At 36.5% G+C, this 53,585-nt stretch overlaps 2 protein-coding genes, 1 long non-coding RNA gene and 1 pseudogene across 7 annotated transcripts in view; 3 read left to right on the top strand and 1 right to left on the bottom strand.

Moving 5' to 3' along the window:
- Positions 1 to 3,754: 3,754 nt before the first annotated feature.
- On the bottom strand, positions 3,755 to 12,935 carry LOC113048173 (plakophilin-2-like; annotated as a pseudogene).
- Positions 5,313 to 11,939, top strand: LOC113048174 (uncharacterized). The gene is made up of 4 exons (XR_003276410.1): positions 5,313 to 5,539; positions 10,853 to 11,013; positions 11,114 to 11,406; positions 11,736 to 11,939. It is a non-coding gene; the product is annotated as an uncharacterized LOC113048174 (long non-coding RNA).
- A 5,193-nt stretch (positions 12,936 to 18,128) lies between the features above and the next one.
- Positions 18,129 to 50,168, top strand: LOC113048172 (DENN domain-containing protein 5B-like). Of its 4 annotated transcripts, XM_026209785.1 has the most exons (23): positions 18,129 to 18,480; positions 27,687 to 27,746; positions 30,218 to 30,327; positions 32,400 to 33,120; positions 34,642 to 34,829; positions 36,722 to 37,297; positions 37,392 to 37,623; positions 39,850 to 40,000; positions 40,204 to 40,294; positions 42,113 to 42,232; positions 43,219 to 43,371; positions 43,462 to 43,540; positions 44,232 to 44,313; positions 44,532 to 44,660; positions 44,857 to 44,978; positions 45,358 to 45,503; positions 46,082 to 46,123; positions 46,575 to 46,693; positions 46,773 to 46,960; positions 47,342 to 47,424; positions 47,510 to 47,636; positions 48,059 to 48,233; positions 48,335 to 50,168. In XM_026209785.1, the coding sequence occupies exons 1-23, from the start codon at positions 18,372 to 18,374 to the stop codon at positions 48,516 to 48,518; spliced, it is 3,987 nt and encodes a 1,328-aa protein (XP_026065570.1). In that variant the 5' UTR covers positions 18,129 to 18,371; the 3' UTR covers positions 48,519 to 50,168. The 4 variants fall into 4 exon arrangements, with proteins under 4 accessions (XP_026065570.1, XP_026065572.1, XP_026065571.1 ...); XM_026209787.1 differs by lacking the exon at positions 27,687 to 27,746; XM_026209786.1 differs by lacking the exon at positions 46,082 to 46,123 and having other exon boundaries at positions 18,130 to 18,480.
- Positions 50,169 to 51,609: 1,441 nt separating this feature from the next.
- Positions 51,610 to 53,585, top strand: part of LOC113048171 (SIN3-HDAC complex-associated factor-like) — a 7,672-nt gene continuing 5,696 nt past the window's right edge. The window contains exon 1 of one of the 2 annotated variants that reach the window (XM_026209783.1): positions 51,610 to 51,761. The gene's annotated coding sequence lies outside the window, so the exon portion shown is untranslated. Of the gene's footprint in view, positions 51,762 to 52,239; positions 53,044 to 53,585 lie in introns of those variants that run through there. The other variant, XM_026209784.1, reaches the window with a different exon arrangement.

Raw genomic sequence — 53,585 nt, 5'->3', positions numbered from 1 at the left:
AATATTTCAAATAAAAAAGGAAAAACGAAATGAAGGATAGCCTACATCTGTTATACAGTGTTATTATTGTGACTGCGGTGTTTCACATGACAAATATGACGCGTTGCCATGGAAACATTAAGGGGGAACGTTCTAAAGTAACTGTAAAGTAAATTCTACTCTCGGGAGTCAGTTATATTTTAAACTTAAGTGTGAAAGGGTTAATTATTCATAATAAATGACGCTGGCTTATCTTTTGTCCACTGTGTGATTTCCTGATGTGGGTATTAAGTCACATGGAAAATACAGTTGTTTAAATTTAAAGCAAGGGGCGTGGTTTTATCTAACCCCGCGCCATTCGGTGTCCAGTCGAGCAAATATATGAACGTGTGATATTATCAGCAATTAAAAAAAAAAAAAAAAAGCAATTAAGTTTCAGCTAAAATGTGAATTATCATTAATATTCAAAAATGGACATAAGAAAGTATATGCAGCGTATTTCAGACCAAAAAAAGGACACTGAAAGTGTGATTGAGAGTACAGCCGATGAACATGACAGCCATCAAAGCATTTTGATGGTGTAATAAAGTTAAGCCCCCTTAACAATTTCACATGCCCCCTCAGTCATTTCATCCTGCAGCCGGGCCTGCTCCAGCGTGTCCTAGGTCTTCTCCAGGACTCTGCTTCTGCTTTGAAAATGAATCCAGTGATAGTATGGGTCACTCTGAATACATATGATTTGAAAGAATAAAGCAACCCTAAAAGAATGAGCTAACCTATAAATCAACCCTTTTTATCAATGTTGTAAAAGGGGAAAAAAGGGGAATTTGCTTTTAGTTTTCTCCAAACCTATACAGTAAAATGCCTTGAATATTAATACAGTGATAGTAGGGGTCACTCTGAATACATATGACTTGAAAGAATGAGCCAACCTATAAAGGAACACTTTATATGAATTTTGGAAAATGGGAAAAAGTTTAAGTGCAACAATGGATTTTGATGTTTTGGGTGAATTTGCTTTTAGTTTTCTCCAAAACTATACAGTAAAATCCCTTGATAATTAATACAGTGGTAGTCTGGGTCACTCTGAATACATATACATTAAAAGAATGAGCTAACCTATAAAGGAACACTTTATATGAATTTTTGAAAATGGGAAAAAGTTTAAGTGCAACAATGGAGATTGATGTTTTGCGGGAATTTGCTTTTAGTTTTCTCCAAAACTATACAGTAAAATGCCTTGAATATTAATACAGTGATAGTAGGGGTCACTCTGAATACATATGACTTGAAAGAATGAGCTAACCTATAAAGGAACACCTTTTATGAATTTTTGAATATGGGAAAAATTTAAGTGCAACAATGGATTTTGATGTTTTGGGTGAATTTGCTTTTAGTTTTCTCCAAAACTATACAGTAAAATGCCTTGATAATTAATACAGTGGTATTCTGGGTCACTCTGAATACATATACATTAAAAGAATGAGCTAACCTATAAAGGAACACTTTATATGAATTTTGGAAAATGGGAAAAAGTGTGTGCAACAATGGATTTTGATGTTTTGGGTGAATTTGCTTTTAGGTTTCTCCTAAACTATACAGTAAAATGCCTTGACAATTAATACAGTGGTATTCTGGGTCACTCTGAATACATATGACTTGAAAGAATGAGCTAACCTATATAGGAACACCTTTTATGAATTTTGGAAAATGGGAAAAAGTGTTATGTGCAATGGATTTTAATGTTTTGGGTGAATTTGCTTTTAGTTTTCTCCAAAACTATACAGTAAAATCCCTTGATAATTAATACAGTGGGAGTCTGGGTCACTCTGAAAAAATATACATTAAAAGAATGAGCTAACCTATAAAGGAACACTTTATATGAATTTTTGAAAATGGGAAAAAGTTTAAGTGTAACAATGGATTTTGATGTTTTGGGTGAATTTGCTTTTAGTTTTCTCCAAAACTATACAGTAAAATGCCTTGATAATTAATACAGTGGTAGTCTGGGTCACTCTGAATACATACGACTTGAAATAATGAGCTAACCTATATAGGAACACCTTTTATGAATTTTTGAAAATGGGAAAAAGTGTAAGTGCAACAATGGATTTTGATGTTTTGGGTGAATTTGCTTTTAGTTTTCTCCAAAACTATACAGTAAAATCCCTTGATAATTAATACAGTGGTAGTCTGGGTCACTCTGAATACATATGACTTGAAAGAATGAGCTAACCTATAAAGGAACACCTTTTATGAATTTTGGAAAATGGGAAAATAAGTGCAACAATGGAGTTTGATGTTTTGGGTGAATTTGCTTTTAGTTTTCTCCAAGACTATACAGTAAAATGCCTTGATAATTAATACAGTGGTAGTCTGGGTCACTCTGAATACATATGACTTGAAAGAATGAGCTAACCTATATAGGAACACCTTTTATGAATTTTGGAAAATGGGAAAAAGTGTAAGTGCAACAATGGATTTTGATGTTTTGGGTGAATTTGCTTTTCGTTTTCTCCAAAACTATACAGTAAAATGCCTTGAATATTAATACAGTGGTAGTCAGGATCACTCTGAATACATACGATTTGAAAGAATGAGCTAACCTATAAAGCAACCTTTTTTATGAATGTTGAAAAATGGGACACACTGCAATTTCTCGGATGCATTTTTTATTTGGGGTGATTTTGCTTTTAGCTTTCTCCACAACTATACATTAAAATGCTTTGAAAATGAATACAGTGATAGTCAGGGTCATTCTGAATGCATATGATATGAAAGAATGAGCTAACATATAAAGGAACACTTCTTTGTGTAAGAAACTGGGACAGTGCAATTGGTAGAATGCATTAAATATATATATATATATATATATATAAATATATATATATATATATATATATATATATATATATATATATATATATGCACATATACACACACTGAAACATGAAAAAAACAAAGAATGAAAATCATTAATATTGTAATTTATAATCTCTAATAAACGATTTAAAATGATTTATGTACAACACAAACGTTTATATACAATAATGAGTTAAAATAAGCGAAAGTATAAAGGAAACGTGTGTACGACAGCTTCTTTACATCCATTTTGACTGCTCTCAGCACCCGTACCGTAAGTGCATGATTACACGCGCAAAGGAAAAAAAAGTGCGGCTGGCTTGACCGTGTATTTTCAAAGCGCGGCTGGCTTGACCGCAGTGATCTTTCGCTTAATCCCTCCCACCGAGAATTATGATTATTTGTTCAAAAAGATTTCAAATCACTTCCTGGACCTTTAGCGTTATTCTCAAATTACAGAAACCATCACGATTAAAGTATAATGTCAATTTTCTTTGAGGTTTTTATTAATGCTATATGATTTAAATTCAAACCGTGTTTGTAGAGCGTTGAGCGTAGACTGTACTCAAACAGAACCATGGTAACTAAACAAACAAATAAACATGAAGCGACGGGAAAAAATACTGTAGTGTATTTGAAAAAAAAATCGACAATGTTATGCTACACGATGCTAGGAAGTGACTTTACCCACTGCAAAATAAAAACAAATACACAAAAAGATATATTTTTTGATGAAAATGCTTTAATATTGATATTTAAATAGACACAAGGAAGTAACAATATTAAAAAGTTCAGTAAAAAATAAATACTTTGACAGACATAACTATTAATTAAAACACAAAGAAAAAAAGGAATATATATATATATATATATATATATATATATATATATATATATATATATATATATATATGCACACAAGCACAGACCAAAGCCATGTCATTAGCACCATTTTTTTAATATAGCCTTAAAAAAAACAGGTGAAAAGCCTTGATCATCGTAGTGTATTTCCGGATCCCATTAATCACGAACTGAATTCACAGCCTTTACTGTCCTGTTGTTAATGAAGTCAGTTTTCCTGTAACCGGCCTGCCATAGATTAAAAAAAAAACAATGACAAGAGTTAATATGCATGCATTGAAAGCAAATTCTAAAACATGTGAATTAGTTTTTGAGTACTTTAGATCAGTAGTTCTAAACCCGGAGTCTGCAAACTTCCAAGGAAGCTCATGAGGATTTGAAATGATTTAAAATAAGACAAAACATGCTTTAAAAATAAACAAAAACAATAATAAAAATCAAAATATTTCTAATTGAAACACACTCCCTCAGACCTTTGGAAAATCTGGTTTCCCATTGAAAATTAAGATATATGAGTTAACCTAATAAAAAATAAAAAAAATAGTTATTTCAAGACTTAGGAAAGTTATGCAAATTAATTAAATAATAAAACACCATATTTGTGTTAATTATAGGTATATTTATTACTGATATACATTTTTTTTTATCATGCCTGCATTCACCGCATTACTGCCAAAAATCAACATATATGAACACTAACTACAAAGTTTTGTTCTATTAGTTTCTTCCCACAGTTAACTGCATTAATTCCTTCTTTGTTAACACTCTTAATATCTTGAGTAGCTGCCCTAAACTGACCTGCATCTTTGACTCTTGGTGATAATGTACTGTTTGTTTATTTGTCTGTCCCCCAAAATAGTAAGTAATAATAACACATTTTTATTACTTCATGACTGAAGGATGCAAACATATTGCAAAACATCTCACCTTTTTGAAATTGCTATGCAGCTCTGAATGCCTCCATAGGGTATGGAGTAAAATACAAGCCGCCTGGCCCGCCCGTGTGGGGCCAAACCTAGATTGAAATGAGAATTAAATGTATGAATTAAATAAGCCACATGAATCACTTTTATTGTGAGTTTTATTAGACACGCCATTACTGGAAGTTCCTGAAAATGAAACCATACCCGTTGTCTTTAGTGCTAATGCTGATGATCTTGGGTAACGCTCCTTGGTTTATGATGGCACAGGTGTTGGGTACAGATGCATGGCTCAGATTGACGAGAATGCGACATATTGTCACGGTGACCTCTATTGGCTGCTCTACACTTCGGTCAGAGTTTGGCAGGATGGCAACCAGCTCCTGTAACACCTGTTGAACTGTAGAGATGTAAAACACATTTGTTTACTCCCTTTTTCTGCCTTGACACAACCATGCTGTTATTGTGTATACTGGCAGCTTACTAATATCTTTGTGCAGTTCTCGGTAACGAGAGATGTTTTTTAGCAGTGACACAGATATTCTAATCCCCTCCTTCTCTCCTTCTTGTAGCATCTTCTTCACTTGAGATAGGCCTCCCTCTTTTTGCACAATGAAGTGTGCGATTGCTTGAGACAGCTAATGGAGATAAAAGACATTTATTAATCTAAGCATGAATGTCATTTGAAGCCAATGCTGCTTATATATACATATATAATCTATTTCTAGATTATACCTCTCCAGAGCAAGCTGTGAGGTTCTGCAGTGCTCCAATGGAGGCCTCCTTTGTGTGCTGGTTTGTGCTGACGGCAATGAGAGAGAGATACATGCGGACAGTGATGGCGCTCCAGAGCCACTCCAAACCGTGAGGGCTGCCGTTCTCTTCGAGTAAGGGATAGTCTGCATCTGGTTCCTGAGGTGAGGCACAACATATGAGGTCAATTTGTGTTCCACACCACTACATTTGCATTAGAGATGGCATTTCGGTCAGTCTGAATACTCAACAGGAATCAGCTACAATATTAAATCACCAAATTCATCCACTCTCAAGTCATCCCAGATGTTGATGAGTTTGATTCAACACTGGAACAGATTTGGAGAAATGTAGCATTACATCACTTGCCCACCACTGGATCCTCTACAGTGAATGGGTGCCGTCAGAATGAGAGTCCAAACAGCTGATAAAAACATCACAATAATCCACAACCAATCCAACACAACCCCAATCCATTAATAAAGCGAAAAGTCCTCTGTGTAATATTGCTTTCTCCAGTAAAAAAAGTAATCTTGTATGAAGAAGGAGAGAAATATGCGCAGATCAAGCAGATTTACAAATAACTGCCCAAATAAATTGGTGTATTTGGATGTGAGAGAACAACAAGAGATGGACTCTTTCACTAGAGTAAGTGTTATTATGGACTATGGACTCGAAGCAATGGTTTAAAGTTAAAATGCCACAATGATGGATTTCATTATTAAAAATATGCAGCTTTTCATTTTACAGGACGCTTATTGATGGACTGGAGTCATGTGAATAACTTGTGGATTATTGTAATATCAGCTGTTTGGGTTCTCATTCTGACGGCACCCATTCACTGCAGAGGATCCATTCGTTAGCATCTGATGTAATACTGAATTTCTCCAAATCCATTGTTGATGCAATGCTAAACTTCTCTAAGTCTGTTCTGATGAAGAGACAAACTCATCTACCTCTTGGATGGCCTGAGGGTGCAAACTCTTTGTTTAATTTACGGTGTAACACTAACCTCCTCAGTGATTTTGGGACTATTGAGGATGAAACAGCCAGGGTTGCTAGTTTCTGCATTGTGATTTTGTATGGGCTGTTGTACCACTGGGGAATCCACATGAGGCAACTCACAATCAAACCGATAAGAAAGATTGTGCAGGATGCACACACAGTTTTCTGTGGCCTGGAATATAAGAATTAATAATTCAATTATTATGAATTGTTCACCAGTCGGAATAATCACTCCGGATCATATTAGACAGCTTTCTCTTAACTACCCCAAGGAGGCTGAGCAGCATATTTTCTTATCACCCAATAGGTATCACTGACGTAAATGTAGACGGTCACACCCTTACACATTTCATCTGTGTCACTAAGTTCATAGCATTCAGAATGAGTCATTTTAAGAGCTTAGTTTGAATAAACTTTCTATTTCCTCACTGGGAAGGATGTTCTGTGTCATGAAAGCTATCTAAAAGTTTTCAGTGTACAGGAACATCAAGCCCTTTTATCTTCAAAGATCAAGGAACATTTGATTCCTTGTGATATGACTCCTTTAATTATTAGACTTAAATGAAAGTCTTACTGTTGCTGTTTGATAAAGATGGGGATTTAATGTGAGTAGCTCTTTACCTTATCATCAGGTTTGTAGTCTGCAATGGTACCACGGATATAATAGATGATGCACTCAATGAGACCCTCACAGTCCCGCATGGCTTTACGTCCATCTGGACCAGCTGAACTTAAATTTCTAAAAATAAAAAATAATAATAATTTTATTAAATAACACATTTTATACAATGCAAGATAAATACACACCAATGGTTTTAATAATTAAAATTACAAATAAAATAAACCAGAAAAAAGTAAATATTATTCTAAATTAAAATAACCATGTTTTGTTTTAGTATATTTTAAAATGTAATATATTCCTATGATGACATAGCTGATTTTTCAGCAGCCATTAATCCAATCTTCAGTGTCATATGATCCTTCACAAATCATTCTGATATGCTGATTTGGTAAGCTTTAAAAAATCTTTTGTAATATTATATGTTATGTATATATGTGTTTAAAGCTGCCTTGCTTAATAAAAGTATTCATTATAAAATTAAATAAATAAATAAATAAAACCTACCTGTCCCCAAATGTTTGAACTGTAGTGTTTATGTGACCCTGGACCACAAAACCAGTTTTAAGTCGCCGAGGTATATTTGTAGCAATAGCCAAGAAAACATTGTTTGGGTCAAAATGATAAATTTTTCTCTTATGCCAAAATCATTAGGATATTAATTAAAGATCATGTTCCATTAATATATTTTGTAAATTTTGTAAAAAGGTGATTTTCTTATTATTTTTTTTGCACCCTCAGATTCCAGATTTTCAAATAGTTGTATCTCAGCCAAATATTGTCATAACCTAACAAACCACACATCAATGTAAAGCCTATTTATTCAACTTTCAGATGATGTATTTATCTCAATTTTGGTGGTCCATGGTCACATATTAGAATAATGTATATGTGCTGTATAGCTTCGGCATTTGTAGCTCTAAGAATGGCTTGGATTATCAAAATAAATCTGCATTTATTTTCTTTTTCCGTTTATAATACCTCAAGCAACCAGTAGCATTGTAGAAAATGTCAGGGTCAGCAAGGAGCTCCAACTTAGGGTCTTCCCCTTCCAAAATGCCTGAGCAGGGCACCAGCACACCATCTGTGAGAGGTTTGGCCGCTTCTCTAGCGAGCTGCTCTTTCAGGAGGTCATGAGAAGACAGATTCCACAGCAGCCCTGGAGAGAGAATAACATCTGGAAGGTTAGCGGCAGGCTAGAGATCACACGTTCGAGATCTGGATGTTTTCTTAGCTGGAGACATGGTTTGAGTTTTAGCTGGATCAGCTTAAGTTAAGTCAAGTTTGACTGAGTAGTGAAATATAAATGCAGCAAAGCTTAAACACACTAAAGGGATGCCTTACCAGTGAGCTGCTGTCGGGTCTCGATGTCTCGGTTCTTCTTGAGCAGTGTCAGGATCACTGGAAGCCCCTCACACTCTTTGACTTCCATTTTGTTCTCATTGTTTTCGAAAACAATATTTCGGAGTGCGCTGACAGCCGCCTGTTGGAGCTCCTCGCTCTCATTCTGCATGAGCTTCAGCAATTTTGGGATGCCTTTAAGATAAAGTACCTGAGCAGAAGGAACATGCTAAAATTAGGAACTTCAACATTGAAACGTGTCATATTCTAGAATTTTGTATCTTTTCTTTTTTTTCTCTCCGTGAAGTCCATTTCTGTTAGTGTAGTCGAGGTTCTTATACCAAAATGTAAACATATTTTAAAATGTAATTTATTCCGGTGATACAAAACTGTATTTTCATCATCATGACTCCAGTCTTCAGTGTCACATGATCCTTCAGAAATCATTCTAATATGCTGATTTGGTCAAGAAACATTTCTTATTATTATCAATGTTGAAAACACTTGTGCTGTTTTTTTTGTAGAAACCTAAAACTAACTGACCCAAAACTTCTGAATGGTGGTATATGTAATTGACCTTTTATATTTGGTTAACCTCTGCATACCAGTTCACGCCGTTTTTCAGCAGGACAGGCGCAGGACAGTTGCTGAGCACCGAATCACTGTTGATATGTAAACATGGGCGGCCATGTGTGCATGTGCTAACAGTCATAATGTCACAACCACGAACATTCAGAATAAATTGCAGGTTAGTTTTCAGAAATGATAAGGGTGGATTGGGGCTGTATTTATTCAGACACTGTTTTAATTTCGGCTATTCTTGGGTTCAAAGGGAATGCAGGAAATCCCCTTGGAGCGTCCTGTGTTTAAGTGCCTTTGCTCAAGGATTCAGTGGTGATAGATCATGAATTGTCTAGCTCGTATCTTAAACCACTACATTACACCACTACTTTTTTTATATGAATTGTCCTTTGAATGTTTGTTGCAATGTTTTAAAGTCAAATTTGTGAAGGTCAAGTCCTACGGAAAATGAACAGCAGAAACGTAACTTAAAAAGTACATGAAATGTTGTCATGCTAATAATTTACTGTTCGACTGCAGTGTAAATACACCACTAAATACATTCCTTACTTTCTTCCACACCCGTTTTCCACTTAATTAAAGAGCCAGCTCACCATGTAGTACTATGACTCATTGTTTCATTTTGCCCAAGGTGTTTGTTATCAATGCAACCATAGAGGCTAGACTTTGTGCGAGATATGTCATAATTTTGGGGTGGATCATACTAGCATATCAGCATTTCATTCTAGTCATTTGAGAGTGAAGTATTACTTACCTTTTTTTTGGCATCAGGACTGTTAAAGCACTGGTTCTGTATAAAGTTGGCCGCGGTGATTTGTGTCTCCATATTATCTGGTTCAAGGAGATTTACAGCCTCTTTTAGTGTCATCTCTGGACCTAGTTCAGCTTGTCTGCCCTTCCTTTAACAAACAGACAAACAACAGAAATATAGCAGAGTTCATTCCATCTAAAATAGTTCGGACCAAGTTGTACCCAAATGTTATGTATGCCTTTGTCCAATGTATAAGCTAATGTCTAATGTTTTTCCATATCCATTTTTATTGTGGGTACAATTTTAATGAACAACATTTTTTGCCTGTTATTGCTCCCATTAATTTGTTTCAAATGTTGAACTGGAGTCTGTGGACTAATTATGGTTACCTGATGCTTGTCGTTTTCTATATACACACTGAAAAACAAATCATTTTTAAACTTATGAAGGCAGATAGCCGAAATGCAACTTAAATGTAAAAAAATTTAGAGTGCAGGCCAATCTTTGTAAAGTATAATATACTAATTCAACACTAATTTAATGTAGGTTTAATTTATATTCAGTATTATACAGTTTAAGTCTACTACTACTAATAGTAATTTAACCAAATTCTGAAAAGATTTTTGTAAATTTTAGGGCAATCTATAGCTAATGTCATTGTTGAAAAGTAATTACTAACAAACTGATACTTGTATAAATGCTATAAAATGTATATCATTTCTATTTATAGTATATAATTAATTAAATTAAATTAAATTAAATAATTAAATATATATTAATTATATATTATATATATATATATATATATATATATATATATATAAATATATATAAATATATGCTTGTGTGTGTGTATTAATACTTTATTTTTGACTACTAGGTAAAGTATGACTAAAACAGTCAAAATATATAATTTTAGTATTAATCAAAAATATGCAAATGTATACCTATATATGTATAAAATATGAATATTATGAAGTGCAAATTGCAAACAACAAACTAAATTAATCTCTCTGTGATATTAAAATAACATAATAATGGTTAAATAACCCTGTCAAACCATATAGGTGATTAAGTGTGATTAAGCAGCTAAAATATATAAACTACTGGCATACTTTGCAGATGCTGTCCTTGCATGTTGTGTGACCTCCAGCTTCTCTATCCTCCCTAAACTTCCAGACTGCTCCTGCATGCTGATCAGTGAGCCAGGTTGGGAGGGTCGTCTTCCTGCAACAAACTCCAGGCTTGGCTTCCGTATTCGGCTCTGCCAGGACACGTTCTCTGATTGTTCCTGAAGACCAAAACCCCCCCCTCTCGGGCTGCAGAGGGTCTTCTGAAGGGTGTGCTTCTGTAACTCCATCCTGTTTCTCTCTGCATTTTTTGGGGGGTTGGGTAAAAACACGTCATCTGTATCATCTATGTCATTGTTCTCATACACAGGCTTAATGGGGAGCTGAGTGACAGCCGACGGGCCTGCGAACTTCGGGCTTCGCAAAACCTCGGAGTGGGCATAATGTAAAGTTTGTTTGTTCATATGGAAACGGTTGACTGTAGGGACAGAGGGGAGACTGAGAGAAGTAGCCCCCCAGCATAAAGCCAGCTGTTTAGTGTTGTAACGAAAGCTTCCATAGCCTCTGTGAGATCGAGGTGGCTCGGTACTTGACCACTGAGATCGATCAACCATCCGTGACAACCTTGTGGCTTCATGAATGACGGTGAACGTCCGCTGCAAAGTATGACGTATACCATTAGCTCAAGTGAATCAAGTTAGTAATATTAAAGGATTAGTTCACCCAAAAAAGCATGGATATAAACTAATATAAAGTCCATTTCTGACAGAAACCCATCAAACAGCTTCAGAAAATGCAGAATATATGGCACAAATCATACAAAATACTTTTATATGAATTGTAAGGTGCTTTTGACATTTTTTTTAAACCAGAAATCTCTAGTTACCATTCAGTTCCATTGCATGGCAACAAATGATGACAGAATTTACATTTTTGCATGCACCCTCTTTAAGAACAAATTTATCCAACTGGAAAATTGTTTTTACCTTCAGGTGTAGACTTCCTAAAGATGTACTACTGGAAATATGACAGCTGGATAGACTGTCTGAAAGAGATGACTCTGCAACGCCCAAAACACACACAGTTGGACTGCATACAATACAACACAATGGAAAACATACTCTTCATGATCACTTGCAGATCCTACTAAATAGGTCTGAATGAGTTCTGACAAACTAAGGAAGGATTCACTTTTCTCAACTCACAAAATGTTAGCAAATGTGTTTATTTGTAACATTATTATATTACATAGTTATTATATATAATTTTTATCTAACTATTTTTCTATGTAAATATCTATGTATCTATCTATCTATATTATAGTAGTATATATAGTTGTATTTCGACTTCAAATATTATTCTAAGTTCCTTGAAGTACTATGAAAATATAACGCTACATGAAGATAAATTATGTATAATAATTATTCAGTACCGTGTTATACATCAAAGTCAATTTGATATCACACTGATACTATGGTAGAACCAAAGTATTTTTGTAAAGAATATATATATATATAAAAAAAAGGAATAAATAAATATGTTTTTGTATGTTATTTTACACACAAATAAAATGTAAAATAAAACCAAAAGACAGAGTTAAGAACAAAGGACCAATGAAAGCTGACCATAAACATCCTGTAATTTTTCAAGAAATATAAACATGTTGCCTAATAGCCTTCACCTGTATTTTTTCTATATATATATATATATATATATATATATATATATATATATTATTTCATGCAATTTCATCCCACATACCTGTCGGTTTTGGTTTCTTTCTTTTCCGAGAGAGAGTGAGCTGCACTTGTTGCTGTAGTCGGTTCAGCCGGTGTGCGTCCGCGAGAGCGAGCTTGTCCGCCTGCGGTAGAGCTAAAGATGAATCCACCGAGTGAAAAGCGCCCTGAACGGGCAACACAGAGCGCATAAAGTCTGCCTCCTCCGCCATCGGGACTCGTGCGGCTGAAGCGTCAGGTGCTTGAGTCTCTGTTGGGCGTGTAGGAGTGCTGTTCTTTGTGTTCAGGGTGTTGTTTTAACATGCGTCACGTCACACAGATCGTGTTTCTGTATTCATCAGCTGAACACCTGCGCTCGTGGAGGTGGACGAACACTTTCACTGCGGATGGGACTGACCCAAAGCTGGGGAATGGTTGACTCTTGGTAGAGAAAGTGTTGACTCAGCATTCTTCATTGTAGCGCAAAAAACTAAATTATTCATTGTAGTGCGAGGTCCCACAAAGCCCCTCCCACAACAGCTACGTCATAATTGAAAGTTTGTATAGGTGAAATACTACCATGGTAACAATTTCTGCCAACATTCAGCAGTTATTGTTACCACAGTTTTATTGATACGGTATTTATTATCCACTGTTATAGGTTTAATAACAACCAAAAGTGCTGTTGTCCTGAATATTGTTATGCATGGTTCTAATTAATTATAATTAATTAAATACAATATTTTAATTAATTTCCTCTAAAATGTAAACTGATTAAAATTTATATGATATTTTTTTCTAGTCATGCCAAGCTCTAAAATTGTTATTTGTATTATATATATATATATATATATATATATATATATATATATATATATATATATATATACTTATGTTTATATGTAACTAGAAATGAATATAAAAATAATAATTAAAATAAATATATATTAATCCTTATCTTTATATATACAGTGGATATAGAAAATATTCTGTTTGTGTTACATCTTTCATTTTAATGTTATATGCTGCACTGAGTAAATACAGCTGGAAAATACAGCCTTAATTTCAGGCTGCAAAGCAACAAAATGTGTTTCATATATATACATACATATATACATACATACATATATACATACAGGCTCATCTCAATAAATTAGAATGTTGTGGAAAAGTTAATTTATTCCAGTAATTCAACTTAAATTGTGAAACTTGTGTATCGAATAAATTAAATGCACACAGACTGAAGTAGTTTAAGTCTTTGGTTCATTTAATTGTGAAGATTTTGTCTCATTTAACAAAAACCCACCAATTCACTCTCAATAAATTAGAATATAGTGACATGCCAATCAGCTAATCAACTCAAAACACCTGCAAAGCTTTCCTAAACCTTCAGAATGGTCTCTCAGTTTGGTTCACAATCATTGGGAACACTGCTTTTCTGACAGTTGTCCATAACACCCTTAGACAGTACACCCTTCACAAGGACGGTAAGCCACAAACATTCATCGCCAAAAAGCTGGCTATTCAGAGTGCTGTATCCAAGCATGTTAAGAGAAAGTTGAGTGGAAGGAAAAAGTGTGGAAGAAAAAGATGCACAACCAACAGAGAGAACCAGAGCCTTATGAGGATTGTCAAGCAAAATTGATTCAAGAATTTGAGTGAACTTCACAAAGAATGGACTGAGGCTGGGATCAAGGCATACAGTTGTCGTATTCCTCTTGTTAAGCTATTCCTAAACCAGATATCAGAGGCATCTTACCTGGGCTAAGGAGAAGAAGAATTTAACTGTTGTTCAGTGGCTAAACGTCTTCTTTTCAGATGAGAGAAAGTTTTGTATTTCATTTGGAAACCAAGGTCCTAGAGTCTGGAGGAAGGGTGGAGAAGCTCATAGCCCATGTTGCTTGAAGTCCAGTGTTAAGTTACTACAGTGTTTTTTGAAAGTCACTGCACCCAATAAATCTTGGAGCACTTCATGCTTCCTTCTGCTGACCAGCTTTAGGAAGATGCTGTAATGCAGATGATCTGAAGCCCACTGTCAAAGAAAGCCCTTCCACTCAGCAGTGCCACAAACTGATCACCTCCGCTGAATTGAGGCAGTAATTAAAGCAAAGGGAACCCCTACCAAGTATTGAGTATGTACAGTAAATGAACATATTTTCCAGAAGGCCAACAATTCACAAAAATTTTATTTTTTAAAAATATTGGTCTTATGAAGTATTTTAATTTGTATATATCATGATATTGAAATTAGTAAAAAAAAAAAAAGTGGTCATAATACAGTATAACAGGTTAAATAACTTTTTTCTTATAACAAAAATAACTGAACATTTAAATACATCAAAGAAATACAAATATATATATAGTTAAAAGTTTTAGACAGATTAAAGTGCAAAAGAACTATAAAGACCAATCTGTATCACTTTACAAAAAGACCTCATTAGTTAACCTTAGTTAATTTTTTAACATTCACAATGAGCAATAGCTACATTTGCTACAGAAGTTATTAATCTTTGTTAAAAAATACAAGTCTTAGTTCATGTTAGCTCATTAAATAACACAGCTGCAACTTTCACAACATTAAATATTGTAATACCTGAAATTAATGAATGTTTAGAAGAATTTTTCATTGGCAGTTTATGTTAACTAATGAATTAACTAATGTTAACTAATGAAGCCCTAATGTAAAGTGTGAATGAACAATAAATATTCAAAACACTTTTACAATATCTAGGGCATGTTCTAGTCCAGATTAAAAGGGGGAAAAAAAAGTTTGAAAATAAATAGCATAAGTATTTGGCGCTGTGATGAACACCATGAATACTTAAATCTGAATGGCTATTTAAAATTATTGAAATATGTTTTAGAAAGTGGAGCAGCTGCTTTATTTATGGGGTTTCCAGGGTCACTGCTGCATTTTCTGCAGTTTAGCACCATCTGCAGTCAGATGTCTACACACACACACACACACACACACACACACACACACACATACACACACACACACACACACACACACACACACACATATATAGGCCTAATCTTTATCTTTAATTCTTAACCAGTAAATCAAGTATGACTGGAAAAGCCATGTACATTCATTTATTGAAATGAGAGGTATCCCTGAAGAGCGTTCACCACCACTGTGTCAGTGATAGAGTTTATATATTGTGATTTAATTTTATTTGATTTATTATAATTTTAATTAGTTTTAGCCCACTGGAGCCTGGGCGCTACAGCATAAATGGCTGCCCACTGCTCCAGGTGTGTGTACACGGTGTGTGTGTTCACTTTGGATGGGTTAAATGCAGAGCACGAATTCTGAGTATGGGTCACCATACTTGGCTGTATGACACGTCACTTTAATGGATCATTCACCACACCAAAACAGAGGCACTAGCAATACATAGGATGAACCAACAGAGGGCGATATTGCAATATGCTGCTTTGATAACTAAACCTAAACAAGGCTATTCAAAGCGTGCTATATCACAGCAAAAATCACAATAAAATAATCAATAACAGCTATATTATTACTATAAGCAGTAGAAAATGAATGTCTAATTTGTGTGAATGGTAAAAAAATCAGATTATTACTGTATATATATATATATATATATATATATATATATAAATATATATATATATATGTATATATATATATATATACATATATATATGTATATATATATATACATATATATGTGTATATATATATATGTGTATATATATATATATGTATATATATATATATATATATATATATATATATATATATATATATATATATATATATATATATATATATATATATATATTAGTGCTGTCAAAATTAGCGCGTTAACGCATTCGATTCATTTGAAATATTTAACGCGTTAAAAAAAAATAACGCAATTAACGCGGTTGCAGTTTTTTTTATTTCCAGTTGTGGCCTATGTGTGTTCAACGTGCAAAGAAATATGGATAAGACCAAGGAAGGACTTTTAGACGGAAAGTTTCAGTATAAAACTCTTCAGTCTGCCACAAGAAACATTACTCTTCATTTAGTCTGCCACAAGAAACAGCAACATTAAAATCATGAACTCAAATGTCATTGTTTAAAAAAAAAAAAATGACTGTAACAGTGCGTAAATCAGACCTTTCTGTAACGCTAACGTTAATAAGCTTAAACGAAAATAACGAAATAATTGTGTAGCGGAGTATTTTTTGTACACAGTGCCGCGAACTGTCAATCACTCCTGTGCGCGCGCATCACTGTCCTCCTCAGCTGCAGCAACTTGCGCTCTCTCTCTTCATCAAGCATTAAAACAAAAAGGGGACAAAAAGATCATATTGTCTTTGTGCATAGGCTATAGATTAATTAGATAAATGAATATCTAAATTTGTGCCTTGCCGTCTACGGTATTTTTTTAGAACTTAGAAAAAAGATGCTGCAGCCAATGAACAGCCAGCGGGGGCTGCAGGACGACTCAACCTCCGCAGACAGTTTTTAATGTTTATCAGACAATAAATACTCAAGATTTTGCTTTAGTATAACTCACAACGAGTTTCACACACCTTCTCCGGCCACGTTGAGTTGTTGACACTTAACAGTGGGAAAAGCGACACATGCGCTATTCACTTGTATAACTTAAGGGTGAATGGGTAATGTAGTTTCTGCTCTGGGTGGGATGAATTAGGAAGCTTGCATTGTGAAGGGCGCTCTGAAAATCGGCAGTGCAGGTAAAAGATTAAAACCTCTATTAAAACAGATGTCCAAATGAGCGTACCGGTACGCTACAAGCACGTTCTGGGCGCACGGAGAGGTGGCGGTACGCTCAAGAGCTATATTTGGAAGTGGCTGTACTGAGTACCGGTGCGTACTGGCCCACTTAAAGCACTGGCAATGACTATACTTTGCAATTTTTTTGCAGTCCACTTAGAATTCAACATGGAAATCATTTTTGTTTTTTATTGGCATTGATTGTTTTGAAATTCAATGGTACTTACATGCCTGTGTTTTTATTTCTGTAATAAATATGGCTTTCAAGCCAACAGTTAATTTGGAGGATATTGATGGTTTATTGCAGGTATGTTGTTTACATGAGAAAATCTGTGTTACAAGTTAAAAAAAAATTCCAATAAACAATCATATTTTGAATTTAATAGTTCAAAATGAGTTTGCATTAATTATTTACATTTTACATTTACATATCCAAAAAGTTTCAGTCTTTTAATTGCGATTAATCGCGATTAATTTAAAAAAATTGTGCGATTAATTAGTTAATTTTTTTTAATCGATTGACAGCACTAATATATATATATATATATATATATATATATATATATATATATATGTGGCATTTTGTTTAATGAAAACATAATTTGCTTTTATCTCACCATCGTAATTCATATAAAATTAATATAAAAAATAAATATCACAATATTTATTGTAATTATTGTGAAACAAATCAGACATGGACCGGAAACAAAGCAGCTGGTAGTCTAAATATTTTTTTATGGACAATCTGATGCAATGATATTCCTAAAATCGTATTTGATCTGTCTATGACAATATTTGCTTATTTATCATAACATTTAAAAGACACGGCTTACATCAATGCACGCTCCATCTCAAGTAAACAGTTGTGGTGAAAGGTTTGCTAGGTCTCGATTGGCTGAGTGTGATCAGCTGAAGCGCTGCGTCAGTCAGCTCCTGAAAGAAAGCTGCTACAACTCACGACCACAGCAGCTAACGCTCTTCAAACCTAATCATTTCTACACAGACCGCTCTCCGAGGCTCACTGCACGACATCTTAGCAATCAGCTTTTATTAAAACGGCGCTTTGGTTTATTTAATTCGCCTGAGGACGCTGGATATGGAGCTGGTCGGGTCTGTATAGGAGACTCGGACAAAGCGGATCAGCTCGAGCTGAGATGAGCGCGAATATGAGCGGCTCTGGGTCAGCGCCCTGCCGCTTCGCACATTACTTCGTTATATGCGGAATAGACAACGAGACGGGTCTAGAGCCCGATGCTTTGGCAGGTAAGACTAGGTCATGTGTATTAGACATTATAGCTTGATTTGTAAACGCACTTGCAGCAGGTATAATAAACACGAGCTGGCGTGCATGCACTGATTTTCTTATAAGCCAGGCTGCTTGAATCCCATTATCCTCTGAATATTAGGCTTTCAAATACATTTGGTGTGTTAATATACTTGGTTGGGAACAGCAGGCTCGGATTTGACAATATAGTATCGGAAATTAGAGAATTGCACTGATTTTTTGAGACATGATGGGACAAGAGAATTGTATTGGATTAATAGCCTATGTTTAACATGTTCAGAGGTTTCACCGGAGTTTGTGTTCAATCTTCAGTTTTCTTATAAAATGTGTGTTTTTCCTAGCATATAACCACTCAATTAATCAGAAGATACAAAATAATAATAATGTGCCACATTCTTTATAGCTGACAAATGTAATTCAATGTACTGAGACCACAAGGTGGTTTCATATTGAATTTTCACCACATTAAATCAGACAAGGCTTGCTGAAAAAAAAAAAATTTTTTTTACTTCTCACATTTATTAAATGCAGAAGCCATTTTGTTTTTTTGATGTTGCTGGCTGCTAGAAGATGAGGAAAAGTATCTAAAATCCCAAATATTACATTTTGTGTGGCAGGGCTGACATTTGTTGGTTCTGACAGAAAATATGAGCAAAATTACTTTCAATTATGACAGAAAAAGTCTGTTTAACCTTATTTAACAGCACAGATATATCATAATATTTAATTTAGGTACAGATTTTTGTAGAGAGAGATAGATAGACCTATGGATGTACAGTAGATGATACTGAATGATTATAGAGAAGTCAATTTATTACCAGATTAACTAAATTAAGAAAAGAATGTTAAATCAATTTATGTTCTCGATCACCCAATGGTCTTTGAAACCCGCGGTCTCTGTTAAAGAAGGGTTCAGATCAATTCTGTTTTTAAAGATGAAGTCATCAGCATTGAGCCTCAAAGAATCAATAAAAACAATCATCATCATCATCCTCGTCTATTGATTGATTTTCTGCATAATTTTGAATGTTTGAAAGTGGTGTCAGATCTTGGCCTGGTATCTGTTTATCTGGCATCCTGTGGGAGCATCTGAGCTTTACATGAATGAATAGAGAGATCACTAGGGGGAGAAAGGTAGAACCGACAGGTTCGAGGACTCAAGAAATAATATATATACTGTGTTTATATATACTGTGTATTTTATATATATATATATATATATTTAAATGATGCATTAAATATATACTATATATACACACACTATTTATGTAAACTTGTGTTTTTGAGAGATGGTGGTTGGTTGGTTTGATTGACATTATCATATTGGTCTCATAACAAACATTCATCTTATAGGTTATTGAACTTGAAAGGGTTTAAAAGATATCTCAGTGTACCGCAGCTCAATGTGCCACATGTTCGCTTGCATTGAGCAATCAGTGCTGGCCAGCTCACGTGGCTGTCACTACTGATCATTTTGATTTCAATCACTCGTACTGTGATTGGTATCAACAGATGACTCTCAGACGTCTTGATCTGCTTGGCTTGTATATGATATTATGTAGGTTGTGCTGTGGTGTTTTTGGCACCATGAGTGCTGTGTTTGCACTTATTGTCTCATATGCGATATGCACATTTCTTGTAACCTGATTTGAAAGCACAAAAGCTTTTGCCAAGAGCATAAGTGTTATTGTTAGAGAAAACACGGCTTCCAAAAACAAGTACTTGTAATCCCAGCAGCCAGTCTGTGTGCTCTTACCCTGTTTTTTTTCCCCAATCTTTGTCTGGCCTTGTTTTAACAGATGTTCTGATTGCTCAACCTTTTTAAGGCCTGGCACAGTTTAACAGACTACTAGTGAACTGTGCCGAGAGCTAAGCTGCATGTGCGTGATGCTCCCGTGGATTAGATGTGTTGCTTTAAACTGAGAGAGTGCAGAGCAGGCCATGTGGGAGCAATTTCAAATTCTGTACTATTTTGTGGGTATATTTATATAAAAAACACTTAAAACTAAAGTGTTTTAAATCATACCAAAATAATAATGTACATTTTATATTTTTTTAGATTTTTTAAAAGGTTACATTTAGCAGTTGTATTGTTTTTAAAGATTACGCCTAGGTTTTAATGCTTAAAATATTAGATGATGGCATTATTATTATAAATGTAAAACAGAAAGAGGTTATGCACAGTTTAATATCCAAAGTTGACCAGTATATATATATATATATATATATATATATATATATAAAAAAAGACGCGAGAAACTGAGACCATATTATTTTAGTATCATTTAAATACTACTATGTAATTTAGTCATCGTTTAAATATTCTTTTATTTATATATATTTTTCTACTATGTAATTTAGTCATCGTTTAAATATTCTTTTATTTATATATATTTTTCATTTTATGTTAATTTTGTTTCAAATTTGTATTATAATAAAAAAAACTTTTTCTGCTTAGTTTTTTCATTTCAGTTTTAAGTAAATTTAGTATGCCAACTTCAATTGAGGCTATTTTCTAGGGGTGCATGATAAATATCGGCCGATAACTAATGCGCATCTCGTCATTAAAGCCGGTTATCCATGTTCACTATCAGCGTGAAATCACACACCTTATTGAATTTACCGCTGATTAGAAAACCGGCTTCACTGCTGTGATGTGCATTAATTATCAGCCGATATTCATCGTGCACCCCTATAATTTTCATTTAAGCTGTTCATTTAATATGTATTTTATTTCATTTCATTAGATCAAGTTTCCTCTAAAGATAATTATTTGTAATAGTTTTACCACACAATTGAGACACACCTATTGACTTCGGATTAGACACCTTGGAGCCTTGGCAACAGCATCTTAAAATCATCGTAGCACCACTCAAGAATATCTAAATATCTGATTTGCAATAATTGTTCAGAGAAAATGGTAAACTTTTCACTGTGAGTCTGGTCTGGTTTCCCAGATAAAGTTCATCATGATTAAACCGTTTGAGCTTGATTTAATTTACCAGCGTGTCTGTCCAGTGTCACGAGAGCTTAGATCTTAGCTCCCCGGGTTGCTCCGATAAGCCATGTGAACTCGCCCTGTGTGTAGCATTGTGAGATGCTTAATGTGAGATACATGTACGACATTGTTGAAAATTATCCTGCTGTTCTTGTTCGATCAATGTTGATTGTTTTGAAAAGCCCACTCGCCCCTCCCCATAGCACCTGTATTCTCTGCTGGCCTAATTTCTAAAGGTTAGATTTGGTTGCACCTCCTGCGAGTACATGAGAACACTCATTTGTAATTCAAACCATTTGAAGATGGAAAGACTGAGAGATGGTATCCCTGATATATTCCTGGCCCTGTTTCCTCCCTTCCATTGTTCAAAACACACATTTCCTGCTGGATACCTCCGTGTGTTTCTGCATGACTGAATGCACTGCCGTCCAATCCCAGAGGAGCCCTGTGCTCATATGACCGATCTCCCCATTCCCTGGGCTTGTCTGCGTAATCATCACTGCTGGTTGCCCTTTCACTGGATTGTCTGTTTCTTGTTTTAATTTAAGAGGTTGTTTTGACTGCGTCAAGGTTAATTGAAGTGATCTTTTGTCACATAAATGCACTGTGGCCCCTCGATTGGTGTCATTTTGAGTTGCCATGCCTACTTTCCTTGATGGCGGAGACTTGTTAATGAGGTGGTTGTGCTCCACTCTGATTACTGCATTTGCCATCCTCTGTGAAGCCAAATTATAGAAGACCGTTTCCACCTCACAATATTAAAAGAATGTTATTGCATCTTTATGTCTTGCATAATTGCATTTTTGTCTTGTAATTGGAACTTTATACTTTGCAGTGCAACTTTGTTTCTCCTATTTGTGCATGGTTACATTATTTCTTGTAATTGCAACTTTTTATGTATCACGATGCAACTTTGTTTCTCCTAATTGTGCATGGTGACTTTATTTCTCATAACTGCAACTTTATATCTCATGATGTGACCTATCACGCAAAGTGACTTTATGACCGTGCATCTTTTCATATCACAGAGTGACTTTATTTCTTATAGTTTATGACTTTTTATCTCATACTTCAGCTTCATGTCTTCATACATATATATATATATATATATATATATATATATATATATATATATATATATATATATATATATATATATATATATATATATATATATATATATATATATATATATACACACAACAATGCTGCACTACTGGCCATCTTTCATGTCTTTTCCTCTGTTTATTTACTCTGTCTCTCTCCCCTCTTGCTCAACTCTGGTTGCTTTCAGTTTCTTAGAGGGCTTGTCAAACACTTTCTAGGCACATATTCCAGGCCTAAGGATGACATGTATGTCCTCTGAGTGGGATAAAAATAAAGCTTGTAAATGGGCCTCTTGTGAGAAGAGGATTGCTACATGTCAGAAAGAAATTGCTTTGCATGCAGTTCCCTCTGTATTTGTCGCATTGTGATTTTGAACAAAAATAACCAGTGAAAATGAAAACGTGAAACAAGATTTGAATCACACACGTCCTGCAGACGCACACATCTTAAAGCGCTGCACTTTTATCATGATTTCAGTTCCCTACAAAACGTGCCGTGCCTACAGACCTTTATCTCATCTGGTTTCTTACATGATGTGCCATGCATCAACAAAATGGGTTTTCCTGTTTTGGCAGTGGAAGATATTTCAATCTTTGATGTACTAGCCTGTCTCCATCATTCACACCTCTACCTAAAGAGGGTATATGTCTCTTGAATTACCTTAATTTACTGAGGATTTTACAGCTTGTAAGGATCATTAACAGTGAATCGACAGTGTCTGGTCCCCTTCAGCTACCTGTTGATTTGGAGTGGTGCTTTTTGAGCACTGTATCCTCTTAATTTAACTTTTATGGTGGTCCCTGTTGAGTACATTTAAGTGTTTGCTTCATTTTTCAATGGAATTGATTTTATATCCAATATCCATGAAGACCGATATATAATTCTATAATATTGGCCGATATCCTGGTTTTGATATATTTATATCTGTTTGTTCTCCATCACATGAACATCAGCTCTGGTGACAGACTGGGCCATTTCGTAGTGATACAAGTCTTCAAATAGATATATATTGTACCTGCTGAAGCTGGCGAGGATCGAGGTCTCGTAAAAAAGCTACTTCTAGTTCAGCCCAGACAAGACTTCCATAACCAGGGCGTCAAGTGGTGTATTGTTACATTGGCTGCATGACGTGTCTCCGTTCATTGTTTCTTAATGACGCTGGCCAGCTCGTATTGTGACTGCAGGCAGAGACACAAGGCACTAGTGGACAGCCATAAAGGGCACTGGTTCCTGGACCATCTGTCTGTGAGCACCAGTGTGGGTGTGTGGACAATGGCTATGCTAATGTCGCAACACTTCCAAATGACTTTTTTTCCCCGAATAAGCCTGAATTGGGGAAAAACGGTTCGAATGCTAGTACCGTGTAGGTGAACCTTTCCTCTTCCGTCCCTTTTTTCAATTCTTTGTCCACGCTTGGGGTATTTTCTCAATGTTTTATCATCTTAATATGCCTACTTTTCAGGTTCTAATGTTTTATCTGCTCTTTAATCATACATTATTTAGAAAAAAAGTGAAGTCATTTACTCTCCCCAGGACGTTTTAGACTGCTTATTAAGATCAGAGATGATGGGAGAGGGTCTGTAAGCCTGTTAGTGTAATCTACTCAGAGACTGACTCAGCCAGTACTTAATTTCAAGTGTCTGTAATGCCAACACAAGACTCATATTTTCACAACTTGTACCAGTACTGTAATTACCTGTATCATTATCTTAGCCTGTAATTGCACTGTGTAAAAAATATTTTAGTGGTGACATTTACAATATTTTCTAGATGCATTGACATTTGTCTTACTTAGTTTTTTATTTGAAGATGCTTTGTTTACTTTGCTTTGTCACTGGACTCCTGCAGCATGCGGCGACAACTGAAAACACAGAATGGAGTTTAATTTATATGGACTCTGAATGAGGAAAGTGGAATGGATTTGAGGAAGCAGCAGCGTGCAAGTCAAGGCGGTAGCTAAAACACGGAATGGAGTTTAGTTTAGTTGGGTATTCCTCGAGTGGAGTAGATTTGACTGTTGGTGCTCTGAAAAGTAAGAGATGGTAAAAGGGAGTGGGTCCAATATCATTGGTCTTAAAAAGAGGGTGGGTCTTGTCCCATCCACGTACAGTGATTCCGATGCTCATGCATGTTTCATATATGGTATAGTTATGTCAGTCAAGTACGTTTAAAGGCTTTAGGGGGTGATATCTTTTGGGTGAATATCATAAGTATCATTGCTTTAGATGAGAGCTGTTCAAAGCACTCTGCATAGAAGCTTGCATAGTGCCAAAAAGCCAATATTTGTCATCTTTTTGAGTTATGTCACGGGTGCAAAATCCAGTTACAAAACATCTTTACTACGTGGCCTTCATCCTAATAGATTACAACTGAGGTAGGGCCATTCAGAAGCCTTCCTTATATAAATGTATGTTTTTGTGTGTGTGGACTGCAGAGCAAAATGGATGGTGTGCAGCTTTTAAAGTACAAGCTTGGTTTTTTTATTATATAAATGCTTTGGTTTAATAGTCAGAGTAGATGGATGCAGCTCTGGATATGTGATGTCTCTGGTTGTTTTGGATTTCTCCACTTCATAGGTATCGTTGCAAACATTAGACGGGCTGAAATGCAGATCTTGGGTCTCAAACTGTTCAAAAAGGTTGTTCAATTTGAATCCGCTTCACTATGTGTGTGAGGACGAATGAGACCATGAAACGGTCATGTTGACTTTGTTCATTGACTAAGTTCCAGCTCATCGCTAACCTGTGCCCCCAGATAAGATTTATCAAACACCATGTGACTGTTTGATTTCTGCTAAATGTGATTCATGTGCTTCTTTAGCTCAGATTTGTATGTTAAATATGAAGGCTCATTTGATAGTTTAACTTTTTAAACGGTAGTGTTTTATAGTAATTATAGTTTTACCCTTTTATATCTCAGTATTGTCATCCTATACACTGTGCTTTAGAAGTTTAGTACACAAGGATGTATGTAGTAGCATTTTTGTCTCTAAATCGTCTGAATGAGATCACAATAATTGTCTGTTAGTCCGATTTCACAAAAACCAGACTGATATGATTTTAGTCAGATTTAGAAACTTTAAAGTGAACGTAATAACACAAATTGTTTTGTTCTCAGTGAACTTTGACCTGAATGTCTGCTACAGGTTGATATGAGTTACAAATGATCTTGACAGCCTTGTGATTTGTCATGCCCTGAAAAAGTTTTTGTTATTTGTGCGTATTTGAATGAACTCTCGTTTTGTGCTACTTGTTCCATCCTTTCGCTTGCTTTCAACTCGTATCGAGCAAAATTTCGAGACCTAACCATGCAAGTGAATGTTTCTCTTGCTTAACTCTATGATGCAGTAAGATCTCAAGCCAGGACTTGTTGTGGATTTACAGCTGTGCTATCGATGTGTCATGAGTCTGACAGTGGAGCTGTGCTCACTGCCCAAACCCAGCGAGAAAGAAAATGAGCCCAATGTTTCGTGCTCACAATGTGCTCGCTCAGCATTTAAAACACACACACACAAATACATCGCTAGAGCTCAGTTACGTAACGCTGTTGAGGATGGACAAAGTCTCTCTGTGCCGTCCCTTGCTTTTTCTCGGTCTTCCATCAGCACTTTGAAAATGAATGGTGCTCCGAGCAAGGCCAGTGATTTTGATCTCTGAAGCTCAATATCACAAATCCAATACTCTTATCCACTGCAGCCAGGGGTTAATGGAGAAAAAGGTCTGTTTTTCATGGACACTTGAAAAATGCTGCGTCGGTGATTTTGATTATAATATGCAGTACACACAATATGGAACTTGATTAGCATATTGGCACTGGAAGATGCAGAAATACCATGGAACAAAAAATCATGGTGTGGTCCTTTTTGTAGGAGTTAAAGTAGCAGACTTGCATCTTTGGAAATGTGTGATATGGGTTAATTAAGTGAGGAAGACTTTGGCAGGTTCTGGATTTAACAGATTGCAGAGGTAGTTATGATCTTGGGTGAGTTCAAAGAGTGTTTGATTCCCGTTCAGCCAGCAGTGAGGTTTGTTCGAAACTCACAGGCTGAGTCATCCTGAAAATACAGTTCATAACAGTGCACACGCAGCAGTCGCTTCCTGTGTGGGTGAATCTCAAGAACTGCATGTCTGGCTTGTTTTTCTCTCTAAAATATGTATATTTTTTTTTATATAAAATAAATAAATAAACCTATTCTTAGAACTATTTATTTATTGATTGCATTTTAACATTGTTTACATCACATGACATTTAAGTACATGACTTATCTAATGTGGTGTTTTTATTTATTTTTTTTTTTGGAAATGTATTTATTTATTTATTTATTTATTTGTATATGTATTTACTTTTAGTTTTTTTACCCAGAAAGTACTGGGATATGGATGCAAATTTTATTTTGTTTTTATTATTATTATTATTATTATTATTATTATTAGTATTACTATTATTGAAGGCTGCGAGGGGAGAAAGGGTAATTATTTTTTGTCCTATATATTAATATTTTTTATGTAAAAAAAAATTGCCTTTTATTTATAGACCCAAACAAGTTTTTGACAGGGTTTGGGATTTTCAAAAGTGTCTATTAAATGTCTTGTCTAAGAAATGGATGAAACTTACATCCAGCATTGATGATCCAGACTATTTGAGGCCAAATCGAAGATGACTTGCTAGCCAGGCATTGAAGGTTGCGTGTGTATGTGCCTGTGTGTGTGTGTGTGTGTGTGTGTGTGTGTGTGTGTGTGTGTGGGTTGCACATGTAGATATTTCTTAACCACCTCGTTGTGTTCCTGTAACACCCACCAATAAGATATTCTTTGAGGGCTTTCAGGTCATTCACAACGTGATGTCTCCATCCTAGAAGAGACTGTGTCCTACAGTCAAGCTGCTCACCAAAGTAGAGGCTGTGAAACATGTCTCACTTTACCTCCATCACTGCTCAGCCTGCAAAATAACGCTGTCTGCGTCTGCAAAGCCATTGCACTTTGGATTCAGTCATGCATCCATTTTGTTTGCTTCTCCATTTCTCTGTTTGGTTTGACATTTTTGCTTTCTGTTTGTCTGTTCGTGTGTTTGCCATCTCAGCTTTGTACCTATGGCTAGAGGCCGATCGTCAGGGCAGGGACCCAGAAGCTGTGGCAGCAGGTAAACATCATCATTAACTCCCTCACTGCTAAGCTTCCCTAAATTCATCCATTTTTCTTTCCAGTCCTTCGTTCTTTTGGCCCGATTACACCTGGTATTAAGATCCACCTCAAATGATCTGATCTCAAGCGGTCAGGCAAGAGGGATTGCTGTTTAAACCTCATGTTTATATGCTTCCCAAATGTATCCCCTGTGTCTACTACTATAGATTTTGAGAGGAGGGCCTCTGATTCTGTGACAATGCTTACTGCATCAATGCATTACTGCATAATGGATAACGCACAAAAAAGTGAAAACAATTACCAACAACTAAGTACCTCTCCCAGATATTAAACTAGTCACAATCTCAAAATTAATATCCACGTTTCATGGTGTACATTTTAATACTGTCACTTAAATTCACTTTTAATTAAAATTTGGTTAATTATTTTAAGATTTCAGTTTGAATTGTAAAGATTATTTAATATTATTTTATTGTAGTATTTGATTAATGTATATATTTTTTAATGATTTAGAAATGTAATTGTTTTTAACGTTTTTACCCAATTTTTTAAACATTTTTGAATTTTAATATTATTTATTTCATTTTTATTATTTAATTATATAATGTTAACTGATTGATTAATAGTATTTTTATATAATTTAGAATAAATATATTTAATATTTGAATTTTAATAGTTGAATGTTATAAAATTTTAAAGTTATAGAATGTTTCATATTTATCAGTCAAATGAAAATAAATAAATAAAACAAATCCATTTAATTTCCAGAATTTTAACGTTGCTGCAGTTCTGTGCAAATATATGTAATCACTTTTTCGGCTGTGTGGTAAAGCCCTCATTTTAGTGTATAATTTGCTATCTGAGATTATATAAATATGAATGTAAATATTAATGTATGCAAATGTGGTCATGTGTCCACTTGACTTGATTGGACATATTAAAAACTCATTAATGTGAATTGCAAGCTATTTTGTTTCTTTAATTGGATGAATTTCTGAGGGAGGGCTGTTCAGTTATGAAAAATGTACGGGACTTCATTATATCCATGAAGGATAGATTAAATGGCGCTACATATCAGAATGAAGCAAGACAGAAAACATTGTTTTCATTTAGCTTTCAGTCCTACTTCCTCCCTTTTTTTCTGGTTAAATGTGGGTCACTTGCTCCAGCTTGTTGTTTTAAATCAGTTTCTGTTCACTTGCAACACTCACTGTCTCTTACTCCCTCCTTGTCTTCCTGCTATCCCTTGTTTGCTTCATTCTCTCTGTTTCTGACATGTCTGCCTGGGGCCTCAGACTCTCTGTGATATAAAGGGCTTTAGTAGATTTCTCCTCCTCCCTGTCCCTTCCTGTTAGTTAATGTCTCTCCTGCCAAATCACTGCTAGTTCACCCCACAGCACAGACTCCCACTGTAAAACAATTTCATACATGACGACAAAACATGAGCTAGATGGTTAATTAGACTCTGTATTAATTACCTTGCCTCATTCAGAGTGACTGACTGCTGTTTTCATCTTACTTGTAAAATCAATGTCATCAGTTAGTTGTCTTATCTTTTCATGCTAACTGTGCGCTCTATCTTGTTTGCTTCACATCCATTCAACTTAAATCTCTGCGTTTTTAACTTTCAGATCCAAATCCTGCATGACATACCGTCTGCTCCTGTAATCTGCACTGTTGTGGCATTCATGGCACTTTTCCAATCTATGTTCCAGCTTGTGTTTGGCTGTCAAAGCTACGCTGTGTTCATCTAACATGTGTCGGCCTGTTTGAGACGCACTAAAATGCACTGAGCCAGAAAAGCAATTGCGTCTCAAGAAACTGTTGGCGTTCATGATGGTAGAAAGCAACACAAAACACATTGCCTCACTGTAGTTTTTAGCCCATCATTGTGTGCCAACATTATAAATGAATCGTGACTTGGTTTGAAAGTGTGAAAATCTGTCAAAAAGTTTTACTATTTTGACAATCAATCAATCATTTTTTTTACATTTTATTTAAATGAGTAACAATGTACAATGTTCTTCTTGCAAAAAATGTGTTGTAGTAATCATGTCACGGCAATGTTTGTTTTAACAAGTTATTAAGTTAAATTATCAAAGGAAGGTGTGAAATTGTGAATGAAAATGAACAGATATTTTGACTGTTGAAACTGTTGAAATATACATTTAAGTAAACATCTTACAGAAAGTTTCATCACAACGAAGTAGATGTAAAGACTGAAATCCTTTGCAACTGTTTCACATGATGCCTCCATTGTACAGTATCATCCTCTCAAAAGGCCTCGAGTTACTCAGTTTATCAGTTTAATGCAATGTGAGTGAGACACATGACAAACCTTTTCTTGTATATGACCATGAATTAGAATTCAGACAGTCATAGATGCTTTTGTATTTTAAAGCTTATGCATATTTTAAAAGATGTTTCAGGCCTTTACTCTTTCAATACCTATTCCTTTCCTCTCTGCAGGAGAAAACTTTGATCAGAGCCCTCTCAAAAGGACCTTCAAATCCAAAGTGCTTGCCCACTACCCAAAGAACATCGAGTGCAGCCCGTTTGACCAGGATGCTGTTAACATGGTAAGTGACTTCAGTACTTGACACTTTTACCTGTTTGGTTTACAGCTTTGATTTATTACCTTTTTTATTATTTTTGTTTTATAATTCTTTTTTGTATCATTCTATTTGTTTTGCACTTGTTTTGTAAAAATTTTTTTTTAATTCTTTTGTTTTAAGGTTTTGTTTATATTATTCTTTTGTTTTGATTTGAGTTTTGTGTGGTTTATTCATTATATATTTTATTATTCTTGTTTTGTGCACTTTTGTTTTGCACTTGTTTTGTAAAATTATTTTGTGTTTTGCTTCATTCTTTTGTTTTAAGGTTTTGTTTATATTATTCTATTGTTTTGATTTGAGTTTTGTATTGTTTATTCATTATATATTTTATTTTTGTTTTGTTGCGCTTTTGTTTTGTTTAATTTTTCGGCTTTTGTTTGAAGAGTATTTGGGACGTTTCGGAGCATGCTGAGGCCTTGATGACTAGGGTGAAATGTTATGACAAATTAATCATATCCAACACATCTAAACTTGTTTTTGATTTCCGTTTCAAATAAATGTTTCCACACAGTCTCACTGTTTCTCATATTAGTCATAAGATAGATCTGTATCTGTATTGATTTGGAGTGCCATAATGTGTACATGCAGCCTCTCACTCATTCTGTGGTTGCATGCAGTGATCAGCTGAAGGGTTTGTGTTACCGTCCCAGAGCATGCAGTGATAACGAAAACCTCTGACCTATTGTTCCCATGCTGTAAAGTAGTTTTTTTTTCCATCAGCAAACGTAAACGGAAGCTTAGTGGCAGTGACACCAGCATCAATTATTTAACCCGGGCTCTCTGCTTACCTCGGCATGGAAATGGCACATTGTGTGTTCTCACTCTATAAAGAAACACCTGAAGTGTTCAGCGCTGCCAGTCATGATGCCAGCACATCATTTGAGGAAAAAAACTAAAACATTATGACGTTTCTGTTGAGTCATTTTCAAGGCCAGTCTCTTATCTGCAGAGATGTGCACATAAAAATATCCACCCACACACATTAGAAGTGCTTGAACGACAGCTTGCAATCACAGAAGAACTCTTTTACAGTAATTTTACAGTAGTTCTCTATCCTCCAAGGCCTGGATTCAATTCTCCTAGTGATTGTTTTCATTTTTCAGTTCCACTTCTGGCTAATCATCTTTCCACTCCTGCACTCTTTTGTTCTCGGTCCTTTCTCTCCCTCCCTCCATTTCTATCTTTTTTCAGTACTCGGCACACGAATGACACTTTATTTTGGTGACCATGTTAACTCATAATGCATGTGCAGGCAGCACAATAATGCCTAAATTAAGAGCAAAGTGGAAGCATAGGTGCATTGAAATTTTTGCATTCTGTAGTGTAGGAAACGTGCTGAAAATGTACTGTACACCTATTTATCAACACAATATTTTGCCATTATAATCTTTTACATAGTAAATAACAAAGTGTAATGCTCTGCATGCATGTAGACACTGTTTCGTAAATCTGTTTCAAATAGGCTGTAGTCTCTTCCTCTGGTATTTATTTTGCGTATATCAGTTGTGTGTGTGCATCTTTGAATCTTTGCATGTGTCTGTTTATTAAGTAGATGTCAAAAGAACAGTTAAAGTTCAGTGGTTTATCATTAAGGCGTCCAGTTTTAATCAATGTAGCCACATATGATGTGACTATGACTAAAATGTTTCCCAAATTGAACAGCCAACTTATGACGTGTCATTTCTCACTGTACTTTCATAAAAGTAATTCCGAGCAAGAGGAAAAAGCCATCATCCAGAGCATATAATATGATGGTCTGTCTGTCTGTCTTTCTTTTAGTGCCAACAGCTTCTTCAAATAAAATAATAATGACATTTAAATGATTGATTTGATTTGATTTAATGGCTAATGTTGGAGATCATATATTACAAATATAAGGCTTGGAAAATAAAGTGCTACGGTTCACTTCGTTTTATGGGGCTGCTGGAAATGTAAAGAATAGACTCCCTACATATATCAAATTGCACAATGAAGGCAACATTAAGAAATGTGTAGTTACTGAAGCAATAAGTCATTTCCCCCCTCTTTCTCTCCAGCTTTGCATGCCCAAAGGTCTGTCATTCCGAACACAGCGTGACAGTCGCACCCCACAGTTCCACTCTTTCCTCATCACAAGAGAAGATGGATCTCGCACTTATGGTTTCGTTCACACCTACTACGAGGAGGTGACCAGCCCTCAGATCTGCTCCGCCATGCAGACGCTACACCAGATGTACCAAGCGGAGCATAATGCATCTGCCCATAACTGTACTTCATCGTCATCATCATCCTCATCATCCTCCTCTAGTATGGACTCTTTAGCCAGCAGCCTGGATGAAGTTGAGTCTCCCTCCTCAACTTCCTCCTCACAAGGGGGCCGCAGGAGCAGTGGCTGCTCTGGCGAAGGCTACGACTCTGTTCGCGACACTCTGTATGTGTCCAAAGCTATGTGTCTAATCACTCCTATGCCCTTCATGCACGCCTGTAAAAGATTCCTGTCCCAAGTACACCGTGCTGTCATCTCCCATCAGCCGCCGCCACTTCCTTTGGAAAGCTACATCTACAACATCCTCTATGAAGTACCTTTGCCCCCGCCCGGACGTTCTTTAAAGTTCCATGGAGTGTATGAACCTGTCCTGTGCCAGAGGCCCGGTGTCGGGGAGCTGCCGTTGGCTGATTTCCCTCTGAGTGAAGCCTTCCAGTTGTTGGGAGTGGAGAATCTGGTGCAGATTTTTACTTGTGTCCTACTAGAGATGCAGATCCTCCTCTACTCACAGGGTAAGAAATCTAGAATTTGAGCTTGGGAAATGTGTTTTGTTTTTCCATTTTGTTTTATCTTGTTTGTGCCTGCCTAGTCCAGATTCATCCACTTTTGCTGGCTTTCATTTAGTTTTGTTTCATTTTGGTTTTGTTTGCTTTAAATTGTCTTGTTCGTATTTGTTTGGTCACGCTTTTTTTTTTTTTTTGATTTCTTTTGGTTTTGCTTGTTTCGCTTGGCTTTGTTTGTTTTCGTTTGATTTTGCTTTAATCGCGTTTTGGTATTTTGTTTGGTTGTTCAGTTTCGTTTGCTTGAGTTTGTTTTGTTCATATTCGTTTGGTTTTGCTTGGGTGTGTTTTGTTCTTGTTTGTTTCACTTTTGTTTGTATTATTTGTTACAATTATTAAATTATAAAGCAAATACAAAATATGTTTAGAATTAAATATCTATTACAGTAGTGTAGTGTTTCCAAACAATATATTTACTTTTTGGAATTGCAAAGTCTTATCTAATGATTAAATGTCTTAATGCAATAATTTTGTGGTTTAATTAATCAAATGCAGTTTTTTTTTTTTACTTTTATATCAAGCTTACAGACTATTTGTGTTTGAATTTGCACCACTGATGACTTCAGTCTTGACTGTATGCAGATCTGCTCATCTCATATTTAAGCATTTTAATTTAAGTTCTGATGCTGGAAAGTGCATCTTTGCAGGGCTTTGATGTGGAGACTAAATGAATGTGGAGGAGCCTAATGAATATTACATTACCCTGCTGCAGCACATATGCTTTTCAGCAAACACAAGCTGATACACATGCTAATTAATTCCTCTGACTGTTCTCCATATAAACAAATGATGAGATTTTTATGAGAAACATCTATTTATAAACACACTGCCCTCTTTCAGTAAGTCCACCACACAGTATTACGTGATACGTTGCTTTTCATCTAATTTTACTTGGATCCCAGGATCCAAATTGAACCATTGTGAAGTGAAAAATTCAAGTTGAAATGACTGGTTCATTAAAACAGGTTTCAACATAAATCATAGTTATGATCTACACTCATGTGTTTCATATATGTATGCAAGTATAGTAGGGAAAAACAACTAGATAATTAACTTTTTATGTGGATATTAATGCTGTATTAATACTGTATTAATCTAATTAATTGCACAATGTGGTGATTAATTAATCTAATTAATCACAAATTAATCTCACATCAAATTTGTCTGAGATATTACCCCCACAAGCCATTATTATGTTACACGAGAAAAGCTTCAAATAGATATTACAAAAAGTAGCTTTAGAAACAAATATCTATTTTTAAATATTTATTTGTTTTACTGTTATTTTTCCATAATACTTAATAGTTTAATGGATTGTTAAGACTTAAGGTATATTTTATTTAAATAATTAACTTGCAAGTGGCAGAAATTGTATTTTACAATTCAACAAACTCATATAATGATTTCTTATATTCATTTATTTTGTCAATTAAAGTTGTTGATATTTTTTTCTTTTTGTCGGTGTATGGCTAGATTACCAGAGGCTCATGGTGGTTGCGGAGGGAATCACAACATTGCTGTTCCCATTCCAGTGGCAGCATGTGTATGTGCCCATCCTTCCCGCTTCTCTTCTGCACTTCCTGGATGCCCCTGTGCCGTATCTCATGGGTCTACAGTCCAAAGAGGGCACGGACCGCTCCAAGCTAGAGCTGCCTCAAGAGGTAATCTGCACATTCACACATTTTATCTCATCACAGCCACTTAGAAATCCCAGTGATACAGAAGCGTCCATCAGGTAGCCTTTATAACTTTGGAGCCTGATTGGTTTGTGACGATGGATCATCTGCATATGAGAACACCCTCAATGCCTTAAAAAAGCACCAGAGGCCTCTGCTGAAAATAGTCTGACCAGTATGAGGCTCTTCTTTTACAATCCTGGTTTCCCTTTTATTTCTTAGAGGGATGCAGGAATACAGTGCTTCCATCATTAGTTTCAGAGCCTTCGTTTCTTTGTGTCGTGCTGTATCAGAATTTTTAGCAGAGGTTAATTATTCATGGTTCGTCCGTCTGGATGCTGCAAGGCTTCCCTACGTCCTCATCCCTAAATCCCATTTTCCGTAACTCAACATTCAGTTTCCCCGCTATGCATTCTCTTTGAAGTCACTCTGACCCAGAAAAAAAAAAGACTAATGACAACGAGAGCGAGACCAAAGGGGAACAATAGAGGAGATGGCTCATTTTGGAAAAAACAGCAGGGGTTTCCTTTTAACTGCATTCATTATTATGTTTCTGTTTGTGTATATAAACTAATGTTTAAAAGTTTGGGGTGCCTAAGATTCTAAAATATTTTTGGAAAATGTTCACAAAGGCTGCATTTATTTGAATGCATCCATGCTTAATAAAAGTATGAAATTCTTTAAAAACAAACCAACTTGAATAGTAGTGTAGAAACTGTAGAAATAATACTCTAATAAAACTTTTTAAAATGCACAGCACCGACATATTGAGTTATATAATAAATTATTATAAATAATATGTCCTTGTATACATATTATTTATAATAATTTATTATATAACTCAACAGCACTCCGAGGATGGCTCACAGTGATATTTAGTTAAATTATTATGCTTCAGCTCCTGTCCATGGTCTTTGCCCATTTCAGATCAGGATCCTTCTGACCGGGGAACAGTAGCTATTAGTATGTAATGAGTGTTGGATGCGTGTATGCAGTATAACACAAACAGATGTGCATGTGCACAAACCCGTATGGGCTTGCTCGTGTTTTTGTATCAGTGTAAAAGTAGACATTTAAAAAAAAAAAGAAAGAAATCAGACAGATGAAGACCGACATAAAGATGAACCCAAATTGTTAATTAATAGGAAAAAAGATGTAATTTTTATTAAGCTAGGTCAAACACGTGCATGCTGGCCTAAACGCTTCTTTCTGACAGGCTGTCAGCATTGTGGCCTGACAGAACGGACAGTCAGTTCTGCTTGACTGATTTATTTTTACAGCAACAAGGTCACGCTCACACACACTCTCTGGAGGGCATTTTCACTGCATGAGCTGCACTGCATGTGACTGAACAGCAATGTGTCACAGATTTGTGATGATACACTAGATTGATTTGACCTGATTCCAAATATTGGGTTTGGTTATTAGGTCAGTACCGCTGATGATATGCTATCGCAGCTTTGGATCAGTGCGTGTGTGTTTGATTACTTTAATGATTTCCCTGCATTAATATGTGTTTTGGACCGGTGCTTTGTTTGACCCATCAGAATGAAGTTGGCTTATAATGTAATCTACATATTAATGTAGTGATTATTTTGCTAGGTTATTATTTTGGATTACATTTTTAACCAAGATCCGAAATGCTCTGCTTTTTAAACCAACATATGTGTCAAACACAAACATAAATATCCTTTGTCACAGCATTATTGGTTGAGTTCTACTACAGGTTAAAGTATAAATACACAAAAATCAGCCTGATGACATTTAATAAAACAAAAGTGTTGTGCAGAAAATCCTGAACTCTTTATCTTTTCAGATTTAAATGTGTGGCTTAAAGCATAAAAAAGTTCATTTGCATGGCTCTTTTCTCTCGTCAGGCGAACCTGTGTTTTGTTGACATCGACAACCACTGCATCGAGCTGCCTGAAGAATTCCCTCAGTTCCCCAACAAGACCGAATTCATCCAGGAACTCAGTGAGGTATTGCTAAGTTTTGGTCTGTCTCCTGACGGGGGCAACACCTCCTCTGAACCAGCTGTGAGCTTGCAGACCTCCATGCTGGAGAAGGAGCTGAAGAGCACGTCACTGAGTGAGTTAGTGGATGACAGGAGGAACGGCAACCTCGGGGGAGAGGCGCTGGACGTGCTGGAGCTTCTTCAGGGCAACCCGACTCTGGAGCGTCTGCAGGCTCTGGCCAAAAGGACTGGGGTGAAAGTGGCCCGTTTGGAGGCATTGGCAGCAGGGCGGAAGGCTTTAGGGGAGGAGGGTGTGGGAGGAAGGTCTCCAGCTGAGGAAGAGGAGCTGAGGAACGCTAAACTGAACGTGCAGCTGAGGGAGGTGTTTGCTGCGCGTTTCGCAACAATGTTTGCAGACTACGAGTCGTTTGTGATTCAGAACTCTCCAGATTTGGAGTCCTGGCTGACTAATAGAGAGCAAATGCACAACTTTGACAAGGTAACTGATCTGTTAAACACTTAACAAGTCAGATTCCAAGGACTGGCATCAAAAGTTCAGAAGTCTTAGTTTTTTTCATTTGATTTCTCTTCAGGCCTCATTCCTTTCTGATCAGCCGGAACCGTACTTGCCCTTCTTGTCGCATTTCATCGAAACGCAAATGTTTGCCACCTTCATCGACAACAAGATCATGTCTCAGTGGGAGGAGAAAGAACCCCTCCTACGAGTGTTTGACGGACGCATTGAGAAGGCCCGACTCTACAATGTTCGTGCACCAAGCTTGCGCTCATCAGTTTACCAGAAATGCACTTTTCTCAAAGAATCAGGTAAGAATTCATTGAGATTTGTTTTTCATAATATAGTAAAATGTATTTAATGTTTTATTGCAGTTTAATTTGCAGAGTGTTTAAGTCGTTTAAGAAATTTTAAGTTTAAGTCAAAACATTGCTGTGGAAAAAATGGAAAAAAAGTTCATTTTACTTTGCCCAGACTTTCGAAGTAACATGACAGCAAAATTGACCCTATTTACTTTCTGAATTTGTTCAAAATGTCATTCTGAAAAAATGTTTGTATGGAGTGGTAAGATATGGATGACTTCAAAAAGATTTTTTTTGTCTGTTTTTGAAAGAAATTTCACCACAGCTGTGTTTAAAAAACAGAACTATTATTACAAATTATAAAAGATGTAGTCAGAAATCATTCTAATACGCTGATTTGGTGCTCAAGAAATATTAATTCTCATGTAGAAAATGGCATTAAAATAAACAGAATTTATTTCAAATAGAAATCTTTTGTAACATTTTAAATGTATATACTGTCACTTTTAAACAATTTAATGCATCTTCATTAAAATAAAAGTATTCATTTGCTTCTGAATCTTCTGAATGGTGGTGTGTCACATAACATGAGTAAAAAGGAGTGCGTGCCACTTTATGTAAATTAAATTGAGGGGTTTTTTATACTGTTGGGTGGTTTTTGTTGTGTTTGGTGGTTTTTGTCTCTTTAAACGGATTCGGAAATCACTGTGTTTTGCTGCATTGAGAATGTCTTATTTAATGCCTTACTGAGTTTTGTGCAATCACGTCCTCAGCAGAGCACCGTTCATCATTCTTTTTCTGAACCGATGGTTATTCCCCAGTCATTGCTCTGTAACTGCAAATTGTGTGTTTCAATTTTAATGAAGCCTGTGTCAAAAAAAAAAGCTGCCGATTATGTTCCCAGATGATTATAGAGAGTGACAGTTCAAGAGGGCAGATGGGGGAGAAAGAGAAACCGCAGAAGTGGTTAAAAAAATGAGGAGAGGAGCACAGAATAAAAGAACTGAAGAGTGTCATATGAATGGATTGCATTTGAAAGGCTGCCAAATGCTGAAAAGAAAAGAACGGGCGCCTGGCGCTGTATTGTGCCATCTTGGGAAGCCTGTGTGAGTCTGTGTGCTGAATATTGTTGAGTGTGAGTCTGCTCGCTAAGCCCTCAGTGCCATTGTTAGGTCCATAACCTCTTGTCACACTGAAGGTCACTAGTAGGAGATGGATGCTGATGGCTTGAAAAATGTGCTTCTGAAATGGCACGCTGCCCCACAGATGCCTTATATGAGTTGGCCAACATAAAAAAAAAAACAAAAATGCACTATGGATGTGATGACATGTAATTGTTATATCTGTTGCACAGTAGGGCTGGGCGATATATCTAACGATATGATCATGCACATCTGGTTCCGTGATTACCACTAAATCGCCATCACCTGCTTTTAAATGGAGCGGTATTTAATAGACCGAGCCATAGATCACTGACAAGCTACGCAATATCGCGTTCATTATCCAAGATGAATCGCCTTGGATAATTAACGTGATATTGCATAGTTTGTCAGTGATCTATGGCTCTGTCTATTAAATGCCGCTCCAATTATAAGCAGGTGATGGCAATTTAGCGGTAATCACGGAACCAGATTTACTGGCTAGATGCGCGTGATCATATCGTTAGATTTATCGCCCAGCCCTAGTTGCACAGTTAAAATGCTAGGCAGTCAAATGACCATGTTAGCATGAAAGCAAAGTTTGAATTTATTCCAATTTCTGGAAAATAATAATTTATAAATATAATAACTAAATAACCATAATAAATAATTTCTTATTCTTAATAAAATAATACTTATTGTTTATTATGTTTATATGTATAATATAATAACATTTATTATTTATTTATTATACTTAGTTTATTATTATTTCTTTTTTCTTTTTTGAATTTTTGAATTTATTTTGAAATACAAGTCACTCTGCTGCTCCGATTTCACGATTGAAGTTCATTTTGTCAAATGGTATTCTAAAATAGTCCATGTAAAGATCATCTAATTAAGAGCAGCTTTGCTCATACTTTAGTTTATTATCATCTACTTTTTGTTTTATTGTTGTGGAAGTCTAGCCTCGAGCTTACAGCTTATTGCTCCATTATTACTGAACATTGAACATTCAACACTTTTCAAGACTCAAGTCTCAAGCAGTCAGGACACAAGGTCTAACCCCTCTCACCCGAGCTGTGATTCTCCTTTCCAGCACAGGCCATAGAGCAGCGGCTGAGAAAGATCGACCACACAGCCATCCATCCTCACCTGCTGGATATGAAGATTGGCCAAGGAAAATACCAGCAGGGATTCTTCCCCAAACTGCAGGCTGATGTGCTCGCCTCAGGGCCCACCAACAACAAGTGAGTCCTCTTTATGGCACATGACACCGTTATGAGAGATTGACCATTCAGTGTGGGACGTGTAACACTTTGGTGGCAGTAGTAGTTTTAAAGTTTTGTTTACTTTGTGACAAGAGGAAACCCCACTTAATTAATCTCTTTAAAGCTTGTATCAGTGTGTGTGTGATTTTGGGAAGATTAATAAGGAAACCCTCTGTGATCAGGTGGTCCAATCGCACATGCTCGACTCAGCGCAGAGTGGACCGTCACAGACCGCAGAATGACCATCTTGTGCTGGACAATGAGCTCAAAGAGGTGAGACTGCAGCATTTGTTCCTCTTCAGCTCCTCTCATCCGTTCTCTTTTTCTTTTCATATTGTTCTGTGTTCAGCCCTTGATTAGCACAGACTTTTGTATGTAATTCCTTCCATCTTGAGGTCTTTTTTTTTTTTTTTTTTTTTTTTGCAGCATCTCATTTATATTGGTGCTTTCGTAGGGCCTTATTTGTCAGATGGTAGATTAAGCTGATTGTTGGCAGATCACAAAGGAAATAAAAGGTAGTTTATCCAAAAATGATGTTTCAGTTTCATTAACTCATCCTTGCGTTGTTTCAAAACCAGAAGACTATCTTTCTTCCATGGAACACAAAAGACGATGTCGCTCTTTTCCATGCAATTACAATAAATAGGAAACTGAGTGTTAAAGCTTAAACTGTGCAAAAAATACCATAAAAGTAACAAATGCTTTAATTTGTGATGTTTTTGTGTGAGGAACAGTTTTTTTTTTATTCTTTACAAAAATGTAAAAAAAAAAAAAATTTAGAACTTTGAAAAAAAGTTTCAGTAATTGAAATAAAGCTAAAATAAAATATAAATATTAGATGAAAAATTTCGAAAAATTAAGCTTAAAAAGCTTGATCTGATTAAATCATGTAGCTTTTTTTTTAAAGTTGAAATAAAGTTGAAATAAAAACAAATTAAAGATAAATTGAAGTGTTTTATAAATAAACCCAGTATTGTATTAATACATACAATAATTGTACATAAATACCTACACTAAAATAACCCATGTACTGTAGAAGTTGTCATTTTACCGATAAATAACCGAGAACCATTGCAACCAAATCTCTGAATTAATAATTTAGACCAGTTTTGGAAATCAAGTCGGTTGATTCATTTTCAAGATCTGGCTCAAAGGATTGACTTGTACAAAAATTTGACGTTTTACATCATTTCTCTGTTACTTACAAATATTACAATTTAGTAATTCTTCATAAATCGGTTTCCTGATGTCTGAATCACATAAATCGCCTTCAGGGCTGTAAGTGTTAATAATAATAATAATAATACCTTACATTTTATATAGCGCTTTTCTGGTCCCTCAAAAAATGATTTCCATGAAATTTGACTTGTAAATGGTTCCTGATGAATCATGCTTAATGCAAAGGCCTTTTGGGCTTTTTGTGAATCTGCCTGTTCTCATTTCTTAATTTGTCTACTTCCGAGCCTGCGTTTTCTTCAAGTGTCTTCTCGCTTTCCTTTTCTTGTCTGACTGCCTCACATGTGCATGCTGCTTTTTTCTTTCCTTTACTATTGTTTCTCCATCGTTTCTGTGTGTTTGTGCTTTGTGGGCCGTACCACCTCACGGCAGGTGGAGGGGTGTCTGCTCTTGCAGAACTCTATGGCTTTCTGGGAGTGGGATCAGGCGCCACCCCCACCTATTAAACCACCTAAAAAGTCCTTCTCAGCCTGCTGTCTGGTATGTGGAGGCCTGCCATTATATGACTGACTTTCCTAACAAACTCCTCCCAGATGTCAGAACTCCTCGAAGCCCCTCCCCTCAGACACACAGTGACCTTTGAACTCTGCCACTCAATCCTACCCCTGGATGTTCCCAAATGCTCTTATAAAGCAGAGTTTCTTTAGTGAGTGCTTACCGACCCAGTCACTCAGCAATCACAAACCCCACAGAACCCCACCCAAAAAATAAACATTTGCTTTATAATAAAATAATTTAATCTTGCTTTCTGTTAAAAACAATGCATTGATACACAGTAAAACAAGCAAGCTGTATTCAAACCTTTTGAAATGTGTTTGGTTACTTAGATGTTTGTGTCCTGATCTCTCTGTTTAGAAGTACATGCAGGAGGCCCGCAACCTCAGACAACCCAAACTATCAGACCTGTCCCCTGCTGTCATCGCTCAGACCAACTGGAAGTTTGTGGAGGGTTTACTGAAAGAATGCAAGATGAAGGTCAGGATGAGTTTAATATGCACAGATGCGTGTATTTGTAATTGTGTGTGTGTGTGTGTGCTCTTGTTTTTGTGACATATCGGGACACAACTCACAGGTATTACGAGGAGAGGGTGACTTATGAGGACATAACCAATGTCCCCATTTTTCAAAACGCTTAAACTCATTCTGTATGATTTATTTTTGAGAAAGTAAAAATGCACAAAGTTTCCTGTGAGGGTTAGGTGTAGGGTTGGTGTAGGTGTATTTGCATTGATGATATTGGCTCTTTAATTACATAAACTAATTTCATTTCTTTTTATATATGGTTACATTTGCTTTGATCTCTTAAAGATCACTTAAAATTATTCGTTAAAAACGCTAAATTTTACAGTGTTTTTAAATCCTTCATATTTAGCAAATCTTCAAATGAACAACCATTTTTGATACTGTGCGTTATAATATTGCGATGCCTCAATTTACTAGCATTAAAATTGTTTTTTTTTTTTTTTTTTTTTTTTTTAATGACAAAATTTAAAAAGAAATTCATAATGGCACAATCATTATAAAATCATAACATTGGACATTTATTAGTTATTGGCTAAGGCATGACACTTACTTGATTAGGCATTATTCTTTATATTCTGTAATGCCGGCCACTGTCATAATATCAGTCTGTCTCCTTAGAGTTTCACCGGAGACAGTTGTAAATTAATAAGTATAATTGCATGCATTTATTAATTCAAAAGCTTGATACATGGCACAAAAATAGAAATCTGCCCCAGCAATCTCTGTGTAATGAATTTTAATATCCTTTTCTAGTTATCATGAACCACTGGACAGGTCATGTAAAAATCATAAAGATGCATTGGTTAAGAAGTGTGGCAACGCGGTTCTTAGTACATGGATAATTACTAGTCTGACCCGCTTGTCTGCTGCATTAAAGACTTCAGACTCAATCGAGATTAAAATGTAGTTTTTAATGATGTCAATCAATGGATGTTCAGACCAAGCGTATGCTGGTGGAGAAAATGGGCAGAGAGGCTGTTGAGCTGGGCCATGGAGAGGCAAACATCACTGGCCTGGAGGAGAACACACTCATAGCCAGTCTGTGTGACCTGCTGGAGAGAATATGGAGCCACGGTCTACAGGTCAAACAGGTGAGACATAAGCAAATTGAAATGAATTTAACATTATAATACCTACAACCTAACGCTGGGAATCATGTGTGCTGTCATTCTGGTTTGTAGGGAAAGTCTGCTCTGTGGTCTCATTTATTGCACTACCAGGCGAGAGAAGAGAAAAACGAACAGCTGTCGGAGTCTCCAGGTAAAAGGAGTTCATAAGACCAGAAACTACATTAATCAAATCTGTGCAAACTCTAGAATGACTTTCAGAGGTGTTAGTTTCTAGAAGGCTGCATTTAGATGAGGCTCATCTCGCACAACATTAATTGTAACTTGGCGCCTCTAGCACAGTTAGCTGAACTCAGTTATGTAAAAACAAAATATTAAACCTTGTTTATGATATATTTATCATATGTAAAGTGATTAAGGTAGGATTTGATAAAGTACTTGTCATGCTTTGTATGCTTGATACTTATTGCAAGTGGTATTGCTAAAATTTAACATTAGTGAATCACATTCAAGTGTAAATATATTAGTACACAAAAAACAATATGCATTTTTTTTAAGACCACAAGCTTCTGTTTTTCAGCATTTTGGGGAAGTTCAAGACCTAATTAAGTTGAAAACATGTTTAGCTAACTTTAAATTGCTTTGTGATTCTCAGAAATAAACTGATTTTTCGTGTTCATAACTGCTGTAGTAATTTTAAAATGCTCGAGTTTCAAATTGCATTTTGACATTGAGTTTGCATATTTAAAAGGGTTTGTGTACAGTGTGTAGGCCTAATTAACACTTCCACATGCAAAGTATAATGAAAGGATTTGAAATTCTGATTTCCTTTCTTCAAAAACTTCTCTGTTAAGTGCTAAATCTGTTTGTTTCTTGCTCCGCAGTGTCTAATGGCCAGGAAAAACGCAAGATAGAATCAAGTGTTGGTCTTTCTGCATTACCTGTATCACTCATACAGGATATGAGGTGTGTTTATTGCCTGAGGACCATGAAATGTTGTATACAGTAGTGCATACTTTGGTTGTATAATAATTTAGTTGACGATGATGTTTTTAAAAAAAGAGATTGATTTACACCCACAAGGTTCAGTTGCTTGCGGCCTCCTCAACCCACATACAGAGAATTACACTGTTGCTTTTAATTTTCTCTCTTTCTTCATCATCCTTTCTCTTTCGACTTCTCAGACACATCCAGAACATGGGAGAGATTAAAACAGATGTAGGTCGAGCACGTGCCTGGATCCGTCTGTCCCTAGAGAAAAAACTACTTTCCCAGCATCTCAAACAGCTGCTGTCTAACCAGGCTTTAACCAAGTACGTGCAACACTTGACACACACATCCATACTCCCATCTGCCCTCACACACACCTGCAGGCTTTCAGACTCCCACATACACACTAAAACACATGCTCGCCACAAGAATTGTGATGTGAGTGATGCAAACAAGCACACGCACACTGACCCGTTTCGAGTAAGTGCACCTGTTATTAAGTATGTGATGTTCCCACAGGAAGCTGTACAAGCGTTATGCTTTCTTGCGCTGCGAAGAGGAAAAAGAGCAGTTCCTCTTTCATCTCCTGAGCCTGAATGCCGTGGACTACTTCTGCTTTACCAGCGTCTTCACCACCATAAGTACGTCCCAGAGAAAGAGAGACGCACAGATGTGCAGATATGCAAATCGGGACTGTATCTATATAGTTAATGTGGGTTAAAATGTTGCATTTGTTCCCCCAAATCTTGGATATCTGGTAACGTGTAAAAACACTTGTACGTAACAGCAGGGAAAAGCATTTCGTTGCATCCAGCATAATCCCGTACTTGATATTGATTTGATGCTGTGCGACAAATTGATTGACCAAGGCATGAAAAATTCAGATTAATGCTGCACAGCAGGGATGATGCATAAGCATCTTAGAATATAGTTTTTATTCATTATACATACAATTTTCTTTCTTTCTGTATAATGCTGTTTAGTTACAGCCTAATTAGATTTTTTTTTTCTTTCTCTAAGTGATTCCATACAGGGCCGTTATCATTCCCATCAAAAAGCTTAGTAACGCAATGACGACGTCCAACCCTTGGCTGTGTGTGTCGGGTGAGCTGGGCGACTCTGGCATCCTGCAGATCACGAAGAACGTCCTGGAAATGACGTTTGACGTGAGTGCCATGACATCACGCTCCGAAACTGTTACAGCAGTTTATTTTGAGTTCGTTTTCCCTGTGGGACTGAAAAATCATCCGTCCTGCCACTTGCAGAATTGAGTGTGCTTGCAGGTCTTTCGAACATCTGTTAGAGCTAAACTATTTATGGAAATGACAGCAATCTAGCTGAACAAAATATCTAAGGGAAAAAAATTATAAATCTTAAGATAATGTTCACATTCTCACATTATATTTTAATAATTTATAGTAATATTTTAAGCATTTTTTTCTCATTACCATATTTCATCCAAACATATTGTGCTTAATGGAATAAACACGATACAAATTTTCTTTGCTTTAGTCTCTCTTCTCTCACTACTGAAATGATTCTCTTGATGTCCAGATTATTTCTTTTTTTCCGCCCCAAACTGAAATGGTGATTCATGCACGAGTGATCAAAACCTCTGTATTTATGCACTTCCATGAATCTATAATTTTGAGGAAGGAGATATTACTCTTACATCCCAGTCACTGTCATTTGTCTTGCTGTCAATCACCCATCATGTTCTAACTCCTTCTGTGTCCTCTCGCAGTCTGCCTTTAGGCCTCACACGCACATCTCCATCACTTTCAAGGTTAGGTGCACATCCCTCCATTTTATTCCTCCCTCCATTCATCCATCTCTCCATTTTTCTACTTCTGTACTTGGAGAGATCTCCTCTTTTTCTCCTTTTGGGTTCCTGGGTTAGCTTTAAATCTTGTGGTTTTGGCGTCTCAAATTTTGTACAACACCCATTTACAAACATTTATTTATTTATTTTTTATGGTTCAGGTCTAGTATTTGGAGCTTATATGGTTTTAATTTTGTACTATTTGCACACTTGCATTTACAGTAGGTAAATTCTGGGATGTTTTTAGAGCCGTGGGTTCACTATGGTCTGAACCAGCGATGGTGTATTATTGACTTTCACTGTCTTGGTGTCCTTCCGCTGCTCACACCCTCACGTGTTGTTCAGTTATTCTCAGTCAGCCTCTTAATGCCTCTGACATGGTTGCCTTTATCTGTTTTGTATGCGTGTTTTACAGCGCCAGAACCTCGGGAAGTTGACCACAGTGCAGCTGGGTCATGATAATTCTGGCTTGCTTGCCAAGTGGCTGGTGGATTGTGTCATGGTCCGCAATGAGATCACCGGCCACACATACAAGTACAGCCTACTTTAGTCTCTTGCCATTCCTCTTGTTCCTTTTATGGTTTTCTTGCCATTTACTCATCGCCTTTTCCAGATTCCCGTGCGGCAGGTGGTTGGGGAAGGGTGTGGATGACGGCAGTCTTGAGCGAGTCCTGATTGGGGAGTTTGTAATTCCGTCTAGTGATGATGATGGAGGCCGAGGGTCTAGGACTCCGCCCCTTCAGCGATCACCTTCCCAGATTCGACGAATCAGCATCACATCGCTTACAGGACGTGGAAGCAGTAAGTTTCCACGTTTTGATTTGTTGCTGGCGGTCATCTTGGACTTAAGCTGACACCTAGTGGTTAGAATGTGACATTGCACAAATGTCATTGTTTTTAGTCAGTAACATTGTAGAAATGCTCTTAGTATTCAGTAACAGTTTTTATAAAAGTGTCTGATATTGTGGGTTATATTCATAATGTGATCTCAAAAATTCCGCCTCCATGAAAAGACCCTCTCCTTGTATTTAAAATCAGCTTTTATTAGGCTACTGGATATGATTGCCTTCATCTAATGTGAATGTATATTATAAACTTTTTTTAAGGATATTTAATGTCATATTAATTTAATTAGGTGTATCTTTTGAATAAATGTTTTGAATGCAACCCTTCTCTCTTCAGAACCAACAACCGTACAGATACAGGAATCCATCGGTGAAGCAGTCAACAATATTATAAAGCATTTCCACAAACCAGAAAAAGAGGTATGACACGACCTCTTATGAATATTGTCACCTTTTGTTATCCTTGTGAGCTTTGTTTAATCTAAAGATTTGTCTGTGTTTTCAGAGGGGCAGTCTTACGGTCCTGCTGTGTGGAGAAGGTGGTCTTGTTTGGGCTCTGGAGCAGTTCTTTCATCATGGATTCCGCTCAGCTCGAATCTTCCAGAAAAATGTCTTTGTATGGGATTTCTTTGGTAAGCTTGGCTTGTTTCAAAATATTGGGATCAGTAAGATTTATGTTAACATGCTTTTATGCTCAACAAGGCTGCATTTGATCAAAAATGCAGAACCCCCCCGTCAATATTGTGAAATATTATTGCAATTTAAAATAATGGTATTCTATTTTAATATATTTAAAAAATATAATTTATTCCTGTGATGTAAAGCAGAATTTTCAGCAGTCATTACTTCAGTCTTCAGTGTCACATGATCCTTCAGAAATCCTCCTAATATGCTGATGTATTAATAATGTAGGAAACAGACTTATGTCCACCAACAGTACTTGACAAGTGTTACAAAACAACCTTTTTATTGTTATGCTGCTTAAAAATATATCAAATGTGTTGCTTCAAACATATACTGTAATATAAGTTTATAATAACTGTGTGTTTTTCAGAGAGGGCAGTAGCATTTGTGGAGAATGCAGATCAGATTGGAGACCTGCAAGAAACACCAGAGCCTCTAAGTCTGAATAGTGAGTCTTTCTGTCGATACGTCAATGCCATTAACAGTATGCCACGCAACATTGGCAAGGATGGCAAGTTCCAGCTGCTAGTTTGCCTCGGGGCGAGGTGAGAACACACACGCATGCTTCTTAAAAGCAAAGTAATTTAGTTTTTTAATAAACCAAAAGTGCTCAAGAGTTGTCTGCCTGTGTATCCCACTCTCACAGAGACCGATTGTTGCCGCAGTGGCTCCCTCTATTGGCCGAATGCTCCATCATCACACGCATGTATGAGGAGAATGCGTTACTGCGAGACAAACTCACCGTCAGCTCTCTCATCGCAGTTCTGGAAACGCTGCATGACTTCCCCATCACACTGGAGAGCTCTCTAACTAAAAGTGTTGAGCTGTAACTCCACATCCTGAGGTCAAATTGAGACTGCTCCCCACGCTGCCACCCTCAGGGCCGAAGCTGACCAGGGAATGACTGAGGACCTATCAAAGCACCTCTCAACATGACTGACTCCTGCACCTCCACACAAATTAACTCAGAAATCGGTTTTGTAGCAGTATTTGGAGTTGTGCTCTTTCTAACGAAGCCGTTGATGGCTTCATTGAGAAGATTTCAACTTTTTTTCCCGTGGATTTTGCTTCCAAACCTGTGGTCATATTTCCATATACATCCGTCTGGGCGTCAAATCCGCTAACATTTCTGCTTCAGATCATGTGTTGTCTTTAGAAAGCACTGTTTTTTGCATAGTGTGTCGAGATACAGAGGAGCTTTAGTACTGACCGATTAAATGTCCAACACATGCAATAACCATCATTTGACAGGCAAGTGTTTCTAATGACTTGTCTGGGTGTTTAAACCAATGCTATCAGTGTTCTGATTGGCTGTCAGTTTTGGAAGGAAGATTCTTGATACTGGATTAATTTGAAACATTCTTAGATTAAAAAAAGCTTGTCAAATGAATTTTCAGAGAAAAGGGACATTCCAACATTATCTGTTGTATGTTACAAGACGTGTTTATGTGTGATGGTAATGGTGCGTGTGTGTGAGTGGTTTATCAGATTAACATTTGGGAAGATGTGTTTATTTTGCCAATGAGTATTAACTTAATTCAGTATCATGTTTGATTTCATTTTTTTTTTACTTTTAAGAAAGAAACACTGGAAATCGTCGTAAAGCAATAAATAGTCACCGTTAAAATCTCTCAAATCTTAATCCTTACAGTGACTTGTGGGGGTTCTTTAAATATAACGTTTAGACCCTCGTTTTTACCACTAATTGAAGGTCTAAATGCAGCAATTACTTTGTAAAGCCATGTCTGATTACTGCAGTACTTGCACGTTGCTTAGAAATTAAGTATTTTCATTAAATGAACCTTTATGTTTGTTCTTTCATGCATCAGTTTTAATACACAAACCCTGCTGAGAGAAAAGTAGTATTTACAGATAAACACAGTTTGAATCACTTAATGTTACTTAAGTTTTAGTTTTTAAGACTCTCAGCATTTGATCTAAGAGCCGTGTATGGTAGCTCGTCAACCTGTGTATTTTCTTTTTCTTATTGACTCTGATCATTTGTATGTATTTATTTTAGGATTATGCTTATGTGACACTGGTTGAGTTTGGATTGACGCAATCTTGGGTTGATTTATGCAGTTAGCTGACACTGTATCATTTATTTATTTTTTAGGAAATCTGATTTCAAGATTTGTATAATACGGACTGTCCATCATGTGTAAAAGTCGACTTCGTTTTAGACGCCAAAAGTTGCTGAAATCCCAGAAACCTCTCGCTGGAAAGATGAGGAAACCGCAGGAACTGTCCCTTTGTTTGCGGTGCTGATGCATGCAACATGTTTTAGATCTTGGATGAGGACTGTTGCTGTAAATGAATTCGTTCCTCTTCTAGATCTCGTCTCATTCCATCTGTTTTTTTTCCTGTAATGAAAGCTTCTAAATATCGATCATGTTATGAAAAGATCCTTGTCTAAAATGATTTGGATCCTCCATGTTTATACTTGTGAAGCGACTCATTAAAATAGCTCCCTTCGTCCATATCTGTGTCCTCTCTGAATTTTTTTGTCATCTTGTGAACGGTGTGTGCAGACGGGACATTATTTTAAGATGCGGTCGGCATGAATGGTATTCCAGGACAGCGCTCCGGTCCAACAGAACATTCCTCTATGAAGAGTCACTGTTCACAGAACATTATTTTTAGTTTAGGGACATGCTGATGGTATCTGTGAAACAAATGTCTCCTAGACATCAGCGTCAATAATGTGTTTTTATAGTAGAAACCTGAGATTTCTCAGAAACTGGGGAGTGTTGTAATATGACAATTTAACCAGTTACAAACTAGCTTGTTCATTCATTAAATAAAGGTACAAAAGCTGTCACCGGAGCAGTACCTTTTTAAAAAAAGTACCTTATTTACCCACAAAGAGTGCATTTTAGGAGTCCTACCTTAAAATGACATATCTATAGTCTACTTATTAAATGGTATTAGTATCTTTTGAAAATATACTACCGGAGTGACAGATTTTGTACCTATTTTTTCCATGACAAAAGTATAAGCACCAAGCTCCTGAGATGACCGCAGAAGCTGTGAAAATAGAAAGGATTTACAGGGCAAAGAGTTAAGAAGGTAAAATTAGATTGTTTTGTGATCTCTAAATTCGTGTTAAATTACAGTTACTGTATGGCTTCCCATTTAATTTTCTGGTTTTGAATTGAATTATTTTTTTTTAATATAGGCCTACATAATTATAACAAATAGTAGCTAAACAGGAAATTATAGTTAGTGATTGTGATGGCATAACAGTGATTTTAGACAAAATGTAAAGTTGAAATAGAAGTAAACTCGATTAACACAATAATTTAATGTACAACATTTTAAATGCTTTCTATTTTCCATGTTTTCTATTAGTATTATAACCCACCCAATTTAGTGGTGAAATCTACTTATCTGACAATGCAATTTTCTAATTAGTAGCAAACAAATATAGGAATATTACATCAAAGTTTGAAGGAAAAGACTGGGAGCTACAACCTAAATAAAAAATGACACTTCCCAGTTTTCCCTATAAATATGAGTGAGGCAATTAAACGTTTTTGTACAGAAACCGATCTAAATTTTTGGTTTAAAATGTTACATTTATAAAGTCTAATGTCGTTTATCTCTTTCAGCCTATTCAATTTATTCTACAGGGGGCCCAAAAACAGCTCTCTCGAACTATTTCCATGATGAAGTACCATGTGCTCATGGCTGACGGACAGGGAGCAAGGGAGATGTGCTGCGTTTCCCCAGACATCTGCTGTCCTCGTAGTTTTACAGCGTGACTCCGCCCACCGGGATCGCAGTGCACTGGCTGCTGCCCTGGCAAACGGACCCGCCCACGTTTCCCGCGTAATTTTCTCTTCCTTATATGGGCAATAGAATGCCAGACGCAGTCCGACGTCAGTCGCGTATGCAAATGAGGTTGATTGAAGAAATTCAGAAAATGGTGGATGGAGCTCGGCGCATGCGTAAACATTTTACTATACTCAGACAGAAAGTGAGACAGTAGCGAGTGGCGCATTGTTAAATGAGTAACGCCTGTAACTCTTGGATTTTGTTGTGTGATTTGACTCTAACTGCTCCAAGTCGAGGTAAGAAAAAATTGCTTTTTCTTAAAACCTACTTAATAGTTTTTGTGTGTGCAAAAGATGTTATATTCGCCTTCCGAAATGCCCCTTTAAGAAGTTGTGTGACAGTGCGCTGCCCGGCTGAAAGCTGTCGCATTCGTTAGAAACGTAGCAGTAAGATCACTTTTAAGGCTTGTTGAAATTGTTCTACATTTTTACTTCAGTATAAAAGCGTGCGATAAGTTTACACTTGAGGAGGCTGCTCCTCAAACAGCGCATCACATTTCAGGGCGCTCGCATCCTTTGCCGATGATCGCTGATAAGTGTTTGATAACAGAATTGATTCATTTGAAGCCGAAATAGATTTCTATTACACTTATCCGAGCAGACGTAAATTGAAAATGCGTTTTACACTTGTGTTTTAACAGAAATAATCAATTTAGCATTTTAAATTAAGCAGGTTGCATTCGTGAACTGGGTGAACTAGCCCTATGTGATAACTATAATAGTGAAAACTATGATAGGGAACATGCATTCTCATTTATGTGTATACTTGGTGTTATATGCACGCACTGAACCCCAGTTTTGCGGTTTCTTCTCGTTTTGAGCTTGCGGTAATGGGCTGTCCGTCTTGACCGTGTGTGGTCTCTAAACTCGGGTATTGGTGGGTGTGCTTCAAAACAAACGCGCATTTTCACAAGCCCCTCAACGTTTTCAAACTTTTGCTTCACTAGCTCCAGAAGTTCAACGTTTGTATAACGTTTAGAGCTGTGTTGCTGTAAAAAGATCCATTGCATGTGGTATGGAGGCGGTGTCACTGACGCATTTAAACACGGCGCTAATAAAATCGATATTTTATTTAAGTATTCCTGTGGACTGTTTTAAAGGTGTCTTATATTGCCTCGTTAAGAAAAAAAATTGTAAGGTTCAACGCTCTTGAGCGAAGTTGTTGCGCGGACATCATGTGTTTACAGTCTCGAGCGCAAAGCATGGAGTCGCACGAGCCTCTGACGCAGAGTCGCGCGGAAAACAAAGAGCAGCGGACGAGCAATTCGACTAAATGCAACCGTCTTTCTTCGATGAGCACCGCTGGCATCAAAGAAAAAGGGACAATTAGTTTCTCGCACCAAGCGGAAGTCGTTTTCGGTGAAACTCCGAGGAAAAGATGCTGAATGTGTCTGTTTAAAGAAGCAATGTGGCGTGCCATGCTTCCGCGCGAGGTGGTGGGCGGTGAATACTGCGGGACACACGCACCATTCCACCGAAGTGTGCGAACGGCTGAACATTTAAACACCGCGAGACACTGGTAATGTCATCTGGATAACTTTAGACGACACCTTTGGATGTGTAAATGGCACTCATGGTCGCTGTTTTCGAAATGGCATTGCTTTACTTTCTTGCCCCCATTTTCTGCCCCTCCTCTCCTCTCTAACGCGTTGCCATGTTTGAATTGCGTCAGAGGCAGAATATACAAGCGCAAGTTCAACTCTCGCACTATGTACAGTGCATAATTTTAGAAATATGATGAAATATTAATGTACATATATAGGCTGTAATTAAAAATGAAACCAGAGGCTTCCGATAGACGTCGGACAGATGTGCCTTCTGTATTGACCCAGTTATAATGTATGAATTTGATGCCTCGCGAGGGCACCGCTGCTGTCACCGATCAGTGTCGACGCGCGAGGCCACCGGTGTCCGGCTCTATCAGCACCGAGCTTATATAAGACCGAGCACTGTTTCCATTATGCTTTTATGCCACTGACGGGATGATGATTGATAACCCATATTTAATCTCTCGCTCTCGTTCTGTTTCTAATATAATCTATTAGCCTATTAGTTATGTAA

Source organism: Carassius auratus, chromosome 29, assembly GCF_003368295.1.
Source record: "Carassius auratus strain Wakin chromosome 29, ASM336829v1, whole genome shotgun sequence".
NCBI lineage: Eukaryota > Metazoa > Chordata > Actinopteri > Cypriniformes > Cyprinidae > Carassius > Carassius auratus.
The sequence above is the reverse complement of the archived record's forward strand: the minus strand, read 5'-3'. Positions and strand labels throughout refer to the sequence as shown.

Bases quoted from the DNA above. Each gene is read 5' to 3' on its own strand.
- LOC113048172 (XM_026209785.1), top strand. From the start codon at position 18,372: ATGAGCGCGAATATGAGCGGCTCTGGGTCAGCGCCCTGCCGCTTCGCA. The intron at 18,481-27,686 runs GTAAGACTAGGT...TTGCCATCTCAG, and splicing joins AGAGCCCGATGCTTTGGCAG to CTTTGTACCTATGGCTAGAG. The intron at 46,961-47,341 runs GTAAGTTTCCAC...TTCTCTCTTCAG, and splicing joins GCTTACAGGACGTGGAAGCA to AACCAACAACCGTACAGATA.